At 39.8% G+C, this 72,089-nt stretch overlaps 1 protein-coding gene across 1 annotated transcript; it reads left to right on the top strand.

Annotated features, from left to right (window-relative positions):
* Positions 1-38,225: 38,225 nt before the first annotated feature.
* Positions 38,226-48,968, top strand: TXN (thioredoxin). The gene is made up of 5 exons (XM_063082242.1): positions 38,226-38,389; positions 42,422-42,526; positions 42,973-43,032; positions 48,320-48,385; positions 48,768-48,968. The coding sequence occupies exons 1-5, from the start codon at positions 38,366-38,368 to the stop codon at positions 48,828-48,830; spliced, it is 318 nt and encodes a 105-aa protein (XP_062938312.1). The 5' UTR covers positions 38,226-38,365; the 3' UTR covers positions 48,831-48,968.
* The last annotated feature ends 23,121 nt before the right edge of the window (positions 48,969-72,089 follow it).

Here is a 72,089-nt window from a genome sequence, read left to right on the forward strand (position 1 = left end):
AGAATCTTAAAAAATAGCAATAGAAAAGCATCAAGTCACCTATAGGGGAATCCTCATCAGACTAACAGCAGGCTTCTTAACAGAAACTCTCCTGTCCAGAGGAGAATGTGGTGATTTACTCAAAATACTAAAAGAAAAAAACTGCCAGCCAAGAATACTATACCCAGCAAGGCAATCCTTCAGAAATGAAGGAGAAATAGTGTATTACCCAGACAAACAAAAACTGTGGTAGTTCACCAACATATGAACAGCCTGCAAGAAATCCTCAAGGGAGTCCTGCACCTGGAATCTGAAAAATGATAATCGCTACCATGAGTACACAAGAAAAAACAAAACTCGCTGGTAGAACAAAATGCAAATGAGAGAGAGAAAGAAACTATATCTTACCCCCTTAAAAAACCAACGAACACAAAAGGCAAACAATAAAAGGGAAAGGAAGGAACAAAAGATACTTAAAACATCCAAACAAAAATCCATAAACTACCAGGAGTAAGACATTACCTTTCAATAACAATCCTAAATGTAAATGGATTACATTCCCCACTCAAAAGACACAGATTGACTGATTAAATTAAAAATGTAGACCTATCTATATGCTGTCTACAAGAGACTTTCCTCACCTATAAAGACACCCATGGACTACCAGTGAAGGGACATAAAAAGATGTACCATACAAATGGAACCAAAACCAAGCAGGAGTAGCTATTCTTATATCAGATAAAATAGACTTTAAACCAAAAACCATAAAAAGAGACAAAGAAGGCCATTACATAATGATAAAGGAATCATCCAACATGAAGACATAATAATCATAAATATATACACACCCAACACCAGAGCACCCAGATATACAAAGCAAACACTATTAGACCTAAAGAAAGGGATAGACCCCAACACAATAATAGTGAGGGACCTGAGCACCCCTCTCTCAACACTGGACAGATCGTCTAGGCAACAAATCAACAGAGAAACTCAGGATTTAACCTACACATTAGAGCAATTAGACCTAGCAGATATCTACAGAACAGTTCATCGAACAACTACAGAATATATATTCTTTTCATCAGCACATGGAACATTCTCCAACATAGACCACATGTTAGGCCACAAATCAAATCTCAACATATTTTTTAAAATCAAAATTATTTAGAGTATCTTTTCAGACTGCAATGGATTAAAACTAGAAATCAGTAACAAGTGAAACTCTGGAAACTATATAAATACATGTAAATTAAACAACATGCTCCTGAACAATCTATGGGTACAAGAAGAAATTAAACAAGAAGTCAAAAAAATATTGAAACTAGTAAAAATAAAGACACATCATACCAAAACCTGTGGGAAAATGCAAAAGCAGTACTTAGAGTGAAGCTTATTGCAATAAATGTTTACATAAAAAATAGAACGATTTCAAATAAACAACCTAATGCTACACCTCCTAGAACTAGAAAAACAAGAACAGTCTATTCCCAATATTAGTAGATGGAAAGAAATAATTAAGGTCAGAACACAACTAAATAGAGACCAAAAAAACAATACAAAAGATCATCAAAACAAAAAGTTGGTTTTTTTGAGAAGATAAAAAAAATAGACAAGCCATTAGCCAGGCTAACTAAACAAAAAGAAGAGAAAAGATCCAAATAACAAAAACCAGAGATGAAAAAGGAGACATTACAACTGATACCACAGAAATACAAAGAATAATTAGAGACTATTATAAACAACTATATGCCAACAAATTTGAAAACCTGGAGGAAATAGATAAGTTTTTGGACACATACAAACTACCAAGACTGAACAAAGAAGAAACAGAAAACCTGAACAGACCAATAACAAATAACAAGATTGAAACAGTAATCAGCAGTCTACTAACAAAGAAAACCCAAGGACCGGATGGTTTTACAGCTGAATTCTACCAAACCTTTAAGGAGGAATTAACACCAGTTCTCTTCAAACGCTTCCAAAATATTGAAACAGAAGCCATTCTCCCAAACTCATTTTATAATGTCAGCATTACCCTAATACCAAAGGCAGACAGAGACACAACAAAATAAGACTACATGCCAATATCTCTGATGAACAGTGATGAAAAATCTTCAACAAAATATTAGCAATCAGAATACAGCAACACATCAAAAAAATTATACATCATGATCATCAAGTGGGGTTCATTGCAGGGATGCAAGGATGGTTCAACATATGCAAGCCAATAATTGTGGTATACCACATCAGCAATTTTAAGAACAAAAACCATATGATTCACTCAATAGATGTGGAAAAAGCATTTGACAAAATCCAACATTGCTTCATGATAAAGACTGTCAGGAAATTTGGTATAGAAGGAAAGTAACTCAACACCATAGAAGCCATACATGACAAACACACTACCAATATTACCCTCAGTGTAGAAAAGCCAAAAGCTTTTCCCTTAAGAATGGGAACAAGACAAGGATATACACTCTCACCACTCCTATTTAACATAGTATTGGAAGCACTAGCCAGAGCAATCAGGTAAGAGAAAGAAATAAAGGGCATCCAGATCAGAAAAGACAAAGTCAAACTGTCCCAGTTTGCAGATGACATGATCCTATATAGACAGAAACCTAAAGACACTACAGAAAAAACTCTTAGAGGTGATCGATGATTTCAGTAAAGTTGCAGGATACAAAATTCAGTAATATTTTTACACTCCAATAATAAACTGGTAGAAAAAGAAATCAAGAAAGCAAGCCCATTTACAATAGTCACCAAAAAAATAAAATTCCTGGGAATAAATTTAACCAAGGAGGTGAAAGATCTCTACAATGAGAACTACAAATCACTGCTGAAAGAAATTAAAGAGGATACAAAAGGATGGAAAGAAAGTCTATGTTCTTGGACTGGAAGAATTAATGTTGTGAAAATGTCCATGCTGCCCAAAATGATCTACAGGTTCAATGCAATCCCCATCAGATACCACTGGCATTCTTCACAGAAATAGAAAAAATAATCCTAACATTCATATGGAACAACAAAAGATCCCAAATATCCCTAGCAATCCTGAGCAAAAAAAAAAAAAAAAAAAAGCTGGAGGCATAACACTCCCTGACTTTAAACTATACTACAAAGCCATAGTAACCAAAACAGCATGGTACTGGCATAAAAACACTCATAACAATAGAACAGTATAGAAAACCCAGAAATCAACCCACATACTTACAGCCAACTGATCTTGACAAAAGCAACAGGAACATACATTGGGGAAAAGACTGCCTCTTCAATAAATGGTGCTGATAAAACTGGAAAGCCATATGTAGAAAAATGAAACTAGACCTGTACCTCTCACCATACACCAAAATGGATTAAAGACTTAAATACACTAAAATGGATAAAAGACTTAAATACAAGAACTGAAACTTTAAAACTCCTAAAAGAACACATAGGGGAAACACTTCAGGATGTAGGACTGGGCAAAGACTTCATGAATAAGACCCCAAATGCACAGGCAACAAAAGAAAACATAAACGAATAAGATTATATCAAATTTAAAAGCATCTGCACAGCAAAAGAAACAATTAACAGCAAAAAGACAACCTAAAGAATGACAGAAAATATTTGCAAACTATGCATCTGACAAGGGATTAATATCCAGAATATACAAGTAACTCAAACAACTTAACAGTAAAAAAAACAAGTAAAATGGGCAAAGGAGCTAAACAGGCATTTCTCAAAGGAAGATACACAAATGGCCAATAGACACATGAAAAAATTCTCAGTGTCACTAAGCATCAGGGAAATGCACATCAAAACCACATGAGATATCATCTCACTCCAGTTAGACTGGCCATTATCAGAAATAGAATAACAAATGCTGACAAAAATGTGGAGAATGGGGAACTCTTCTACACTGTTGGTGGGACTGTAAATTAGTACAACCATTATGGAGAGCAGTATGGAAGTTCCTCAAACAACTACAGATAGAACTGTCATATGAGCCAGCAATTACACTGCTGGGTATATACCCAAAGGAAGGGGAATCATCATGTCAAAGGGATACCTGCACTCCCATGTTTACTGCAGTTCTAGCTACAATAGCCAAGAGTTGGAACAAACCTAAATGTCCATCATTGGATGACTGGATAAGGAAAATGTGGTATGTACACACAATAGAATACTACTCAGCCATAAAAATGAATGAAATACTGCCATTTACAGCAACATGGATGAACTTAGAGAAAACTTGTTAAGTGAAATAAGCCAGGCACAGAAAGAGAAAAACCACGTGTCCTCAAACATAAGTGGAAACAAAAAAATAAACAAATTAATGTAAAAAAAGGAAAGAAAGAAAGAAAGAACGATCACAATAATTCCTTCAACTTTCAAAAGGAGAGAACAGAACTGAGGCCACCAGAGGTGAGAAAGGGGGACAAAGGGGAATTAGCAAGAAACTGGGAAAGGACCAAAAAATAATATACTAATTTTCCTGATTTGAGCATCACATATTGCACACAGGTATGGATATATGTACAATCAATTATGTTTCAATAAGTAAAAAAATAAAATAAAGTAAAATCCTTGTACCCAGGAAATAAAGAAATAAAATAAAATAAGGATGTTTTATTTTTGCTGAGGAAAAAAGTTTAATTTTCACATATCTCAGTAACAAAATCTTACACAGCTTTATTTGCGTGTGGGTGTTTTCTTAGGTACTCTTAAGCACGTTTGTTGATTTCTAAGAAAATGTGGAACTGCAATCTTTCTTCCAACGATGTATGTAGTTCCTTTGCTAGTAACAAATGTATATCCTCCTGTATTTTCAGGCCTTTCTGCACCCACAGTAATTTTTCATTTCAATGCTAGTAGTGTATTCTTCTAAAATACATTTAAGTTGCAACTAAACTCAACCTGTAGAACACCAACAATGCTCATAAATTGATTTGAGCGACAGCCCAGGAACAGCTCTGACCAAGTTTGTGCACACATGGGCAATGACAACTATGTCACGCCTTCCACCTGGTCAGCCATGATCATGGAATGCCATTTGTATTAGGATTCTCTGGAGAGATGGAACCAGTATGAGATGATAGACAAGTGATAGATAGATAGATTGCTAGAGATTTAGTATGAAAAATTGGCTCACACATTTACAGAGACTGAGAGGTGATCTGCCACAAACTTGAGACCCAGGAAAGCTAGTGATGTAATTCAGTGTGTGTCCAAAGGCCAAGTGAGCTGATGAAATAGATCCCAGTTCTAGGACTGGAGAAGATGAGATGAGATGTCACAGCTCGAGCAAGCAGGCAGGAAGCAAATGGTGTAAATTCCTTCTTCCTCTCCCATTCTATTCAGGCCCTCAACAGATTGGATGATGCCTACCCAACTGGAGAGGGCAATGAACTTTACTGAGTCCACTGATTCAAATGGTAATCCCAACCAGAAACACCCTCACAGACACAACCGGAAATAATCTTTAATCTAGGTACCCCATGGCCATTCAAGTTGACACATAAAATTAAGCAACACACCAAGCATCCTGATCTTCGAGATGTTAAAATGTGAAGTCACACTTGTACTGGAATTGATAATAGATTGTCTTACAGAGGCAACAGAGCCTAGTGGATATGAGCAGGTGCTCTGGTGTCAGACTGCACATTTTCTAATCCCAATGCTACAATCATCTAGCTGCATTAACTCCATGCCTCAATAGTGTCATTTTTAAAAAGAAAAAATAACAAAAAGGGAAAAAAGAGAGGCGATGGTAACCATCTTAAAGTGTTGCTGTGAAAGTTTTTTGTTAACATATATAGAAGTTTAGAACCTTATATAATATGTAATAGGCATTAGATAAATGATGACTATAATGATCATGTACATTTCCATGCATAAAGTGGCTCGAATAGCACTTCTTGTATTATTCTGCCAGATCTGAATCAAATTTCTTTTTCTGTGAATGAATTTACTTTCATAAAAGAGGAGAAGCTTTGAAGCATTGACCTAATAGAAGAAACAATTCCAACAGACAAGTTTGTAAAAACCTATCTGAGGAGCAGAATTGCTCTACACTACACCTCTGTGACTGAGCCCCAGTATTGGGTACCCTTTCCTCCACTGAGAAAAGGGAAGACCATTTCAGACAAAGTTCCCGGGTAGGACTACTCACCTTCAGAAAAAGCAGTAGACAGAGGCAGTTGCCCTTTGCCATAAGTTAATTCTGAGTAGCACTTTGGTCCAGAGTACGAGGCCCTCCTGAGTCTAGCCCGGCTCAGAATTTTTGCCACCAGTGCAGCCATAACTCAGCGTGGACAGCTGGGGCAAAAAGTAGCCCTGAGATGTCGCCGCTTGAGCACTCTGCTTAGGCACCCTGCAGTGGTGTTCTCAAGGTTCCAAACAACTCTGGCAAACTGAAACAAACCGACGTGCAATTCCCATGTCTCTGGGCCCTTACTTCCCATCTCTGGGCCTAAGATTCAGTTTCCATGTAGGGCTCTGTGCAGAATAGCTTTCATACTTTTTTTATGCATGGTATGTGTCCAAGCACTGTACCAAGCAATGTGCCAAGGACTCGATTTACTTTGTCATCTAATTCTCACTATAACTCAAGCTGGTACTATTATTATCCCCACTTTACAGATGAGGAAAGTAAGATTTAGAACTTGTCCAAAGTCTCACAGCTGGTAAGTGGTAGAGCTGTTGTTTGAGTGACTGATATATTACTACCATCATAATATTTCCTTATGTAAACATCTACATGGGCTGATTCAAAGAAACCCTGAAATGTCTCTTTTCTCCAAAAGATTTCCCCAGTCTCCCCAGCCTCCCCTGCTTCTTGCCTCCTACAGAGGAGGAATTAGTCTTAACAGTTTAGTAGTTTTTTTTAAAAGAACAATGAGCCAACAGGTCAGTTTTGATTAGTTTGTTTGTTCAATAAATATTTATTTAACAGTCAATATGTATCAGGCATGGATCAAAGATCCCTTACCTAAAGCAGCTTACATATTAATTTTTTAAAAGGCAGACAATAATAAGTAAAGTAAATAATAAAGTAAAGTAAAGTAAATAATAAAGTAAAGTAAAGTAAATAATAAAGTAAAGATTATAATAAAAAGTGACAAGTGCTACAAAAAAATGAAAAAGTAAAATGGGATAAAGAGGATCTGAAATATGGGGGCGGGAAGTGTGGGTAAATAAGATGGCAATTGGCCTCAGTGAAAAGGTAAGATTTAAGCAAAGATTTTAAGAAGGCGAGAGAACTAGCCAAACTCTAGGGAAGAGAAATTGAGGAGAAGGGGCAGCTAGAACAAAGACCTCTCAAGTCAGAAGCATCCCTGGAAGAGGATGAAGCAGAGTGAGTGAGGGAGAGAGTAGTGGCAGAGGAGGTCACAGAAGCCACATGGAAAACCAGATCATATAGGGCTTTGCAGGACATTGTTGGAACTTTTCTTAAGTCATATTAGGAGCTGGTGAAGTTTTGAGCAGAGTGACATCACTCTGGGAGGGCAAAGGAAAAAGCAGGGGACCAGTTAGGAGGCTGTTACAGTAATCCGGGCCAGAATTAATTGGTGTTCAAACCAAGGTGGTAGCAGCAGAGGTGGTGAGAAATAGATTTTTAATTTATATGTATAAGCTGGAATTGGATTTCCTGATGTATTAAATATGGGGCCTGAGAGGGGAAGAAATGAATAATACCGAAGTTTTTTCCTGGATAACTTGAAGGGTGGAGTTGCCAACCACTTTGATAGAGATGGCTGTAGATGGAGCAGGTTTGTGGGGGAAGATCAGGAGTTCAGGTTTGGACATGTTGAGTTTGAGACATCTGCTGGGCATCCAAGAGCAGACAGTGAACAGGTGTTAGAATATACACGAGTTCAGGAGAGAAGTCTGGGCTAGAGAGACAAATTCAGAAGTAGTCAGAATGTAAATGTTTTAAGATCATGAGACTGAATAAGATCTCCAAGGCAGTGTGTATAGACTGAGAGAAGGACCAAGGATCACTGGGACACTTCCACGTTAAGAGGCTGGGACACAGAGGAGAACCTGTAAAGAAGACTGAGAATTTGTGACCAGTGAGGTACGAGGAAAGCAAAGAATATAGTGTCCTGGAAGCCAAGTGAAGGAAGGGTATCAGGGGAGAGGGAGTGATCAGCTGCACCAAACAGTGGATCGAGTATGACGCAGACTGAGAATTGGCCACTGTCTTGAGCAACATAGGGGTCACCGGCACCTTCACAAGAGCCTTTTCGAGGAATGGTGGGGAAAAACCTGATTAGTTATGCCTGGGACTTGGCTTTTACCACTCAAGAGGACAAATGAAGCAGTGCTGATCCCCAATTAGGAGGGATGTACTTCCTAAAGAACGTAGCTTCCCAGTTTTCCTATATTTTCTCCAGGTACCTGCTGGTTAGAAGATTGTCCTCTACTGTTGAAGCTGCTCACTAGCTTCCTGCTTCGTATCCATCCTCTTGGAAGTGGGGCAGGTTAGGAAGATGGATTACGCTAACAGGCCAACTGAAGGTGTTCTTTCTTTTCTTCTTTTCACTCCGTTTTCTTCTGGTCTGTAGAGTTTCTGTTGAGAAGGCTGCTGTTAGTCTGATAGGGGCTCCAATATGGGTGACTTGATGCTTTTCTCTTGTTTGTTTTAAGATTCTCGCTTTGTCTTTGAGCTTTGCCAATTTGGCTATAATGCGTCTTGGAGAGGGTCTTTTCGGGTTGAATCTGTTTGGGGCTCTTTGAGCCTCCTGGAGCTGAAGGTCCATGTCTCTCCCTACACCTGTCAAGTTTTCCATTATTATCTCATCAAATATGTTTTCCATGCCTTTTCCTTTTTCCTTCCCTTCTGGAACACCCATGATTCAAATGTGTGTGTGCTTAAGGTTGTCTGCTAGCTCTCTTAGATTTTCTTCATTTTTTAAAATTCTTTTTTCTCTTTTTTTGTCCACCTGGATCATTTTAAAAAGACTATCTTCAAGATCAAAAATTCTTTCTTCTGCATGTTCTAGCCTGCTGCTTAAGCTGTCAGTTGTGTTTTTTATTTTATTGAGGGAATCTTTCAGTACCATGAGTTCTGCTACCTTCTTTTTTAAGGTATTAATCTCTTTGTAAATTTCCTCCTTCATATCCTGGATATTTTTTTTTTCTTGTTTCATTATGTGTCTAAACTGAGTCTTCTCATACCTTAGTGAGTTTCCTTAAGATTGTTGCTTGGAATACCTTTTCAGTCATTTCAAGGGTTTCCTGCTCTATAGGGTCTGGTATTTGAGAATTGCTATATTCTTCTGGTGGTGTCATATTTTCTTGGATTTTCATATTTCTAGTATCTCTACATTGATGTCTGGTCATCTTGTAGAGCAGTTGCTTCTTTTACCACTCTGATGTGGGCTTTGAGGAAAGAGACTTTCTCTTCTTTTCCCAGTCTCTGCTGGTGACTCTCCTTGTGTCAATGCAGTCAAGTGTCTGGTGGGCCACCTAAAAGGTGGCTGTGGCAACTGCTGTGACATTTTTGTGGCAGCTGTGGCAGTGGTGGTGGCTGTGGTGGGCCATCCATGTGGAAAAAGCATTTTTGGCATGCTCCTTGCCTGCTTCTGAGCAGGGGGTTCTGCCCTAGGCTCCTGCCTAGGACCCTGGCAGTTTTCTTTCTTAAAATCACATTTAAGTCTTAAAAACTTTTGATTTAGGATAGATTTCCTTTCAATTCATTCCAATGCAAGTTAAAAAATGAATGCATATTCAGGTTCCTTGATCTTCCAATTAAAATTTAACCCAATAGCAAAAGGTCAAATTCAGGAAACTCAAGTCTTTTAAACAACTGTCATAAAAAGGCTATTTGACTTATTCTGAATAATAAACAAATAGATCTCAGTTTCTTGAAATGCAAGAGTTAATTAATCAGTGTTTGTTTCACTATGGAAAGGTAAAACAGAGGAAGACTCCAGCAGGGAACAGAGGTAATATCTCCCTTGATCTGTGTCTAACCTTGAGTGGCTTATCCTTAGAACATTAGACTGGGACAGTCCCATAGGATGGGAGCATGTCTTCTTACCCAGCTCTAAATCCCAGGCCACCAGCTCTAACCCAGCCTGATGCACAGACCAGATGAGATCCAAGGAAACATGACAACTAAATGTAAGGCGGTACCCCAAATTGGAGCCTGGAGCAGAAAAGGACATTAGTGGAAAAATGTGCTGAAATCTAAATAAAGTCTGGAGTGTAGTCTACAAAAAAGTACCAATATTGTTTTCTTAGTTTTGACAATCATAGCACGGTAATTTAAGATGTTAATATTAGGGGACTGGATGAGGGGTATATGGGAGCTCCGTACTATCTCTGCAATTTTTCTATAAATCCGAAATTGAAAGTTTATGTTAAAAATGTATCTCTATGGAATGATTTCTGCAAAGAAAACATTAATTTTTTTTTTTAAATGCATCTGTAGCCAGGGCTATTTGTGAACATGTAATAGGGAGATTTGACCTAGACCAGAAGTCAGGGAGGGCTTCCTGTTAAAATGTGTGTTGACCTAAGATGTCAAGAATGAAGAAAAGTTTTATGAAAATTGCAGGTCTTAAAGTCAAAAACACTTGGACTTAGATAGTACAAGAGTATTTTGGTTCCAGGAAAGTTTCTCTTCCTTTTTCTTTCTCACTTTAAATAAAAATCATAAGTATCATTAGTGATGCTTTGCCCTTTCCAGACTGGACTTTGCCCCAGTGGGGCAGATGGAAATCTTCATGGGGTGAGGAGACTGCACTGCTTTTGAGAGGTCTGACTGCTTATCTCAACTCTGGCATTTCCTTCCCACAAGCTTTTCCCTGCCACAGAGGAAAGCGTGGAAGGTCTATGGCCTATAATCTAAATCTTTGGGCCCAGATGTGCTAGGTCCATTAAGCAGGACAGAGAAGATCCCAGTAGGGACTGAACCTGTCACTCCGCATCCATTCCCCATACACGCCACTCTACCAAGCCCAGGTGATATCTGAGTGAGGCTCAGACAGGGTGGGCCAGAGAAAATTGCTATACCAGGGATGGAAGACTGGCGCTAGCTTGCTCTAGAGAATCAGGCTGTTGAAGGGCAAAGAAGGTGGCCAGAGACCTATGAACCAGACCATGACCCATGGCCTAGACCAGCGGTAGCACTAGTACAGGTGAGCAAACATGCCTGGCACCTTGGCTACTGTGGGGAGGGTGGGTGGAAAAATCATTACATAGCCAGTGACAATGGGAAGGCCAAGTTATGTGTATGAATGTTTAATGTCAATGTGTAGTATGTACAAGTTAGACAAACGAAAGTCAAGGCAGGACCTCCTGTACACCAAAGCCAACTCTCACAAGTCAAGTCACTGGCCTTCTGGAAATAGCAGTTTTGAAAATGTCTTTAGAAAGGAGGAACAGGATGGACAATGAATTCCATGCCCAGATGTGCAGATGTCACATGAAATCATTCCAGCAGCCTCAGGCATTTTACATTCTATAGCATCTCTCTGCATGTTAGGGCAGGTACATGTTTAGTTTTCTTCATTGTTATTTCAGTCCTGCCTTCCATTTTAACATATAACAGGACATACACGAGAATCCAAGAGAATTCCCTGGAAACCAAAGGTTTCTCCATCTCACTTTCAGCAACCCAGGTCTCAATGTGACTTCACTTGTCTGAAAGTAGAAGGGTCCATACTTTTACAATGGCCTTTCTATTGTAATAGGAAATGAGACAGCAATCAATATAACGTAATTGTTGCCTTGTTGTCTAATGCTAAGTTGTGCATTTTTACCAATGCAATTTTTATTTATCAAACACTAACAGTATTTCCAGCTGGGACATGACCCCATAATAGTTCAAATATGCAATTGAGTCAGCATTTTATTAAAATTTAACAAAAAGTATCAGAGTGCATCTACTGTAGTTATGGTATTATTTCATGAAACTTGCTTAGTTATACACATACACATGCATATACACACACATATATGTTTGTACAAGAACCGCAATGTAAAATATATTTCTCGTGGGTTCTGGTGAGTCAAGTTTGAAAGCCATTGCAATAGAGGCTTCCTGTTTGTTAGGGATGACCTAGTACAGGGGTTCTCAAGGTAAGGATCTGGAACCAGGAGCATCAGCATTACATGTTAGAAATTGCTTATTGGAAATGCATATTTCAGACCCCACTCCAGACACCCTGAATCAGAAACTATTGGTTGGGGTAGGGGGTGTGGGAAAGGGCACAAGGAAAATCCAGAAGTTTCTGATCCACACTCACATTTGATCACTACTGGTAAAAGTACCCCAAAGGATTAATTAATAACATCAACGAGGCATTCGAACAAAAGAGTAATGGGGCAAAAACAATTTGTAACCCTTTGATAAAGAATAAGCTCAAGAATCTCAAATAAACAGCTGGAAAACAGCTACAAAAACTCTTATCATAGTTTATCATCTTTAATGGAGTTGCATCTTACACAAGGCTAAAATCTAAAGACAGGGAATAAGGAAAAAGTAACACGAGTCAAGACTGTCCATAAAGGACAAAACTAGTCTGTGTCCCAGTAAGGTCCACATGGTTGTTTTTGCTCTTCAGCACTGGAACACCTCATAATTTCCTCGATGGAGGGGCCAGATAGAGTCGTTGGCTTGTGTCTAGGGCCGTAGTGCTCAAAAAATATTAACTTGCAATACTAGAATCAGTTTTGCACAGTGAGATGGTACCCAGCTGAGCAAGCAAGCCAAGTTCCCAGCGTGTATGTGGCTGGGAGTGGGGGGTGGTTATATTATTCTCTCCCTCCCTCTCTCTTGGTCTCTGTCTCTCTGTATCTATCTATCATCATATAGTTGAAGTCACCACGGGTTACCTTTATAAGGGATGCAACTGCACTTACCCACCATCTACTTGGTAACCTTTCCTTCCTCAAAAGGGACACATGTACGTGCATACACACACACACACCACACACACATGCACACTGGTCATCTCATTTAATCCTCACACAACCTTGACATCAGTAATTCTGTTCTCATTGTACATACACAGAAGTTCAGAGAGATGAAGTGCTTGCCCAAGGTCAGACAGCAAGCAACGGTTGAGCCCAAGTCTGAACCCAGATATGCTAGAGAAAATTAAAGGCATAATAAACTAATACGACAAAGCGTCTCTAAAAGGAAATAAAATCTACTGCTTCAGTCAATCCCTTTATTGGTGTTGTACTTGGGCCCATGTACACTATAATCCAGGAAATTGGGTTTTCGAGAAATTGCCTTTGCTATAACATAATTCCCTCTCTCAGGGTGTTCCTGAAAATCTGTGTGTGCCACTGACAATTTTTAAATGTGTCATGGGTGTTCACTACTGAAAAAGAAATCCTGAGCCTGTTTTTTTTTTTTTTTAAATCAAATTTTAAAGAACAAATATTTGGTATTTTCACATTAGATACCCTGTAAAAATGAAGCATTCCTTTTACTCTTCCTCGTCAGGGCTTTTAAGAAAAGACTGGATGGGAATGGGAGATAAGAGAAAGGTAGCCAAGGAAAGAGAGTCTAAGAAATATACTGTACAGTGTTTCTATACAGCCGCTGTTCCCCTGCAGCAATCCTCATTCCTTCTTAATAAAGAGGGTGGGGCTTCTCCAGAAAACTCCATCAACACTGAAAAGGCCAGTTGGGAGCTTAGCACCAGGTAAGAATGCAACTTTGTCCAGAATTCCTGAGCTCTCAACTTCCCAAACGTTAGTCATCTGCAAGTCACCTTTATTACCATTTACTTAAACTATTCACTTCTGTATATGAATAGATTTATTTTCCAATAAAACTTTTTATCATCACACCTTACATAGAAGATGAGTGCTGTTCTCAGAAGTAGAAGAAAACTTCAAAAACCAATCAAAATCAAAATCAAAATGACTTTTGTTTCCAGTTCTAACTTGGTACGTGACTTGTCAAAGACTCAAAGCCTAAGTGTTTTCTCTCTCTCTGTGTCTGTCTCTCTTTCTCTCTCTCCCCTCCAAGAGGTTCAGAAACTATTACAGAGGTGTTAGAGATAGAATAGCGCCAAATTAAGACCTTTTTCTTGAGTAATCGAGATAGAATAGCGCCAAATTAAGACTTTTTTCTTGAGTAATCAGTATTAAAAGTGGGTAAAAAAATAATCAAGAGAGGTGTATATGGAAACTCTGTACTTTCTGCTCAATTTTTTTGTAAGCCTAAAACTGCTCTAATGAATAGTCTTAACTTTTTTTAAGTACACATATAAAAATAAAATTGACTCAAATTCTTTAAAAAGGAATTAATATTCTTCCTAGGGAAGTCAGGTTATTTAATGTCGCATTGCCTACACTGCCTCAAATTACCAGAAATTATTACCTGAAGTTACCTCCACAATGACATGAGTCCAATGACATGGTCCACATTCTGTGAAACACTGCTTAGCCAAAGTTTGAGTATATGAAAAAGAACAAGAAAAAAGAAGTGTAGATTGGATCATTTCCTATTGGTGGCAGAATGAAGTTTTGAATTATTCATCTTTCTGCCAAAGCCCTTCACTCTCTGGCCCTCACATTCATTTTTCCTCTCCTCCCATTATCCACGCATCCCAGGCATTATTTTCAAACTTTATGGTCTTCTTTGCATCTGGAACTTTCTTTCCCCATCTGTGCCTGTCACATCTTATCCATTCTTCAAGATCGTCTATCAACATCATTATTCCTCCAAGTCAAACGACACAGTTCTGTGAAACCTCCCTTGGCCCTTCCAGACAGAAGAAGATGTTCCTTCCCCTGTGAGGAAGCTACAGAGCTGTGTGTGCCTGTCCATTAGAGCAGCAGCTATCTTTTTGCTGGGTGTAGTGGGGTTTTGTGTCTGCCTAGGGTTGCCAGATAAAATACATAGTGTCTAGTTAGTTATATTTGAATTTCAACTAAACAAAGGATAATTTCTTTAGTATAAGTATAGCCCATGCAACATTTACCTGGGTGTTCTGTATTTTTTATTTGCTAAATCTGGCAACCCTAAATCTATCTGTCTTTAACAAGATTCACCTTCCTAAAGTCAAAGGCTGTGGCTTTCCGTCTTTGGGTGTGTAGGACCTAGAACCAGGTACTTAACAGAGGCTTGGTAAATATTGGTTAGATGAATGATTGCATAAGTGACTGCACCCAAACTGAACTATGAAATCACATAGGATTACAACTAAGATCAAGAAGACATTTCTATTTCTACCCAGAAATGCAGGTTTGGAAGGGAGAAAGATCATGTGTGCAAGTTGAACACATTCATCATCTATAAACTGATTCTGCAGGAAGGAGCAATGTCTGTATTATTCCTTATCTTGTCTTTAACACATATAATAACAAGTCACATGCTACCTATTTTCTATATACTTTACAAGTCTACCATCTGCTCCCACACAGATCACATTACAAGGGTGAGAATTTATACTTAGTCCAAAGCCGAGCAGAATAAATAGCAGCAGCTGCCAGCAACAAATCTACTCCATGTTGGGACCTGTTCTGTCTCTATTAATCAAGTTGGCGATTAATCACTGTGTTTGGCTTTAAAGCTTTCCTGGGGAGGCAGCATGCAGTAATGGAAGAACACAGGCTCTCAAGTCGAAGACACCTAGGTTTGCATTTATGACTCAGCCACCTCCAAGCTGGAAACCTCTCTGAGGCTCAGCTTTCTCATCTGTGAACCAGGTTGTAAATGGCTCCCTCCGAGAGGTCACTGCAAGTATTAAATGGGATAATGTACGTGAAGTGTTTTATGTGGTACCTGCCTATTGCAGGTGTTCAAGAGTGATATTGATGAGAGTGATGAGGAAGATTATGTTTTTATCTCGACCTTTCCAGCCAGATTATAATCTCTTTAAACATATTAGCTATTTACTTATTTATTTTTACTTTTCTATTCCCCAACAGCCTCTAGCATAAAGTGCAATAAAGAGTAGTCATTCTATAGACATCCAAAGAGACCGAAGTTTTAAAAATTCTCAGTGTTTTAGTGCCTTTCATAAAGCTGACAATTTTTAACCATAGTAGGGTAAAGTATGACCAAAAATTAACCTTTGGAGGTGACTAGTGGACTGCACGCTGTCTTTCATAAATCATTGATAGACTACGTTTGGGCAGATAAGAAACACTAGAGAAATAAAGAAGGAGTCACTTCTTAAAACAGCAAAGAATGGTTTTGGTGTAAAAACTGCTCTTTCCACATTACCCACAAGATGTTCATTGGATATGTGCCCAAATTACAAGCGCCTGTCTTGTAAACACACCTCAACAGAATACAGGTTGTGCTTCTCATCATCTGCTCCAGAAAAGAGCTCAGAGTGATTGACGGTCTGCTCTCGGCCAGTGAACACTCACCACGTGGAAGGCATTCTCCAGTCTTAGTCCTTCCTCCCTCCTAGCTTAATTTAATCTCAGTTATCATTATAGTTACTTTCCATAATAAAATTCCTTAACTTAAATCTAGCAAAATCCTCATTGGTATTTGTCTTTATAACCATGTCACCCCTACCCCAAAGCCTTTTCTTTCTAACTCTATGGCTTTGGACAATTTACTTTATGATGTAATTTCTCCTTTCATCGAGCCAGAGTCTCCCCAATGCTAAGGCTACATCTACAAAAGACTGCACTGGTCAAAGTATTTTTTTTCTAACCATTTTAGCACTCACTCTAGGGCAGTTCAAGTGTGACTCAAGCTAATCCACTGAAGAAAGATCCAAAGATTGAGGTGTAGCTCTTATTAACCAGAAAGCCCACTGATTTCTTCCTTTACAAGGCTTGGGGCTTGAAAGGGGCCACTGAGTGTTCACCTAGGGAACACTCAGTAATTGTCGGTTGTGTCACTGCTGTTACTCTTAACACTGCAATAGGGAAAATGAATATGTTGCAATTACTCCATCCTTATCCATGTCCTTGATTTGGCCTGGAAATGCCATCCACTCAGCCACTCCCTCTTTTGTGAAGAGAAAGCCAAGATATAGGAAGGGAAAGGGAGAAGTACCGAAGAATAAAAGCCTGGACCGGTCTATATGCAAAGTGAGAGAACAGAATTAGATCTTCCCAACTTTTCTCTGCTGTTTTCTTATTCGATTGCCCTGAGTACACAGTTTGTATGAGGAACTTATCCGTGTTACATGATTTAAAGGACGCCAGTTGCCATAAATTGCACAAAGTTATTCATTTCCTTATGGTAAACACTGTTCTCTCCCAGGAGTCTTTAAAATGCAAATATTCCCAGGTGTACCACGTAGATCCCTAACACTTTTTTAAAAAGCTGACTTCCTTGAGAAAAAAACGAAATGAAAAGAACTAAAGAATGATTCTGAAAACAGTTCAAGGTTGGTGATCAGGTGGAGGAAAGGTGGTGAAGAGGGTACAGGAAAGGATGCCAAGATGGCAGACAAGATCCCAGAAAGTGGAGGCAGGGGACAGAGAAGATAGCCTCCACTCACTTTAAGCTTTCACCTCTGGGCTCTTCCCTGGATGTTGGTGGATTCCTTTGGGAGCCACATGTGCCACACACAGCTCAGAATAGCTCTGTGCTTGTGGCAATTGTGGCTTTTCACAGCATCTGATTGCCCTGTCATCAGGACGGCTGGAAGCAACAGCCCTAAGACACTTGGTGACTGAGACCCCTCTAAGGATATTACCAAGGACATTGCAAATGACACAACAGGACACATTTCTCTTGGTTTCAGCATGAGGAATGATTATGTTTCTTCAGAGCAGCTGATGTTTACTTTGTGGACACTATGAACCAAGAAACTGAGCAAGGTTTCTGTAGTAGATGCTGTAATAACCCTCAGATCCCCTATACCTAATGGAGGACCCCAACCAAGAGGGGCTGTGACTATTGGCTGCTAATGGCTCCCAGCTGCCCGCCTTTTCCTGAGAATTACCCTTGACCAAGGGGAGTGCTTTGCCCAGGAGGTTATGACCCTTCCAAAGGCAGTCCATAGTCAATGACTAATTTGGGGGTACAATAGGCCCATTGCCTCAAGGGAGCAAAAGTGTGAGGGGGCTTCCTCTGGATCAGTCAGAGGCTAGTTTTAACCTAAGACCCCGCTTGGCTCTTTGCCTTTCCCTCTCTTGCTTCACTCCCTCCCTCATAGGCTTTTTTTGGAACAGCATCCCCCAATAAATTGGATAAACCCCATACCTGTCTTAGGTTCTGCTTCTAGGAACTTGACTCTTGCACAATCTGCGTCATTGGATCTGGGACATTACCAACCAAAAAGTTATTATTTTATGTATCACCAAGAAAGAAAAGATGCTGTGAATTAATACGTGACCTGCCTTCAATAGTAAAACACATTCTAATTGGGGGAAAGTCAGCATGTGAAAAAAATGTGCATCTTTGAACTAATTAAATATGGTATATTAAATATATGTGATCTAGCTGCACAAAATACATTTCTCTGTGCCACACGTTTACATATAAGTAAATAAACTTTGTTTCACCTATCTTTTCATACTAAATAATTTACAAATCTGGAAAACCATATCTAAATTTAGTTTTAAGTATCTCTTATTTATGGGTAAGTTTCATTGGATTTTGAGCCAGTAGGGGAAATAATTGTACCTTATACATGTAGAGCTGCTTATTAAGGACTTTCAGAAAAATTACACCTGTCCACAGAATGTGAATCAGCCTTTGGGGATAGTTTCAGATTTACTGAAATAGAATTAGAGCCAGGAGGCAATAAAGGGAACAATCAAATTTTGGAGGCACATCATTGCTTTCAGGATGAAGATTACAGTCCTTAACAAGGCTGCAGGGCCACATGTGATCTTACCCCTATTTACCTCTTTATCTTCATCTTATAAGCCTCTAACCCCCACCTACACACACAGACACACACACACACATGCACATGCAGATATACCACCCAGACTTCTTTCTTTCCAGTTTAGAAAGGTGCTAAGTTCTTTCCCACCACAGAGCCTTTTTTATATATGAATTCCCCTTTCTGGGATGGTCCTCTCTGTACTCTCCACACCTATTTACCTTTAGCTCAAAGGACTCCTCTTCCAGGAAGCCTTCCCTGATTTCCCATGTTAAAAAGGGCCCCTCATTTTATATTTTAAAAGCATTATGTAGCTCTCCTGACTCTTATTACACAGTTGTAATTTTACATTTATTCCTGTTGTTATTTGGTGAAGATTTATTCCTTATTAAACTATGCACTCCATGACGGTAGCTCCAAGCTCTTGCTCACCACTTTACCAGTTCCCAAATATGTGCCAATATCTGACACATAGTAGGCACCTGATGAATACTGGTTTACTAAATAAGTAAACCAGGCTGCAATAACCTCTCTCAACCAGCTGCATGTATACTGAGAGGCAGTATAGTACGATGGTTCACTGAGTGTATGGACTCTGAAAGCATACATTCAGGATAAAGTCCTGGCTCTGTCATTACTAGCTGTGGGGTTTTGGGCAAGTTAATTCACATTATTGTGCCTCAGCTTCCTCACCTGTAAAATGGGGATGATAATTCTATATTTCATTAAATCTAAGATGCCCTTGATCAGAACACACATCATATACTATAAAAGAAAAACAAATCTGTCAAACTGGGACACAATGTTCCCTTAGGCTTTTTCCATACAAAATCGCCCTCTGTTCCATCAATAAGATTGGCAAACAGCACTTCCTAAAGAAGAGCTCCACTATGCATGCCTCACCTAACTCCCAGCCCTATCTAGGGAGTCTTTCTTCCAAACTATTGGCACCCACTCTGCAAGATGATCTTACCAGCAGGTGTCAATAGAAGGTTTCAGACAAGAACCAGGAAGACATTACAAACAACAAATGACCCAACTCATGCAGTATCAACAATGTTCATAATCTAACTGAAATGTTGAAAATATGAAGAGCTTTGACCAAGTATAATATTGTCAGGAAATATCCCCATTACTTGCACTGCCCTGGTGACAGCAATAATAAGCAGCCATGGCTTATTAGACACATCTCAATTTCAAAGAATTTAAAATGTGGAGATAGATTCATCAGAAAGTTTATGAAATAGAGTAGATCATAGGTTGTTGTGAGAATTAAGTACATTAGACTATATGAAGTGCTCAATTTGTTCATATGAAATCTTGGACATATAACAAATCATTATCTGCCAGCAGATAGAATAACCTCTGCCAGGCAGTCTTCAGCTGCTGTGTCCTCTCCTTGTGTACCTCTGGAAGGGCCAGGTTGACTGATGTCTCCCCCAGAGACTCAGCATGGCCTCAGATAAACTCATTCTTTCATTCTACATACTAATGGAAATAATTAGGAGTCTGAGGAAATTTAGGTTTTTTTAATTGTGTGGTGGTGAGATTACAACTCCCCACTAGAATATCAATGTCATGAAGGCAGGGATTTTTGTCTACTTGTTCATTGTCATATCTCCAGTGCCCAGTAGAATGCCCAGCACTTAGAGGGCCCTCAATACATGTAGCTGAATGAACAAGTGAAAAATTCCATAGACCTTTATTAGACTAAATAATGGTGGGTTGAGAGAATTTGCACCATGGAGGATATGACTCATAGCTTTGATTTTCTATTCTTTTTTCCATAGCAGCCTTTCAAATGTCCCAGTTTTATGGGGCAATTTTAATGGAAATAAATTTAATAAGCTGAAATTATAAAATTAATTATATTCAGTGTTAATTATAATTACTTATGGATCCAAGGCTGCTCATGAGTCACCTGGCAACAGCAAAAGAAAAACAGTAGCAGGTGTTTGGGTTTAGGTCATGCTTGCTAACTAAGCATATGAGGATTTTTTTTCCCCTGGAGATCCTAAGTGGTTTTCATTTGGCTCAAACATTGAAAGGTGAACATAAGGGCATCAAATACCTTTGTTTATCTATCTTGCTTATGGCCTGGAAGACATTTTATCATTAAGATGCTTTTGCATGAATCCAATCTTGTTCAATAGAAGTTGATTATATAGTTTAAGTCTCAGCCTTCTGATGATGACAGTTTTACAGTGGATAAGAGAATGTACTGAAGTCAGACTGTCATGGTTTGAATCACAGCTCTGTCATTTTCTAGCTGTGTGTCCTTGAGCGTGTTACCTAACTTATCTGTGCTGCAGTTTCAAAATCTTGTAATAAGGATTAAACGAATAAGCAATCCTTTGCACACAATAATTGCTAAATAAGTGTTAAATAAATAAAAACAAAATACTTTTAGTTCCCAGTAAGCTTTTGATAATAATTGATTATATGACAGTTTAGGCATGTGATAGAGGTTACTATAAGCAGGTTAACATCAGGCTTATATTCACACGTGCCTAGTGAAAAAGAATGTAACTCCTACACAAATATTTGGTTTTGTTAGAGAATTGTTTTGGTGGAAAGTATCAGCTAAGGTTTTTGGTGGCATGCAACAGAAACACACACTGGCTACCATAAGCAAAGCCGCTGGAGAGATGCTAGAATCAAGTTTCAAAAAAGACAGGAACCAGGAATTTCCAGGGATCCCAAGAGCAGATCCAGGGAGAGGCGCTTTAGAAATGACTCCAAGAAGATTTTTCCCTCTTTCATCACTCCCCTGGAGATCTGAATTCTTGTAAGAGTTTGATCAGCCTGAAGTCACATGCCACCTTTGCAGCTAATGGCAGGGAACAGATATGGTGTCTGAATAGCTGGTCCCAACAGGATTCCAGGACATCAAGGACAGAGAGAGAACTATACAAAAGAAAAGCAGGATGCTATTACCCAAAGAAGTGAGGAGGTTGCCAGGCAGGCCAAAGCAGCAGCTGTTCACCACATGAAGAAAGAAGACAGAGGGAAAGCAATGTCATCCAAAATACTGCTTATATTTGCACTTTAGGCCTTTCCAGAAATTTAATATGTTTCTCTCCTCAGAGGGTGCTCCCTGAGAGGTTGTCTCATCCTTGGGGCACTCATAGAAAAAGAGCAAGAATCTGGTAATTCTCATAAACTGTTTCTTTCCCAAGCCTAATGAGGCAGATTTCTAGCTGTGTTGCATTAATTTAAATACTAATCTCTGCCTCACAATTTCATAGTAGCAATAAATTTCTAGTTCAATCAAAATAATATTATGCTAAACATTCAGAATTCAACAAATGATAAGCATATAAAAATGCCTCACATATTCATGAATCCTTTTCTCAATTGTGTTGTTTTTGGCTAGAAGTACAGGAACACCCAACTTGAAGTTGTTCAAGGCAAACAGAAATGGATTGGTGCGCATAACTGGATGTTCAGAGGTAGGGCAGGCTTCGGGGAACTATATCCAGTGATCCCAGCTCCGCTTCTCAGCAATGAACATGATGCTTTCTGTCCTTGTTTTCTCTCTATGTTCTTCATCTCAGGCTGGAAGCAAAATGGCTGCAGAATTTACAGGCCTCACCAATACACAAAACAGTATCCAAAAGAAAACGACATTATTTCTTTATGCAGGTCTCAAGAATAAGGTAACTCTCTCTAGAATCCTATAGCAAACTTTCCTCTCATCTCATTGGTCCAGATTGGGTCAATCCTTAAATAACCCTTGTGGCCAAGGAGATGCCATCTCCTAATTGGCTTAGATTTGTGTTCTTGAACTAGTCAACAGCGAAGAGAATTATATTGATCATGCCTGGCCCCCAACTCACAGGCCACTATACAATAAGAAAGAAGAGGAATGTATGTTAAATAGAAAATAACACAGGCATTTGTCTCCCCTTGACTACCCTAATATCTGAACCTTGCTTCTGCCCACTTCCGTGTTAGAGAAATTTAAGATTTAATGGAAGACAGAGGCCACTTCCCACTAACAATGCTGAAGTCACCGTGAGCTTCTAGACAGCCCTTGGAGCTACAGCAGGAGCTTGTAACATGGGCTCCATCAATTACACATACCTGTCTCAGTCAGGTTCTTTTTAGAACCTGTAATGCAAAGAGCCAGAACCACCTGGAAAATCCATTTGGGTGGCAGGTGGTGGCTAGTTTCCAGGGACAGCAGTTGCAATAGCAATAGGACATCCAGTGCAGGGTTGCCAGATTTAACATAAAACACAGGAGGCCCAGTTATGTTTGAATTTCAGACAAACACAATTTTTTAATATAATATATCTAGCATAAGTATGACCCAAATATTGCATGGGACATATACTAAAAATGTATTCATCACTGATTTGAAATTCCGATGTATCTAGGCATCCTGTATTTTATCTGACATCCCTAATCCAATGGCATACAGTTTCCAGTGGCAAAGACACAAGAGTGGTCATCACACTGGGTTTGCGACTTGTTTTCCATGCTGCCATCTACCTCCCCTTCTTCTGCTTAGTTTCCAAGCCTAGTTCTGCATCATTACCAGAAATTCTGTGAGAGCAAGTCATACGATAGAAGCTTCGGTTGCTTGCAACTATGAACTCTCATCATACAAACCTCAACATCCACTACAAAAATTTGAACCTGTCCTCTAACACCGAGATTGGTATGAAATACAAAGGAGAAAAAGAACATTTTTAAAGCAGAAGCAGCATGGTACTTCCTCCTAAAGTCTGGGCCTTATGAGAATAGGGTTCTTTGCAAGTTTCTGCTTTGTCAGCGCTCTAAGGAAATTCATGCAATGATTCCTGCTTCCACTAAGATAAGTGTAAAATGAAAATAGTTCTAGAATGTTAGATGACTTCAAATCAAGGATTACCAAATTCTGACATAGACAAAACTTTCCCATTATAGGACTTTTTATTTTCTTTAGCCTATCCTGATTAATAAAACTAAACTCTTCTCATATACAATAATCTCACTATTATTAAGTTTAAGAATATGAATACATTGTAGCTTGAAAAGCATCATTAATATTTTTGGACCCTGATTTATATTGTACTGTATTCCTATTAACTGTCTTACTTCCACAGAATAATATACGACAATGCTTCAAAAAGTTCACGGAAAACAGAATTAAAAGATAATATGAATCTTTCCATGACCTTTGTGAAGTACCCTCGTACCTTCATGGTTTGAATTCCCTGTGGTTGGAGTGCTGATGCTAATTTACCACTGTGTAGAGTGATGAAACAATTCAAATACACTAATGGCTATAAGTGGAAAATCTGCCTTCTATCTCTCTATAAAGAAGGCAGCATTTTGGTTCTACATCACGAAATTCAGTACTAGGCACGCATGCCAAGGAATGGAGGTTCTCTTGGACTAGTGGATTATGAAGCAATAATAACGATTGTTTGCTGTGGTTGAACATGGTGCTTATAGAGCAGACACAGCCTTTCCAGACTTTTCCATCTTCATCCTCTCACAGCTGGAGCTGCTGGCATCACCCTGGAAGCCAAATCGGAAGCAAAGATTCTCATCTCCATTGAGAATTTCATATATGAACAGGCGACTAATATGTAGGGGAGGTGGCTTGTTGTTTTTTTCCACTCCACACCCATCCACCTTTCCTCACACAGCCTGATTTCTTCAAATGAGCATGTTGCTCTCACACTATGGAAAGGCTGAGAGGGACAATAAAACCATCCTACCAAGTTAGCAGAAGGTCCCCTGAAGGCTCCTTTTGCAGGATCCTACAGAATCCTTGACTATGCAGAATTGCCCCCAGCCTAGCCAAAGTGATGGAGCACGTGACCAGGGTCTGGCCAATACGTGGTCACAGTGACATAGTGACATAGTGACTGGTTCACTCAATCAGAGCCAATGGGATACAATAAAACTTGAGCTGGGACTTCTGGGAAAAAACGTTTTTGCTCTTTTTGACTGGACTTGAAATGAAAGTTAGATTTGAAACTACAGCAACCAAACTGCTACCCGAATGAAGAAGCTTGTATAAAAATAGAACAAATCAGAGGGTGTAAAACCAAAAAAGAAAAGAGAAACTAAATCCTGGTGACATTGCTTGGCCTTTTTCAACAGGCCATTACTGAAGCCAGACCTACCTCTGAAATTCCCTTTTCTAGGTCAGTTTGGTTTGCCACGGGGAGCAAAGAGAGCTCTAACTGATACCATTAGTTTTGCCCCACGTGTAAGTATGAGACAGCCTGGAATGAAGAATAGTTACAGTCAGACCTAGGGCCAAGACCTTCAACTTCTGGATCATATTAAGCAGGATATTATCTGGGATCTCCTGCTAATATGTTGTGACACTTCGGGCAAATCACCTCATGCAGGTGACCCTGTCTCCTTCCCTGTCGGTGGAATATTCCTACTTGCCCTAGAGACTTACATGGTCACAGTGAGAATAGCAGTGTGACAGGTACAGGTATGGAAAAGAACTTTGTACAATATTATTCTGTGCTAATGTAGCATTGTTGTATTTGCTTCCCAAGCAATCTGGGAAGCTTTACCAAAAAAAGCAGCTTTGAAACCACACTTTTTTGGTTTTTCTGATTTTTGTGAAGAGCATGATTTGTTCCAAAATCAGAGAGTTTAAAAGACAGATTGACTTTTAATTTAATCACCTTGCAGTTCATTTTTGCTTCATATTTAAGTCTTTGGTAGTCAAGCCATGTTTTCCACTAAGAGCTCATGGCTTGTTTTAACCACGTGAATGGTTAAAAGTTAAATACAGTTTATTATATCTGTCTGAGTTCTATGACTAATTTAAGAAATAATGTTCAGTAAGAGTTATTTAGCAAAACCCTCAGCTCAGGATTAAATGGAATGGACCTACTATTTGTTTATTTTTCCTGGAGGTGGGGACAGTGCTAGATTATATGTTTCAGTTATCAGATTTCTCGAGAAAAGCCAATGATTTTGTAGATGCATTTCCTGAGAAAATGACTAAGTTTGAATAACACTATAATAAACTTCCTATAAATTGCAAAAGTGATGTTGAAAAAGAGAAATATCTCAGTGTCTCCACAACTGCTTAAGAAATGTGTTAACATCGTAACTGGCACCATAAAACATGCTGTTTTATTATCAAAATTTCTAGTAGTTTCCGGAATCATCAAGAAATAAAACAAAGGGACCTGAAGTAAGTAGAGATGAAACCCCTGTTCCTCAGGTCTTTTTCTTCTAGAAGAAAATTTCGGCTCCTAAGGTCTGATTATAGCTGCACATCTAAGCCTTTTCTCCAATCTAGTGTTTTCAGGAATAATGATATTTTTATCTCTGTGGGTCTGACTCTTGTATCTTCTTTCCAGTTGATCCCAAACTCATAAAAAGAGACTGGGGTGTGATCAGTTACCTCCTCTAAAGCCCCCAAACTGGGAAAGTGCTGGAAGAGAGAAACCAAGGGAAGCTAGGTTTCAAACCTAGAAATATGGTGAGTGCAGGTGGACAGTGTCATGAGATGAGGTTGTGGAAGAGGCGGGGACCAGATCACGCATGGTCTTGTGGCCGTGGTCAGTATTTGAGTTTTATTGAGACCCATGAAAAAATCACTGAAGTATTTCGAGTAGAGGAACAACATGCTAAGATTTACGTATCATGTGAAGACCGGATTATAAGAGAGCAAGCATAGGAAAAGCGAGAAGAGTTACAAGGCCATGGCCATGGTCCAGGTAAGAGATGAGGTGGTCTGAACCAGGGCAGTAGCGGTGGAAGTAGAAATTAAGAAATGCAGATTAGGTGAAAATATTTTTGGAGTTGAATTAGCACAATATATTGATGTATTATGTCTGGCAAATACTATTGGGTTTTGTCCCACCAAAATCCATTCTTCTCTTCTTCTGCAGTACACAGAACTTATGCTTTTTACCTGGGCACTTGGCTACCTGGAACAAAGATTACATTTCCCAGCATCTCTTGTAGCCAGACACAGCTACATGACTAAATTCTAATCAATGATAGGGATGTGAAATGTGCAGCTTCCGGGACATATTCCTGAAGAGAAAGGGAATGCCCTCCTTTTCTCTTCCCCACCCTGTGTCTCCTAAACCATCAGAATAAGGACTGGGGGAGATTGCTTATAAAGATAGTCCCCGGTGATTTGTCTGATCCCTCTACCTACACCCCTTTGCAATGTGACTTTGACACTACTTCCATCAAGAGGTGGAGTCTATTCCCTATCTCTTGATATTGGTCTTGTGACTTTCTTTGACCAATAGATACAGCATGAGTGATGTTGTGGGACTTACAAATCTAGGTGGGCCTAAGAGGGCTTGTAGCTTCCACTCACTCTCCTCAGATATTGCCCTGAGACCACCATGTACAGAAGCCCAGTCTAACCTACTGGAGAATGAAAGCCCATTTGGAGAAGACTCAAGTGCCCAGTCAATGGCCAGCACAAACTACACCAAATACAAACTTGCGTTCTTTAAAAATCTAAATTACATTTCCTGATTTTATTAATTAAAAGTTATTATCAGACTTGGAAATTTATATGAAAGCTCTTAAATTTGAAGTTAAACCTCTTTTTTTCAAAAATCAAAACAAAAGACAAACAAACCAAGGCTAAATCAAGATTGAAAATTTCCAAAGTGATTTTTTTTCTTCTTTTCTCCTTACTTTAAATACTTTAGGGCATTTACGCTTCTTATCTATTATTTGACTACAATCAGTTTTGATTAGTATAGAAGTGAAGCTATGATGGAAAACAAAATCTATGGTTTAAACACAATGAATATAAATAGTATTAGATTTCATACAGTCTGTTTAGCCAGAATACTTTCATTCAAGCAAAAGTTCTTCCTTCTTTTTGCTATTTAAAGTTTTGTATGTTCTATTAAGTATTTTTCAACTTTTTGTCTGGAGATTGCCTTTCCAAACCATCATTTATGAATTCTCAGAAACACTTTTGTTAACTCAATACACATATAAAACCTTTACATGAATCAGTCTCTCCAAGTGCTTTACTGGAGTTGAGATATCCTTTATCAGCAAAACAAAGATGACCTCATATCCAGCCAAAGTTACTTGTGATATACTTTTTTAATTGTGTCATCTCTTCAATTCCCCTTTGGTGGTAAAGATTCTTACTCAAAGACTGACCCTGGACTGGTTGGTTAGCTCAGTCGGTTAGAGCACAGTGTTATGACACCAAGGTCAGAGTTTGGATCCCCATGCTGGCAAAAAAAAAAAAAAGAAGGACTGACCCTGTTTCCCTAGGAAGAGGGTTGTGAAAAACATATGCCTCACAAACGTGCCAATTTACAATGATAAACCAAAGCTAAAGGCAAATAGAACATAAAAATCAAATGGTAATGTGTTACAGCTTGGCTCGTGTCACCTTGACTGTACCCACAATGTTGCCAACATCAGAAACAATTTTGAATGTACTGGTTAGAGCATTTAATTTATTATTATATTATTTCTTTAGTCAAGTGATTTCTAAATGGTTCCAGGATTAGACAACCTGGACAACCATGTATATCAATTGAAATTTTATTTCTTTTATGTCTAAAACATCCACATAGAACTCTTTTATGGGATCAATCTCTTTTCCTTTAAGCTTACCTGTTCATAAGAATAACTGTGCATAGTTGGATTGTTAATAGAGTGCCACTGAATAATCTGGCACACCAACACCCATATAGGTAAGGAGCAGAAAATTAAAAATATACACTTCCTGGTTAGTGGATGTAGGTAAGCAAGTTGTCCTCCCCACAAGAGCAGGCTGCCTCTTGGCTTTAGACCAGTTGTTAATGGCATTGAGCAAAGATATTCTTCCTGTATTCATTCATGCCCTCGGGAGAGAGGTTTTCAAAATATGATTACAGGAACTGGATTCATATGCTTGTATAGGAACGATTTTCTTTTTCTTTTTTTAACAATTTGCAGAGCATAATTTATTTACATTAAATCATTTGGTGAGGCAGAATAGGTATCCTTATTCCTTTTTTAAAATATCTCTGCAGTTTTTAGTATACTCCCGAAGTTATGCAGTCATCACCACTACCTAATTCCAATATTTTCAAGACCTCAAAAAGAAACTCCTACCATACCCATTAGTAGTCATTACCCATTCTCACTTCGCCTAGTCCCTGGAAATTACTAAAATACTTACTGACTATATGGATTTGCGTAGTCTAGATGTTTCATATAAATGGAATTGTACACTATATGGCCTTTTCTGTCTGGTTCTTTCAGTTAGCTTCATGTTTTCAAGGTTCATCTATGTTGTGGCACGTATCAGAACTTCATTCCATTTTATGGCCAAATAATATTTCATTGTATGAGTATACTACCTTTGTTATGCATTCATCAGTCAATGGACATCTGGGTTATTTTTACATCTTGTCTCTTAAGAATAATGCCACTATGAACATGCATGTGCAAGTTTTTGTGTGCGCATATGATCAACATTGTTGGAAATATACCTAGGAATAGAACTGCTAGATCATATGGTAACTATTTTAACTTATTGAGGAACTATAAAACTGTTTTCCACAGCAGCTCACCATTTTCCATTCCCATTAGCAATGTATGTGGGTTCCAATTTGTCCATATCCTCATCAACACTTGTTGTTGTCTTTTTTGTTATAGCCACCTTAGTGGGTATATTAGTCTGTTTCTGTTGCTTATAACAAAATACCTGAGACTGGGTAATTTATAAAGAAATAAAATTTATTTCTTACAGTTTTGGAGGCTGGGAAGTCCAAAGTCCAGGAAACACATCTGGTGAGGGCCTTTTCCTGGTGGTGACTCTATAGTGACACAGGGTATGACATGGAAAAATGGCTGAGCAAGAGAGAGCTAAGCTTTTCAGTTGCTCTCCTTTTAAAGCCATCAGAACCATGCCCATTGCTCCATGAATAGATCAATCCGTTCACAAGGGCATAGTCCTCACAAGCTAATCATCTCCTAAAAGTCCTACCTTTCAATTACCGTAATAGAATTTCCTTCCCTCTTAACACTGTCACAGCAGGGATTAAGTTTCTAATGAAATTTCAGAGGACACATTCAACCCATATGAGTGGATATAAAGTAGTACCTCACTATACTTTTGATTTGCATTTTTCTAATGGTTAATAATGTTGACCATCTTTTCATGTGCTTATTGGCCATTTGGATATCTTCTTCAGAGAAATGTCTGTTCAAATCCTTTGCCCATCTTTTAAATGGGTTGTCCTTTTATTGTTGAGTTGTGAGAGTTTTTTATGTATTCTAGATACAAGTCCCTTATCCAATATATAATTTATAAATATTTTCTTCCACTCTGTAGGTTGTCTTTTCACTTTCTTGATGGTGTCCTTTGACGAACAAATTTAATTTTGAAGAAGTCCAATTTCTATTTTTTATATGATTGCTTTTTCTTCTGGTGTCATATCTAAAAAATCATTGCCTGATCCAAGGTCACAAAAATTTACATCTACGTTTCCTTCTAGGTGTTTTATACTTTTAGGTCTTCAATCCACTTTGAGTTAATTTTTGTAAATAGTGTGAAGTAGGGACCAACTTCATTCTTTTGCATGTCTATGTCCAGTTGGTCCAGTCTCACTTGCTGAAGAGATTATCTTTCCCCACCAAAAGGCCTTGCACCTTTGTTAAGGTCAATTGACCATAGATTATGGGTTTATTGCTAGACTCTCAATTCTATTCCATTGATCTATATGTCTGTCTTTATGCTAATAGCATACTGTTTTGATTACTGTAGGTTTGTAATAGGTTTTGAAATCAGGAAGTGTGAGTCCTTCAACCTCACTCTTCTTTTTCAAGATTGTTTTGGCTATTCTGTGTCCCTTGCATTTCCATATAAATTTTAGGATCAGTTTGTCAATTTCAGCAAAAAAAGCCTTGGATTTTGATAGGAATAATGTTGAACCTATATGTCAATTTGGGGAGAATTGCCATCTTGACAATATTGTCTTCAAATCCACAAACATGGGATGTCTTTCCCCTTATTTAACTCTTTAATTTCTTTCAACAAGGCTTTGCAGTTTTCACTGTAAAAATCTTATACTTCTATTATTAAATTTATAGCCAAGTGCCTTGGATTGAGTATCATCCCCAAACTTGACCCCCACTGTGACACTGTTAAGAGGGTGGGAAATCCTGTTATGGTAATTGAAAGGGGGGGGCCTCAAAGAGGAGATTAGATTCTGATGATCATGCGCTAGTGAATGGATTTATAATGGTGGTCATGGGCGTGGTTCTGACGGCTTTAAAAGGAGAGCATGTGAGAGTCTCTCTCTGCTCTGCCACTTCTGCCATGTGAGACCCATGCCTTGCTGTAAAGCCATCACCAAAGAAGATCCTCACCAGATGTGTTACCTGGGCTTTGGATTTCCCAGCCTCTGAAACTGTAAGCAATAAATTTTTTTCTCTTTGTAAATTATCCACTTTCATATATTTATGTTATAAGCAACAGGAACAGACTAATACAGAAGATCGGTACCAGAAAAGTGGGGTGCTGCTTATAACAAATAGTTGAGAATGTGGAAGCAGCTTTGGAACTGGGTGTTGAGAGGAGGCTGGATGAATTTAGAGGAACAGACTAGGAAAAGCCTAGATGCTGGCAAAAGTTTAGAAGACAAGAAAATAAGGGAAGGTTTGGAATGTTTTATAGACTGGTTAAATGGTGGTGACCAGATGCTTACAGAAATATGGACTATAAAAACCATTCTAAGGAGGTCTCAGATAGAAATAAGAAGGAGCTTATTGGAAACTGGGGCAAAGATCACTGCTGCTATGAACTGGCAAGGAACTTGGCTGCATTCTGTTCATGCCCCAAAATTGTATGGAATGTGGAACTTAAAGATGCTGAACTACGGTGTTTGGCAGAAGAAATGTCTAAGCAGGGAAGCATTCAGGAAGCTGCACAGCTCCTTGTAACAGCCTATGCTGAGTTATGGGACCAAAGGCATGATGTAAAGCCAGAATTTAAAAGTGAAGCAGAACACAAAGATTTAGAAAATTTGCAGCCTGGACATGTGCTAGAGAAGCAGAGAGCATTTTCAGGAGAAAAATGCAATGGTGAAGCCCAGTGACTATTTGTTAAGGAGATGAAAACAGAAGAAAGGAATTATGAAGAGAAGGGGGAAAAGATCTTGAAGGCATTTCAAAGATTTTGGAGGCTGCATCTTCCATTACAGGCCCAGAAGCATCGGGAGACAGAATGGTCTCGGGGAATAGGCCCAAGGCACCCTTGCTGCTCAGGACCACATCAGAAAGCTGCTCCCCATACCAGCACCCCATCTGCTTTGGCTGCTCCAGCTGTAGCTACATTGGCTCCAGGTGAGGCTAGACCTGCAGCTTTGGAAAATACAAGCCAGAAGCCTTGGTGGCATCCACGCGCTGTTCAGTGTGCAGGCTTGCAGAATGACAGAGCTGTGAAGGATTGGGAACGTTCAACCTGATTTCAAAGGATGTATGGAAAAGTGTGAAGGCCCAAGAAGAGGTCTGTCACAGGGGTGGAGTCAATGTATAGAGCCTATATAGAGGCTCTAGCCTCTGCTAGAGCAATGCCAAGGGGAAATGTGGGGTCGGAGTTGCAGCAGAAAAACCCAACCAAGGCCATGACTAGAGGAGCCGTGGGAGTGGGACCACCATGGAGCCCCCAGAATTGTGGAGCTACCAGCTTGTAGTGTCAGCCTGCAAGAGCTGAAGCATGGCCTCAGACCAGGAATGCCATAGAAGCAGAGCAATGTGAGGACTTGGGAACCCAACTCCTGCACCAGCTTGCAGAGGAGACTGAACATGGAGTCAGGGTACATCCTTGCTGAACTTGTTTATTAGTTCTAATAGTTTTGGGTTCCTTTGGATTTTTCATATATGAGGTCATTTCATTTGCAAATAGTTTTACTTTTTCCTTTCCAATCTGGATGCCTTTTATTTCTTTTCCTTGCCTAATTGCTCTGGCTAGAACCTGCAATTCAACATAGAACAGAAGTGGTGAGAGCAGACATCCTTGTATTGACCTGATCTTAGAGTATAAGGAGGATTCTTTCCCTACCTTTCTTAGCTTTGTGCAGCTCTTGAAGCATTAGTGTGAATGGCTCAGAGTTTCCCAAGGTGGTCTTTTGTAAAGAGTCCAGCAGGTCCTGTTTACTCATATCTTTCCCTCGGTGTTCTCCATGTCCCTGGATTTGGGGTAAGTTTGGTAGGTCACCCAATCAGATTGGATATGTTTAACATCTATATCCTATTTGAAGGCTACAATCACTATAAAAGGCTTATCTACTTTTGCACACACTGTAGTTACCCATGCTCACAACCTGTGTGGCCCGAATTTGAGCGCTGCCTAAATGTTTCAATTTATCTCATCTCTGTTGCCTAGTAAATGTATTTTACTGTCCTTAAGGATTGCTTTTGTACCTAGAAAGAATTATTCAGAGACTACCTTTCTTACTGTTTAAACCAACTTTATTGGTGATATAATATGTACTCATAATAAATAAAATGTAGCCACTTTTAGTGCATTTTTCCAAAAGTTGTGAAAAATAGACCTACGTAACCACCTATGCCTCTCTGCAATCCTCCCACCCCAGTACCAGGAAGCCACTGATTTACTGTCACTATAGACTTAACCTGGTCTGGAACTTCATATCAATGGATTTGTATAATTTTAGTGTCTGGCTTCTTCCACCCAGCAGAGTGTTTTTGATGTTCATCCACATTATTGTGTATACAAGCAGTTTGCTCCTTTTTGTTGCTGAGACAATTGACAAATAAAAATTGTATATGTGGTGTACAACATGATGTTTTGATACACATATACATTGTGGAATAAATAAATCAAGCTAATTAACATATGCATCACCTCACATACAGTACTATTTTTGTGTGTGTGGTGAGATGGAGTTAACTTTATTATTTTTCTTTTATAGTTTGTGATTTCTGCCTAAGAAACATTTGCCGATCCCAAGGTTGCAAAGATTACCTCCAATGTCTTCTAGGAGTTGAACAGTAAAATTTTGAGTAATTTTATTGCATGGTATGAGGTAAGAGACAAGTTTCATTTTTTTCTCCAAAAAAATAAATATTTTTTCTCCAAAATCCATGGGAAGTCCATGGGATTTTTGAAAGAGAAAGAGTCTGGAAGCAGCAGTGAAAAGCACCTGCCTGACCTCCTGGCTCTGACATACATGGAGCATTGTATGCCATGCAATGACAATGCACTGAGAAGAGCAAAAGTTTCTGTTAAAGCAAAAGAAAATCTGAAAAAAAACATAGTAATGCTCGTTGAACCCAGGTGGTTCCAAGGTGCACACTGAAAGGGTTTGAGGGAGCCGGGGGGGATGTTGTCAGGCCAGATTAGGGAATATAAAGAGGAATGGAAAAGATAGGGCATATAACATTATTAATTAAAACACCTTTTCCCCCGCCACAGATGTCATTGTTAAAATGCTGCATGCCTATTTATCTTTTATTTCCAAGGAATAAACAAACCAACAAAAACCATACTATTTTAATGTTATATATAGCTTATAATGTGTAAATGCTTAACCCGATAATAGCTTGTTGCAAAATATAATGTAAAATAAATCAATATCAAATGTTTATTTAAAACTACCAAGATCCCATTTCCTGTGAGGCATTGCACTAGGTACTGTGGAATACTAAGAAAGGAAGATAATAAAATAAAATAAATGAAGAGGAATGGTGTTCAGGGTAGATTATTCACAGGGGTTATTATATTATCTGAAATTTACATTAAAATACTTAGCCTTGAAAGTGTAATATATATTTACATGTAAATTAATTTTTAAAAATCTAAATAGTTAACATTTGAAGTACCATAATCTACAGAATTCAAAAATTAGCATAAGAGATGTTAGGTATTTTTCACTGGTGACATGAGGCGTAGCAGGATATGTGGACGGGCTTGAAAATTGTGTTGGCACTTCACGAACAAAATATAAGAATCAGTAAGCATTTGGTGTGACTGGGTGACTTCTTTCTTTCTTTATTTATTTTGGGGGGGGTTGACCTCTTTGAACTTTGATTTCCTTCTCTGTAAAATGTGAAAAATAATCTGTACCTCCTAAAGCATGCTGAGAGGAATGAATGATGAGACACACCCAGCTCTGGGCCTTGCCCTTAATGACTGTTCCACAGGTTTATTTGTTCCTTTTCCTTTTATCACTCTCATCACAATACTTTGAGCTCCCTGTTTTGTCACTTGCCATGTTATCTTTCATGTCCTCATCTCAATTTTATTGCTACACAGAGTTTACAAGCTTAACTAGTGCTGACATCCCTCTGAAGATGTCAGGGCAAAGTTTATCAACTCTTAGTGTACCTAATCACCCGGGATACTTTTTTAAATGCAGATCCCAAGGCTTTGACTCAAAAGAATGTGATTCCGTGTATCTGTCTGGGTGTGGTCCAGGAAACTGCAGTATATAAGCACAACCAGCTATGAATTAAGGGGTCAAGGATCATACTCAGAGAAATCTGGGATCTGAGAAAAACCTGCTTCAGAAGCCCTACAGTTGCATTTTCTTCAAATCCGGGTGGGGACCCAAACAAAGACAGCTGACCTAGTTCTCCAGTTCCACATGGAGCTTCAGACTGAGCTGACCCAGAAACCTGAAGCAAGCTCATCACCCGTGCTACTTGCTTCTGCTCTTTCTGACAACGTGAAAATCATTTTTACTGGTCCACCATCCATCTTCCCTTTTTTCTGGTCACCCCCTTGACTTTCCCTACACCTAGTCCAAATGGTTCAAGCAAAGCTGACCTCTCCTCCTGCCAAGTCAATAAAGGTCAGCCTCTGGGACACTTACAAGAACAAGAGAGGTCTTCCTAGTAGGAACCTAAGCCTGGAGAGCCTATCTGAGAATGAAAAATAGACATGGTGCCCCTATGACACCTTTAGGCCCCTGGAGTTTCTGGTAATATGAGCTACTAGTTCTCTTCTTGGTTTCAGTCAGTTGAGGTAGAATTTCTTCTTGCAATCGAGAGTTCTAACTAATACACAGAGCCACCCCCCTAAACGGAGGGCACCCTCACTCTTCCCTTTGCCCCTATACTTCTCTGTACAAACAGATCCTTCCTCTCTGGGCGGTCCCAAACACCTCCCTTGTCCCTCGCTTTCCTCAGAAAATGTCACCTCTTTGCTACAACTAAAATCCTAAGGACTCAGTTTCCCATGTCCCCGTAGGCAGAGAATCTTGTTCCTTAGGATGAGGTCTGGCCACTTTTCTTACACCCTTTGGGACCAAAAAAAAAAAAAAATCTTTTCCTTTGAAACTCATGTGTAAGAACTCACTTACTCATTACTAATTTCCTGTTTTCCTGTTACATAATTCGCTTAAGACTGACACCTGGTTTACAGTCTCTCCTTCTACCCTAGCTGTGCCATCATTCCAGATAGATCTCTCCATTCCATTTAATAGCCTTTAAGCATAGTTCACGTAGCATTCACTTCACACCAGGCACAGTTCTAAGCACTTTTCATATATTTTAGCTCACCCAACTCTTGTAAACGCATGAGGTATTATTATCCCTGTTTTACAGATGAGGAAACTGAGGTGCAGAAATGTTGCTTAGACTTACCTAGAGTTACCCAGCTACTAAGTGGTAAAATGAAGATGAGCATGATAGAGTCTAATTAACCGTAGAGTTGGGACTCTTAACACGCACTCTGGCCCCCTGGTTCCTTATTCTCTATAACTGTAACATCCTCCACATCTACTCTATGTTGGCCCTGCAGAGGTGGGAGGGAGTCAGCACTTCCTCCAACTGAAGAAGCTCTCTGGAGAGATGTCAGCTGAGTGTGGCCTGGATGGCTATTGGAGGTCTGCACCTCCCCTCCCCATGGCTCAATGGTTCACTGCCATCTCCTGTGCAAATTCACCAACTAAAAGGTAGGAAGCTGGGATGTAACTGGACTGAAGATTCAGCAGCAGAAAAGCAGGTTATAGATTCTGCTCTCAGGGTTCCATAATAAGGATGCTCTCTGTCCCAACAGTCCTTACTCTCTTTGGGAAGGTTGCTGTATAGGGCAGTCCATCCTCCCTCTATCTAGGGCTGTCCTTAAAATGTGTCCCTTGTCTATATCCATGGCCTGGTGCCCCTCAGCCCTCTAGACTTTACACAATAGGTTCAAAACCTCTGGCTTTCTCCCTTCCTCTCTATTTGAAAGAGCAGGGAGAAGGAAGCCAGAGGCTCTGGAGGGTGGCCAGACAACAGCTTCACTATTCCCGGCCAATCACACCAAAATGAAGCTTCATCCAGAGCTGCTCAACTCTGAAAAGGCAGACCCAGGACCCTCCCTCCCAGCCTTCTGGCTCTCACTCCTCTCTCCAGCTCAACAGCTGCACCTCCGCTTTCACTTTCAGCTGCTGACAGGCCCTCCTGGCTTCACCATGCCAGCTAACTGCAGTCCCCAGTCCTGCCAGACCCACCTGCAGCATACATCCCTGTGGCAATACAAACTCAACTTCTTTGTTCCAGGCATTCACCTCTAGTAGAAAAATCTCACACAAATTTGTGTACGGGTGTCACTGTAAATATATGGGGTGGCTGAGCTCAGCCAGGCCCCACATGACACCAAACAAGCCTAATTAGTACTCACATCTATTAGATTTACTGAGTACTTACTATGTGCCAAACGCTGTCCTAATCACTTCACGATCACTTTAACCCTCAAAACACCACCACCGTGAGAGAGAAACCATCAAGATTCCCATTTTACAGAAGGGAAAACTGAGACCCTGGGAAGTCAGGACCTACCCAGGGCCACAGCTGCATAACTCAGTTGCAGAGCTCACCCTGGCCGCACTTACACCTCACAAGCAGCTGTCTGCTGGTCAAGAGCCCGGCCAGACCCCGGGCCATCTCTACCGCACTGACTGCTGTGTGTAAGGCTGAAGCAGCAGATTCATCGATGAAAGTGAAAGGACGGGAGGTGGGAAGAAAGAAGAGAACGGTTGCAGCAAATTCCAGAAAGGAGGCGAGGGCGCACACACAGAGATATTTCCTGGTCATCGTTACTCAGCACTTTGTGGGGTTCAAGGGGCTGGGGACCCAAGGCGTGGCGAGGCTCTTCGAGGAATCCAGCCCTGCCTGGGCGGTCCCAGGGCTGTTACCAACCATCTCGAGCCTGGGCGCGTTCGATTAAGGCTTGGCTGACGCATTCCCAGGTGACTCGGGAGGGAATGACCCTGTGGCTCTGAGGGTGGCCGTCCGCCTCTCACCGCCCTGTGCACCGCACGCGCTCTTCAGGTCGCTCGATGGCCCCCACAGAACACCAGTTCCAGCCGGGGTACTGGTAGAGGAGCCTGGGTTTCAGGGCCGGGGGGGTAGGGGGCGGTCCCTGGAGCTCCAATGGGCGCCTGCGTCAGCCCCGCCTCCGCCAGCGGCTCCGCCCCAATTCCGGCTCAAGGGGCGGGGCCTGGTCTGGGCGCGCCTCGGCGGGGGCGGGAGATCCGAGCGGACGCGCGCGGCGTGCGTGTGGCGGGGACGCGCCCGCTCGGTTGCTATAAAGGGAAGGCGGGCTGCGCACTCTCCTCCGAGCTCAGTCCGGCGCTTCGGCCCCGCTTCTATCGGTTCTTGCAGTCGCTCGTCAGACACCCCCCCCCCCCACAACAGCCAAAATGGTGAAGCAGATCGAGAGCAAGGTAGGCGCTCCTGGGGAAGGCCAGGGCGCAACGGGCAGCTTCCGTGGCCGGGGGAGGCCGCCGCTCCGCATCCCTGGGGGAAGGGGACGTGGTGGCTCGGCCTGGGACAGAGCGGCCGGGGCCTGGGCGCGCCAGAGGCGGTCGAGCATGCCGTGGGGGAGCGGAGGAGAGGAACGTGGACCCCTTGGAGGGCGGGGGCGGGGTGTCCGGCCCCGCCCGAGCCGGGGATGCACGCGCGCGGGGGTCCCCACACTGCGCCGCCTGCACCCCCAGCCCGGGCAGCCCCGACTTTAGGAAGGTGAGGGGACGGAGGGGGTCCGCCCTTGGCCCGCATCTTAATCTGGATTCGAGCCGGGGTAAAGAGATAGAGGGCCCCTTCGAGAAGGCAGGGGTCGCTGGCCGCCACTCCCGTATGCGCCGTGATCCAACCGCGTGGGGTGGGGTGAGCCCCTTGGGAGCCTGTCTTGCCCGGAGACCCCTGTCTGCCTCCATCACTGCCCGGCCCCGAAGATGACTCGTGCTGTACCCGCGCAAACGAGGCGGACCCCGGCCGGAGACCCTCTGGAGCGTGCAGGTCGGGCCCGGTGGCCCGAGGAGCCCCAGGTGGCCGCAAGGAAGTGAGGTCCGAGCCGCGCCCACGGGACTCCTCCTCCGGCGGCGCAGGGCGTGTTTCCGGCGGCGCTGGCTTTGGAATGACTCAGTCCTCAAGGCTGGGCCCAGGGGCCTTTGCCGCCCTACCCGTCTGTGATTCACCCACAGTCGATGGCTTTTGCTGGAGCCGGGGTTGCCCCTGCGAACAGCCACGCCAGGTAGTGAGCTCGTCAGCCTTCGGGTGTCCAGATCGTGGTTCCGTCCTTTTAAAAATGCCGAAGGCAAAAAAAAAAAAAAAAGCGTTCCCGTTTTCGAAAGCTATTGCAAGCCTCGTACCCTCCAGACAGACTGGGAAACCCGGAGCCTAACATGCTGTCCGTACACTGTAGCCTCTCAAGAAATGTTTGTTAATTGCAACCAGACAGGGGAGTGGGGAAAATTGATGCTGCTCGAATGGTGGAAGACCCTTCGCAGGCGGTTACCGTTCCATGTCCCCCACCCCGGGAAGGCAGGGGAAGGCGGGTCCTTGCCCTTCTTGGTGCCCTGACCTGTTTGGTGCTGGATGGGTTTTGAAAATGGAGGTTTCTCTGCAGTGATCCCTGATCCTTTTGTTAATTTGATTATTATTGGTTCTCAGCCTTTTCCCCTCATATGTGGATTGTCATTGTCATCTTTTCGTGTCCTTATTTTTCTTATTGGGATCTTCATTTTTTTCCTTCTATGACGTTTTATATTAAAATTTGTTTCTCATGTGTTGAAAAGAGAAATCCTTAATAGTGAGTTTTGTTCTACATACTTTTTTCAACACCTACTGAGTGACAAATTATCAGTCTATGCCTGGGGAAGGGAGGGAGGACGAGGTTGTGTTTTCCAGGGTTTGGTAGCCTCATCAGTATAACCTAACAGGTGAAAACCTATTAGAGAAGCCAGAAGCCCTTTGAATGGTCTGTATTAGTTGGCTCAGAATCCATATACAACACACAAAGTTGATTAGGATTCCTGGAGCACACCTTTCAGTCCTTCCCGGTTTGGTTATCAGAATTATGGCACCCACCTGCCCTCACCCGTGAGAAAGGTATACAAGGGTGATGAAATTCATTACTCAAAAGAGCACTACCGCATTAATTAATCTTCAAAATTATGACCTAAAGTCATTAATCGAAAGTTATACTAATTTGCTATTTGTAAAAACTGAATACACCTTACTTTTTAATCCTGATGGGCTAAAATTGGTGCCATTGGCCATCTAGGACAGCTCTGTTTCCAAAGAACTGTATTGGTAGTTTAGGCCACTGGGGTCTACTTCAGACATGAGTGGGGATGAGGGACTATAAATGGAATGAAGAAGTCAACACAGGTTTTTTTTTTTCCTTTTTTTTTTTTAAAGAATGACTATCATTTATTGAATTCCTATACACAGGGCACTTTGCTAAATGCTTTACAAACCACTCATGCTTATTACCTTTGGGGGTGGGAATGTTCAGGAAAAGAGATGTTAGGCTCTGCTCTTATTTACCTACCCCAACTACATTGTTTTGTTTCCAGATTATTTATGTCAGTCATGGAGACATTTATTAATACTAATTGTTAGTTTGTGGGAGCTAGAAATTGTGATTTGCTTCTTGGTAAGGTGATCTTGAATAATTTTAAAGCTGATGTCTCTTTTAGGCAAACTTAAGTATAGGAGAAGAGAATTTGTATGCTGAGTGTGCACATACCTGGCTCTGTAATTCATGTTCAGTTAAGCCAAAAGTTATTGTTGCATGCCTCTTCAGAATTTTAGGTAGTTTTGCTTGAATTTGGTTCAGAACTGTTTGGGGAAGACCTTGAGAATGTTTTAAATACATTCTATCTTGAAAGGAATCTCATCAAGTTTTTATTGGGGGTCAGCCATGTTCAAAAAGAATATGTCCATCCAGCTGGACACTGTCTTTCCTCGACCTCTTATCTTGTCTTCCCTGTATCTTGCAGTAAAGGATGGCTGGTTTGACCCTCTGAAAATCACATTAGAGAAGGCTTTGAAGGAAATCAATCTAGATTAATTGGTGATGACACGGAAAAGTAATTTCTATGCTCTAACTTATTCTGTGCCGCCTCCCTCCCCCACCACACACACACACTCACACCCACCCACCCACCCACCCAAAAATAGTTGATGGATCTGCATAACTGAAAACATTACAGAAGTCATGTCTTACCATTCTCAAGAACACTGTTTGTATATTGTTTCCCAAAAGCATGAGGTAGAAGTTAGAAGTCTAGAGAAGTAAGTGTACTACATGGAAGTTTACATTAGTTTTGTTTATTTATTGACCTTACAGTGTCTTATTTACAATTCCTTCTTTACTGGACCAGATCTAATGATTTTTAACTTGTGGTGAAGAGGGATGTTAGATTTATTTTAATAAAACCAATTTATCCAGCATTTTTCACTGAAAGAAAACCTAGCCTTTACATGTAGATGTATCTTTGTTACCCCAGATTTGATTTTGGTTTTGTCAGCACTAACTGCCTAATTATGGTTAAAATGACTCCCTTGTAACTAGAATGTTAGGTTCTTAGGGCTACAGTATCCAGACCATTGTTAAATAATTCAGGGAGGTTGGTGAAAAAGATTTCTTGATCAGTTCTGCTGGGAATTTTATTTAACATGCATGCATTCCTTACGGAAAATAACATGTAAGGAAATTTTCCTTTGAGGAACTAAAACTATCGTTCATTTAATGAACAATGAGAGTGTAGTTGTAAGATAAAGGGCAAAAATCAAAGGTTGATAAACGCTGTAAAAAAAAAAAAAAAGCACAAGAAAATGTGCTTATGTGAACAGTGATTTGTCTGAGTGTTGGGGAGGTTAGTTTCCTTGACCTTTTTTTTTTTTTTTTTTTTGAGCTTTTTACATGTGCCACTATGGTCAATATTACTTTAGTAAAAAAGTGTTAGTTGCTGGGTTTTTTTAAAAGTAGCTTGTGATGTTTCAGTTGCAAAATCCTGTGCCTTTGTGACTCCTTCAATTGAAGTGACCCCATCATCAGTACATAAGCATTCAGTCAGTGTCTACCATACCTATATTTGATGTGGAAACATTTTTAATACAAATGTCTATTTTCATTTTTCTTTTATTCGCTTAGTTTGGATATAAATTAGCCAATTCACAATATTTTATAAAATATTCGTGAATGAATATTGACACACTCTATACAATATATCTTATTTCATCTCATCAAGTAACAGTACCAGCTGTGTGTAGGATTTTTTTCAAGCCCGGTTTATTTGGCTTACTTTGTTTTTTTGTTTTGTTTGTTTGTTTTTTGTTTCTTTGCTAAAAAGTAGGTCCTGAAAGCAGGACCTTCAAGTTGTGCTTATGCCTTTGTGTCATCAAGTCTCCAAGGCTTTTTTGGAAATAAAACTAACTAACATGAGCTTTTCTTTTGCCCTTCTTAGGATGCTTTTCAGGAAGCCTTGGACGCTGCAGGAGAAAAACTTGTAGTAGTTGACTTCTCAGCCACGTGGTGTGGGCCTTGCAAAATGATCAAGCCTTTCTTTCATGTGAGTATAAGAGATTTGTGGTTTTGGGTGGTGGTCACAAAGCTAGGGGAGCAGGACAGTTAAAGGGTTTTGTGTTTTGGTTTTTGCCGGATGTTTGGTCTAAAAGTAGCAACAGAATGATTTAAATAATTTAGGTTAATTATTGAGTCCACTGAAAATAACTATCAGAAGTTCATTTGGTCTGTCTTAAATGGTTTTGCTTCAAGTTGAAACATGGGTCCTATTTGAAATTCAGGCCTCAAAGTTGATGTTCCAAATTATTTTACACTAGGAAGAATTTGACTCAGAAAATGTATGTCCCTTGTGCTTACCTGGTCCATAGTCTAAATTTTTGGATCTTTAATTAATCTCTACGTTTATTGAGTTTCTCTTTTAAAAGCTTGAGTTTATCAACTGCCCCTACTCAGTTCTAAATCTTTCTGGATTTTTCATTTTAAATTTTCCAGTCCCTCTCTGAAAAGTATTCCAACGTGGTGTTCCTTGAAGTAGACGTGGATGACTGTCAGGTACGTAGCTGGAAATCTGAGGTACTACTGGGCTTTTCCTGAACTGCATAGTGCTTGTTTTTGTAAAAATGTCAAGTAATACTAGAAGTATAGCCCTGTCTAAAATTCTATTTCAGAAGCACAGATAATTATGCCAACTGTGAGCTTCCTGCATTTATCACATCCTAAAATAAGCATAAAAGTAGGTGGTTAAGGCTATGTACCTTATCACCCACCTTTCTGATTCTACCTAACACTCTGAGATGCTCAGTAAAAAGAAATTGAATTTGCTTATGATCATTAAAGTCATAGATTTGATGGTATTATCAAGTTATGAAACCACTTTTAAGAGTCTTTGTGAACGTCTAAGGGCACAGGAACAGGCATTCACAAATCTTTTCTAGTCTTGGTTGATTTTGGTCATTTAGAAAACCGAAATGTTTTCACGAATAAACACTGAGATGCCTGAGAGAAGTGAGAGAATTTTGGGAGAAACTCCAGGGTTGGTTTTATTTACCAAATACTTGTTTTGCACTTGATACATCAGGCACTGTTCTATGTGGTTTATAAATTAGTGATTCATTTAATCCTTGGTGCTATCATCATTCCCATTTTACAGATGAGAAAAACAAGACAGAGAGGTTGTCCATGGGACTGCAGTTAGTAAGTGGCAGGCCAAGATTTAAAATGAGGTGGTCTGGCTTCCTAGTCCTTGCTCCTAACCACCACACTTTAGAGGATGCTCTGCCTTGTGGTGGGTACAGATAGGGTCCCAGACCCTAAGAAATTTGCAGAGACTAATGGTAAAGGACAGACACAAAGACAGCATTATAGTAATAACCAAGAGTCACTAAGTACCTGTTATGTGCCAGGCACACTATTCTAAGCACTTTACAGGTATTATCTCATTTACCTTTGTTTCCTCTTCATCTGGCACACCTGCCTGGCACGTTGTAGAGGTGTGTAATGAATGAACGAATATTATGGTTAAGTAAAGTTCCTGTTCTAGATGTGTCCCAGAGTTTAGAAAAACCTGACAGTATAATTGCTCATGTTTGTTAAAAAAAAAAAAAAAATTATTGGCCTTTGTTTTAATCAAACTTACACTTACAGTCTTATCTTTTCTATATAGTCATTTAGCCAGGGGAAATTTCTGGACTTAATATATTGACTGTTACTGACCCTATCAGCTAGCAACTTAATTTTTATTTGAAAGTAATACTACATTCAAGATGCCATGTTTTAGCCCCTTTGCATGCTTTATGCCATTGAATCCTCACAGTAACTATGAGAGTAGTTTTTATTAACAAGCATCCCCATTGAACAGACAAGGGGAGTGCAGCACAGAAGGTGAAGTAGGTTGATCGAGGCATGACACCGTGCCGAGGACAGGTGCTCTTACTGTCTCAATCACAAACCTTTGGGAAGGAGATGTGCTGAGCAGCCGAGGACTTCTGTATGACAGACCTCCTCCTTCACGTCTGCTTGGAGCACACTCATTGTCATCCTGAAAGTGTCTTCCAAAACCTTGAAGTGACCCTCTGACAAACCTTCAACTTTGCCTCCATGTTCAAAAGATAGAGCAGCATAGGGGTTTTAATGGAAGGATCCCTAAACACTTGAGCAGGAAGAAATTATCTTGTAGGTGTAGTAGATTCAAATGGACATTAGGCCTGCACATATCATGTGGCACCCAAGGAAAATAATTTGATATTCATAGGAAAATATGAGCACTAGCCCTTTTGAAAGTGATAGACTGATGTTATTTCTTTGACAGCCAACAGGTACAATACTTACTTTGTAAATTAAAACAAGAAACAAAGTAATTTAGACCCAAGTAGCCTGCACCCTTTTAGAGTGCCATGTGTTTGCATTTTGATTAGAAGAGCCAGGAATGAGTTAATAATAGAAGTGACAAAAGCAGAGTTAAAGTAATTTTGGCTCTACAGAGTGCTAACCTAGAAACCAGTGAAATTACATTTAATAAGGTTAAATATAGTCCATTTATATTTACTAATAAAAATCTGAGATTGGGCAGAACTATAAGGATGGAGAGCAGATCAGTGGTTGCCAGGGGTTGGGGTAGTGAAAGGGTTTGACTACAGAGGTGCAGCTGGAAGAAACTTGGGGGCAGTGAAGGAACTATTCTGTGTCCTGATTGTGGTGATGTTACATGATGCTGCATGTGTCACAACTCACAGAACTTGTACACCTTCCAAAAAAAGTGAATTTTACTGTATGTAAATTTTTTTAAATTCCAGAGTATTTAAAATACAGGAAGTGAGGTGTATCACTAGGAGTAGGCTAGCTTTCTGATTTTGAATGAGAGGAGTAATAAACTTGGGATCAAGAATGTTTTTAAACATCAAAGGTATAACTACTTAGAAGATTTTTGAATAGTATTCATACCTTTCAAATTCCTATAGGAATAGGCAAACTGGTCCATAAAACAAGAAGTAGAAAACAAAAGAAATAAAAATAAAACATTAACTATAGACAGTAAAGATCAAAAGTAGTTATGGAACTATCAGATTTTACTGAGATCCATAAAAGGTTTTTGTAGATGGATATACTGTGTTTATAGATATGACTCAGTATTATTTAAATGTCAGTACTCCCAAATTTGTCTAACTTCAGTCTCAACCTGACATTTTTGGGAAATTGATCATGATATTCTGAAATAATAGTATAGCCAAGGCTATATAAGTCTATAAATTAAAAATTAAAACTATTGTCTTGAACCCAGCAACTCCACTTAAAGGTTTTTGCCCTAGGGGTATGTCTGAGAATTTATTCACAAGGATATACATAAATTGGAAATAGCCTAAAAGTCCGGTATAGGGGATTAAATTATGGTATGGAATCCTATGTCACCTTTAAAAAACCTTCACATCTAGTGAAATGAGAAAATTCTTAAAGCTTTAACTGAAAATGTACTAAATAAAGACTTGACGGCAGTTTTTACAAATAAAATGTATGAACACAAAGAACATTTTATCAAAGCATTAATACCATCTCTCTGTGAATGTTTCTTTTATCCGGTGCTTTTTATGATATATTTCTTGTAAATTAAGCAATTATGGAAATGCAGAAATGCTGATGTCTGGCTGGATAAGTTATATGACATCCAGAATCTGACAACATGACTAGACTATCACTTGCATGGATTGGGACCCTGTGTTTTCTGCTGATAAAGTTAGTAGTAGCTCTTTCACCTACAAGTTGTGATTAGATGTCCAAATCCTGTTGTCTTGCACACCATTACATATGGTGACAGCTCAGTTCCAACCCCCTGCATGAGTCTATGATTAGAGCAAGTGGGGGAGAAGGTGGCACATGGTTTGCAGACCACTGCCCTTCCACCCTAGATACAAATGAAAACTAAGTCAAACACCCTCTTCCATTGAAGCTTCTGCCAACTGCTTACATGAAAAATGGTATCAAACTGGTGGTTTAAATGTACCAAGTAGAGACGGTAGGGACTAGTAAACAGGTAACCACATATTGGGTTTAATAAGGCAGCTGCTCTCTCCATTGCCAAGAGGAGTAAGTCTGATGTTCCTAAATATTCGAGTTCAAGAGATACCTGCAAGTGGGCAACTAATTCAAAGATTTTTTTTAAGCACTTGAGTGGGCCAAATAACAGGTCTGGACCAGATTTAGCTCCATAGTCTACCACTTTTAACCCTTTTAGCTGCACCAGTCCCTCTAGCCTTCCAGCTGGTCATCTGCTCATCCATAGTTCATCCAGGTCCTTGACACAGGCAGGTCATAGTCTTCCTTTCAACTCCTAATCCCATTTTCAATTGTGGATGTTTACACTGCAAGGCAATGACTGGAATTGTAAATTGGTGGTGCAGTTAAAATTGTATGATCATTTTGATGAGCATATCCCATGTCCCTGGTAACCTCCCTCTAACTCTTTCAGTGAGTGTTCAGAGCCTGAAACATAATAGAAATTCAATAAATATTAGCCATTTTTATTCTAGCCATACTGTCCTTATGCCTGTTCCTGGAACCTGTGGTTTCATATTCAGCAGGTTGTCCGGCATTAAAAGAGAAAGTGAAGATTATCTGGAAAGAACTCTTCAATAATAGTGCCTACCACCCTTCTGAAAGTCACCATAGTGTCGGTAGTTGGCCTTTCTTTCTTCTGAAAGTTCTGTTTCCATAATCTGGTTCTCACATTTCTGTCTGCTTGGTTGCTGTCCTTTACATTTCTGCTGCTTGAATGCTGAGTGATTCTACGTCTCTTTCCCAGCTCTCCTGAGTACCATTTACAATCTCTGTTGGACCTTTTCACCTAAAATGCTTGTCTAAACCAAACCAGTGTCAGGGAATTTTCCTCCAAACCTTGTCTTACAGCATGAACAACATATTAAGAATGAATTATTATAAAAATTTTCACTTAGTGCTCCAAAATTGAGGAATGCTTGTTACTTCAGTTACCTTTGAGCTGCAGAAAAAGCTTTAGATGGTGATAGGAGCCACATCTAGGACAAGAGAAAGTGTGTATCAGCTAGCCAAATTTACAGTGTTAGGAGTTTGTCCATTTTTCTCTAAGCAGGGTGGCTCTTCAAAAGAGAGAACATAAGGGTCACCTGGGGCCCAACCTTAACTGTGCTGATTTAAGGGGACTGGGGGGGGAACCTTACAGTGTCCCTCAGGTGATTCTGGTAATGCAGCCAGGTTTGAGAACCTACAAATAAATTTTAGTTAAACATTGTGTAAACAAGCAAAAAAAGAAACCAGTGTAGAGCTGTACCTTTAGATTATCATGATTTTGTTCTTGAACACTTTTTTTGGTTCCTCTTGCTAACTTTGGACTTTAGCCCTTTATAGTCCTTAGGTATGCACCTCATTCTCAAAATAAAATTGGAAAAATTACGAGCAAGAAATGAAGAAATGAGAGGTGCTAATTCTGAGGAATAGTTAAGATTATAATCCTGAGTCCAATTACAGCAAAATCTGTTATTGCTTCTTTACGGTACTTGAAGTAGCCAAGAACTTGATGGAATTAATCAGCATATTGAATCACTGTAGTATCTGGTGCTAGTAGCATTCTGCCTGATCGTACTTCTCAAAGGAGGTAGATACTAATAAGAATTTTTAATTGAGAATACAACCAGTTTGGCTTTTGTGCTGCCATTCTATTCATTGTATTGATTTTCACATGCTAAAAAACGTCCTAATGCTGAGATGTGCGGTACGTAACAGGAAAAGGAATCTGGTTTGGGGTTAATTCTGTCCAAGCTCAGTGCTCTTACTCTTGTTTTATCCTCTCCCACGGCTACCTCCCCCTCCCCAGGATGTCGCTTCCGAGTGTGAAGTCAAGTGCATGCCAACCTTCCAGTTTTTTAAAAAGGGGCAAAAGGTATGTATATCTCACCTTTAGGAAAACTAACTGGACAACAGGAAAACATGGTGTAAATGAAGAAACTGAAGTGGCTTATCCCTTCACAGTGGGAAGCATGTCACCATTTTCTGCTTTTAAGATTATTTACATATGTTATTCTTCATTGACTTAGCTTCCTTAAGAGGTGTTTGTGTTTTGAGCCTTTTGACTTTTCTCAAGAATTTGTTTTTGTTTTTAACTTAAAAGAACTGTGTGATTCAGGGACATTTATGTTAAATAAGATTATACTTTCTCTTCCCACCCCCAAACCCCCATTTTCCCTTCATTCTATGATCATATCTTATGTACAAACTAGCGATACAATGCTACATTTAATGTCAATTCAATATTCTCTTAACAGGTGGGTGAATTTTCTGGAGCTAATAAGGAAAAGCTTGAAGCCACCATTAATGAATTAATCTAATCATGTTTTCTGAAAACATAGCCGACCATCGGCTGTTTAAAACTTGTAATTTTTTTATTCACATGAAGTATGGAGATTATATCCACGTGTTGTCTGATTATAAGTGACAATAAAATATTAATTCTACTCTTTTTAAAACTGGTGTCTGAGTAGCTTTCAAAATAAATGAAAAATGGCCATTTAATGTCCTAATTATTTTTATATATGCTCGATCGTTTTTAGTAACCTTTGTAGACCACTGTTTATTTTAAATTTTTTAAAATTATTGGCTACCTTAATATGTGTCTAGAAAATCTCTTGTTGGGGGCAATGCAGGTAGTAGAGTAATATTTTAAAATTCTTTGTCTTTTTTTTTTGACCCGTATGAACAGAGAAAATAGTGTTCTGTGTTCTAGCAAGTGAATTCGCTATGCTGTCTCAGTGATCAGCATGACCGAAGTGATGTCCACCCGTGAAGGAATTGTTTATTTCTAGTTTAAGGTTCCTGTACCAAAGGTTGCAGTGAGCTGCTAATTTTGCTAATGACAGTCATGGCTGACTCTCAAGGGAGTTTCCCCAAACAATATCGTAGGGATTTTGATAATCCTCAGAATATCTAAGAAAGTCCAGTTTTACAGGCCAGATAGAGGTTCCAGCCTGAGTTGTACAGGCTGTGGAAATTACTGGTTATTTCATTCAAAGAACATTGTTTCTTGTGTTCGAAACAGAGCAAGAGACTGGGGGGACAGCTTGAAGAATCAGTTTTCAAGTTTATGTAATAATGAAAATCATATAGAATTACGTATGCCAGCATCATCCTTCTATTAATTAATTAAATATTTGCAACAATCCTATTAGAGGTATGTACTATAATCCCCAGTTATCAGTGAGAAAACAGGCAAAGAGAGGGTCAGTAATTTTCCCCAGCATCACAACTAGTCAGTGGAGAGGCTGGGATTTGAACCAAAGAAGTCTGTTAGCAGAGTATGTGCTCTTAACTCCTACACTGCCTCTCAGCACAACAATCTGAATAAGCGGTAAAGTGATGGGCCCTTCCCTGGGTTTCCTTTTTATCTAAAATTAGAGTGCTGTACTTAGATGATCTCCCAAAATATTAATCGGATACCTGTTATCTGCCAGGTTCTGTGCTAGGCTTGGGATATAGCTGTGAATAAGACATCCTTATCCTTATACAACTTACATTCTAGAAGGGAAGACTAGTGAATAATAGACGAAAACAAAACAAAAAAGGGCACAGTAACTGGGAATAATAGGGGACCTGCTTTGGATCAAGTGGTTGGGGTAGGGTTCTGTGAGGTGACTGTAAGCCGAGACCTGATTGCTGAAAAGGACTCTGACCTGCTAAGAGCCAGGGAATCAGCTTTCCATGTCAGAGAACGAAAAACAAAAAGACCTCAAAAAGAAAGAGCTTGGCACATTACAGAACCATCAGAGAAGCATGAAATCAAGCCGGATAGAGTGGCAGGCCCAGTCATCCGAGGCCTAGGCCTTACTTGTTCTGGATGCGATGGGAAGACTAAGTCAGGGAGTGACGTGCTCTGATACTGAGTTCGTATTGGCAGCTGTATGGAAAATGGAAGAGACTAAAAGCTGGAAAACCAGTTAGGTTTTTGCAGTTACCTAGAGCAGAAATAATGATGGCTGTGATTAGGGGACAGTGGGGAGGTGATAGAAATGGAACAAAGACTCCAAGGACTGATGGGAGTGGGAACCAAGGATGAATCCCGGGTTTCTGGCTTCTGCACCTGGGCGGTTGGACTGCCATGTAATGAGTAAGATGTGGATTGGAGGAAGCAGGTACTGGTGGTCAGCCAGCCTCTCCAGATATAAGATAGATGCTTCTAGGGTACGCACTTGAATGAAGATGCTGTGCCAGCTGTTGGCCACTAGTTTAGAGCTCAAAGGACAGGTATAGTCTGGAATAGAAATTGGGAAGACATTGTCATATAAATGGCACTTAAAAATGAATTCGAGATCACCCAGGAGGAGAATCCAGAGTGTAGAGGGCTCAGGACGGCATGTAAAGCTCCCAATATTTAGAAACCAGGTAGAATAGGAACTAACAAAAGAGACTTAAGGGAGGTCGTAGAGTAAGGAGGAAAATGAGAAGAGGATTTTACCCTGGAAGCAGAACGGAGAGCACTTCAAAAATGGAAGGAATGTCAATTATCAAATGCTGTTGAGAGGCTAAGATGAGGACCAGAAACAGTGGAGGCTGACAATTGCAACAAAAAATGTCGGGCGTGATGGAACAGAAATCACACTACTCATGTCTATCCTAGAGGAAGTCACACTTGCTTACGAAGAAACCTGTCCAAGGATGATTATTGAATGGTTGTTTATAGCAGCAAAAAAATTGTATCTCCATTGATACCGAAGTTAAATTCAACATGATAAATCCTTTCTGGGTAAGGAGCTATTAAATACTGGAATAGAAACAAATCACAACACGGTTGAGTAAAAATCAGGTTGCAGAATATTAACAATCCAGAACAGTGTAATTCCACTTGTATAAAACACAAAACATGCTAGATATGTCTATAGGTAAATCTGCATGTAAATCAATAGGAAAAGATCTCTAAGGAAACGTTTCCAACTAATCACAGCAGTGACTTCTGGAGAGGAGGACAGATTGAGATTGATGGTTTTTAGTTGTATCTAAATGTTTGGATGTTTCATAACAAATATGTGTTTATGCATTACTTATAAATTAATGTTTTTTAAAAAGTGAACAGAAGATAAAGAAGAGGAAGCGGGGTTGTAGAACTCAGAAGTTTTGCCATAAAGTAGAGCTGAGAGAACGAGTTAAGAGGCATTTGTGTGTGAGACCAGCATGGTGGGTTTGCTCGCATGCAAATAGAAACGACACAGATGTAAACACTGATTTTGTAGGGGCGTATATCTGAAAGGCAATTCCTCTTGTAGTCAAGAAAGAATGGGAGGACATTATGCCAAGTGAAATAAGCCAAACACAGAAAAAAATACTGTATGATCTCACTTATGTGGAATCTAAAAAAGTCAAACTCATAGAAGCAGAGAGTAGAAGGGTGGTTAGCAGGGGTCGGCAGGGGGAGTGCGGTGGGAAATGGGTAGATTGTGGCCCAAGAGTGCAAACTTGCGGTAATGAGATGAGTGAGTTTTGGGTATCTAATGTACAGCATGGTGACTATATTAATAATGTATTGTTTACTTGAAATTTGCTAAGAGAGTAAATCTTAAATGTGTTCACCACACACACACACACATACACAAATGGTAACTGTGGTGTCAGATATGTTAATGAATTTGACGTAATGTTATACGATGTATTTATATATCAAATCTTCATATTGTACACTGTGAGTATACATAACTTTTCATTTGTCAGTTCTACTTCAATAGAGCTGGAAAATCTTTTTAAAAGAAAACAAGGATGGGATTTAGTGGGAGAGACTGGTCTTGGATGGGACCGGTGGGATGAAGTTGGGTGCAAATTTAAGATTGTCAGTTTGGGAACAGGAAGATGAAATCGTCATCTAATGATTTCTATTTTGTCAGATGCGGGGTGAGGGGAGAGCAAGAAGGCAGTGTTGAGAAGGTATGAAGCGGTTATCTTCAAAATGGAGGAGGAGAGCATGCTTTCTGGGCATAGCTGAGTGCCCATGTGAGGTTTGCTGGGACTTCAGAGCCCTGCTGTGTGCTTCTCCAGCCACCTGCAGCTGCTTCAGCACAGGCAGTCAAAGGGGAACAGTTGGAGTTGGAGTCGCGTGGGGTCTCAGGAGGTGAGTCCAGTGGAGAGGGACATGCAGAGGAGTTGACAGCACTTTCAAGGGGCTGATCATACTAATGCAGCGGAGAATCAAGGCAGGACAAGCAGAGAAGATCAGCTAAGAAGAGGCTGGGGGAGACAGAAAAAGTGAGGGAGTCTGGGGATCAGAGGTCTTGACAAGATCAAAGAAAGTGGCAGTGGGAATGGGTGAGCAAGCAAACTAAAAGGGTAGGAGACGGTGGACAGAATGGGATTTTAAAACATTCCAGAGGTAATGCAGTTTCCAGGGAAGACAAGGATTAGGGTGACCCTGAGAGGGTGGTGAGGTGGGGTAGAGGAAGACGGCTGGAACTCTGCAGGTCAAAGATTTGAGACCAGGGGGTTGGATGGGTTGCTGGGAAAGAAAATGGGAATGGGGTTGGAAAGAGAAGCCTGTGAGGTGAACCATTGCCAGTGAAAGAGGGGCTTGGGAGCAGATGGCAGCAATAAATAAATAACCTCATGAATGAGTTTCAAAGGAGTAGGAGATTTTGCAGGAAGGAGAAGTGGTTTGTAAGGGGCTCCGGGAGGTAAGCAAACACTCAGTCACCTCCTGACTTAGGAAGGAAGAACCCTGAGATTTCTGTTAAAGAAAGAGGTGACTTTCCAACAACACGTTGAAGATACAGAGAGGGTTCCTGAATCAAAACTGGATTCCAGAAGGTACCATGAAAGGGACTAGGAGAGAGAGACCAAGGGTGGAGAGAATTTGTTCAGATCAAGGGCATGGCTCTAAATCTCGGCAGCACTTGGAATCAACTAGGGAGCTTTAAAAAAAAGAGTGATGCTGGGGTTCCACTCCCAGAGATTTTGTTTGAACTGGTCTTGGGTGTTGCCTGGACACCTCAGATGATCTGATGTGCAGCTGAGATTGAGAACCAGCAGTTTAGGGCATGTACACTATGGCCAGGAGGACATGGGTGACTGGTTGAGGCTTGGATATCTGACAGTGATTGTGGTCAGCTGTGGTTTGAGGCATGACAGAATTCATTCGGATAGTCTCAGTGAAATAGCTAACAGGGTGTTTTTGTTTTGTTTTGTTTTTCACTTCGAAAGCATTTTAAGAGATGAACATAAACATCATGGTCTTTCTTCTCATTTGTATAGTTTTTTAGCTGTTTCCTGCCAATCTCCAAAAACTTCACAGCTGCTAAATGTAGTTTCTTTGCTATACAGATCAGGTGTTTAGGGTAGATGCCTAATAACTTGAATATATTGTTAGCTATTTAAAATATTAAAGGTGTTAACATTAACTAAAGACCTTACTTTAGAAAAATCTCAGTAACTGGGCAGTACAATTGGATGTCACATAAATTCTGTTGTGCCCAAAGTGGATGACTAATAAACCTAGAAATATTAATAGTGAACACTTTTTCACTTGTTGCCCACTTCATATAATAATGAAGGTAAGTGCAGGATTTATAGTTCCATAGGATATAGGATAACTGTAGTCATAAAAAGAAGGGCTGCATGGGTATACGAAAATTTCTAGTATAGCATACTGCCCTAGAGTTGTTCATGGTCTAGCAGAGGGAAGATGTCAAAACAACTAAACATCATTTGTTTTCCTAGCTGCATAGTATTCCATTTAGCTACACCATAATTTGTCCATTCTGCTGTGAATAGACTAGGGTTAGTCTCAGTTTTTACGTACAATCAGTGCCACCATGAACATTCTTGAGGGTGTCTCTGGAGCCCACATGGAAGAGGTTCTTTATGGTGTGTGCTTGGAATGGAATCTCTTGTTCTTTGAGCAGCGCTTCTCAAACACGAATATGTACATGACATCACCTGGTGATCTTGTTAAGATGTCAGTTCTGATTCAGCAGGTCTGAGACAAGGTCTGAGATTCTGCATTTTTATTTTTATTTTATATTTTGTTAAATGTATTCTCTTTGATTGAAAGATTTCTTGATGAATTTTAAGTACATAAAATACACTGATTTTAAATGTACAATGTTTTTAAAATATGTGTCAGTTTAACAACAGTAAAACTACCACCCATGTCAAGACATAAAAACATTTATTGTACATATGAATGCCATGTTATTTACCACGTAAGTCTCCTAAATGTTGCTTCCTATATTGTATGTTTTGTAAATATAAAGTATCTTGTTATATACCTAGATTCTAATAAAAATGTTGCTCTCTATTTCTACGACTTGTAGTTTCTGTTACATTTGTATTATCTTTCAATTCTACTTTTCCATGAACTTTATGAAGTACCCTAGTATCTTTAAGCCCCTTTATCCTTTGTTTTATACAAATTTATATCAGTCTCAGGTTAGAGACTGATTTTTGACCCAATTTGAATCTTTTTAGTAAGAATATTTAAGCAGTTTATGAGTATTGATAACTCATCTGTACCCCTGTCAATCTATATTATGCTAATTTTAATCCTTACTGTTTTTCTTTTTTTGTCGGTTTTTTTTTTTTTTTTCGTGACCGGCACTCAGCCAGTGAGTGCACCGGTCCGTCCTATATAGGATCCGAACCTGCGGCGGGAGCATCGCCGCGCTGCCAGCGCAGCACTCTACCAACTGCGCCACGGGCTCGGCCCCTTACTGTTTTTCTTTTGCTACATTTTCTTGTTTTTTACCTCTTCCTCTCCAATCCAAAATATTAGAAAGTATGTGTCTTGTTTTTGTCTGTTACACTTACCTCAATGTCAAATTTACTTACATGAACTACTATATGGTGGAGTAACTATTGTTTTTCCCATGCATCATGTATATAAAACAAGGTTATATCCACTCCCTCCCCAACCAGTGATTTGGATGTTTTCTTTTACACTGTTAATATTTACATTATAGACAAACTTGCTACTTTTTAAATCTAGATAAAATAAATAAAATAAGTTTTATTTATAAAGTAAAACTGTACTGTTTTCCAATTTTGTCAGTTTAACCTTTAGAATGCCTTTATTCTGCTTGTCCTGTACAAAGTGACAAAGCCTTTTTATTTTATTTATGTTTAGTTTAAGAATACATGTATCTTTATAATACTACGTGCTAAAACTAAAACAGTCCTAATTTGCCCAATATATTGAATATATGGCATACCCTTTCACTGTTTAGAACTACATATACTGAAATTTTAGACCCAGCTTACAAATCTATTTTTGTATTTATTTTTATTACCCTGTATATAACAATTTAAACTTAATGCTCCTTAACTAGTTCTAACGCTTACTATTAATTTTTTCATGCAGTTTCCCTATGCTTGAGTTACTTGAGTTCATGTTCTCAGTTGGTTGCAACAAATCATTCAGGAAATTTTTCAGGGAAGGTTCTGGGTTGACATGCTTTCTTAACTCCTGCATATTTGAGAATGTCTTCCAGTTGCCTTTTTACAGAAATGATAATTTGCCAGAGTATAAAGTCTTGGTTCAAAATTATTTTCCCTTAAAACTCTGTAGATATTGTTCTGTTGTCTTCTGACACTTAGAGTTGCAATAAAACCTGTCAGGGTCAGCCTGACCTTTGCCCCTTTATAGGTAACTTGCTTTCTCTGTCTGGATACTTGTAGAATTTTTTCTTTATCCTTGACACTTAAAAACGTCACCAGACTATGTCTAGGTGTTGCTATCTTTTCGTCAAATTTTAAAGATACCCTGTGCACTTTTTCTATTTGTAGATCTAGTTCAATCTTCAACTCCACAAAATTTTCTTTGATTAGATTTATAATTAGTGTTTCAGCTCCATTTGCTTTGTCCTCTGTTTCAAGTATTCCTATTAAGCATAGATTGTACCTCCTCCTAGACCAGCCTTCAAGGTCTCTCCTTTTCTCCTCTTTTCTTATCTTGATTTCTTCCCCCTCTTCTTCACATTCTGTGAGATTTTCTCTTGTTTTGCATTTACTTCAGTAATTCATTTTTGTGGACAATTCAACCTGTGCATTTCTATTAACTCTTTCAACTCCCTGATACTTTTCAAGTTCTCTGACTTTCCTTTCATTACTGAGTATATGTTGTTAAGCCCCTTATATGATTCTTAAACCTTTCTATATCTTCTGTTTCCACCACAGTATATGTTCCAAGAGGAGGCATGTTCTCGAGTACTTAGCTCTCTTCCTTTCTTCTTTCAATAGCTCTTCTTAGCAATGGGGACCAGAAATGAAGATCAGATTCTGTGTTTTTAACAGGCTCCCTGGTGATGCCAATGCTGATAGTCCATGGACCACATACGTTGAGTAGAGTATAAATTTGATCAATCTTATTAAGTAATGCTAGTTTTCCCAGGTACTTACAGGAATGAGTCCCTGTTACTCTACATACTCTCCAATATACAGCATTTTCAGACTTTTACATTTAAATTAAATCAAATTTCGTGGATGTGTAATCATATTTTCCGGTTTTATTTTGCATTTCTGTGACTACTAATGATATTGAGCATTTTTAATAAGTGTATTGGCTACTCCAATTTTCTCTTTTTTGAATCAACGGTTCAAGTTTTTGCCCCCATTTTTCTATTGAATTGTCCATCCTTTTCTTATGGATTTTTAGGCATTCTTTGTCCACTCTAAATACCAGTCCTTTATTGATTTATTGCTGTTGCAAATATATTCTCAGGGTGGGACTTGTCTTTTCATCCACTTTGTAAAGTTTTTGAGTAGCAGAAGTTCTTAATTTGATATTATTGAAAATTTGAGTTCTGGCAGATAGTTGCCTTTAACATTGGAGACATTTTTATGATAGTTTATGCTAATGCACAATTCCTAATCAAGCTTTTAAAATTTTTCTCTTCATATTTTAGCTAGTCCCCGATAAAACTTTAATCACATAAGTAGGTGATAAAAAATTAAAACAATTTAACAGCCAGCATTTGATTGTTAAACAAGCATCTGAAATTATATTTAAAAGAAACCACAATTATTCCTTTTCTTTCATTGCCCAATTAGTATTAAAAATTATTGTGTTAATGCCAATAAATTTCAAATCCAATTTCATGTCTTCAAATCGAATTTTTCAAAATGATAATGCAGCTAATTTTCGGACTGAACAAGTGCCGTTGGAGCAGTCATCCTGTAGCCATGCAAGGGCACATCAGTGACTATTGCACAAAGGAATCAAATATATGTGAAAACAGAGATTTGGGGTGACTGCTTGGAGCTGAGCCTCCAACCCCACCAGCCTACAGCACTGCCCCTTCCCCAGCCAGCCGTATCTTGGGTTGAGCTTCCTGGGCACCAGGGCCATGTTCTCCTTTTGCATCTCTATTGGCACCTCATCTGCAGTGGGCAACGGAGAATACAGGCAAACCTGGCTCAGCTCAGACTACCACTGAAGGAGCTGCAGGAGAGGCTGCTTGCAGCTGGAACCCACAGGCCCAGGAGCAGTCTGGATGACTAACAGATCAATGTTTGGGGCCACCCCTGTACTCTGTTTGCCTTCTTTGGGATACAGGTTGGGAAGCTATGCTCTAGGAAAAACAAAACCTTAGACTATTTTAAAACATGGTAAGAAAGACCACTGGAGGCAATGGGTGGATTAGAAGAGTCATTCTCAGTCCTGGCTCACAGTCACATCTACTGAGTTGCTTTAAAATTATATTGGCAGCTGGGGCCTCATTCCCAGAGAGTTTGATTTAATTGTCATGGGTGAGGGACAGGCATCAGTCATTTTTTAAAAGTTCTCCAAGTGATTTAAATGTGCAGCAAGTAAGGAGAATCGCTCGATTAGTGTGCGCTGGGGCAGAGATATCAGTGGGGAGTGTACGCAGTAAGTGATAAACTGGAGGACTTGTACTGCTGCTGTGGAGTTGAGGAGGTGCTGGTGTAGACCAGTAGTTTTTAGCATGTGGTCCTGGGAACTTTTAACAGACGCAGGTTCCTGGGCTTCATCTATATCTTTAGAATTTCTGGGGTTGGGACCCAGTGCAGCGATCTGCATTTTAAATAAGCTCCACCCGTGATTCTTAGAACACAAAAGTTAAGACATAACAGATATGTTTTGGAGGATTCTATCATTACTTACAGGTATTCATATAAAGATGAAAAAAATGACTTCAAGAATTCACCAGAGTGTTATATGTGCATATAGTCACCAAAAGGCATGGATTAGAACAACAAAAAGAACATATCCTGTCAACCTTTAGAGAATTAATACACTGTTGTTCTTCCAAGTCTTAGTTGTGAGCATGTTTGTTGTGCAGCAATATAATTCATACAGCTGTGCTGGTGTTTGGGTTGCTGTCCATGTGGAAGGTGGGCATCACTTCAGAGTGCTGGGAGCAGTTGGGTGGAAAAAGCAATAGGTAAGAGAAAAGAATCATTTATTAACTTGTCCACTCTTTCTTCTTAGCCTAGGCAGTTTATACTTGTATTACAAAGTGTCATTTCCCTGTAATGCCCAAGAATCCATTTTCTTGCTTTTCTTTGTGTTTCAATTCTCAGTTCCTGAGGTACTCACAAGTTAGCGTAGTGTTGCAACAGTTACACATGGCAGCTAAGGAACATTTTGCAAAATTATAAAATTCATATTACTCTTGAGTTTATATATAAATATATAGGCCTAGATATAACCTGTGAAATGATACTAATTATAATTTTTTTGGGGGGGGGCAGCTGGCTGGTACAGGGATCCGAACCTGTGACCTTGGTGTTATGATGGTATGCTTTAACTAACTGAACTAACAGCCCTAATTATAATTCTTTACACTGACAAGTAGATGGACATTGAATACTAGTATCGAGTAGTTTTATTTTTCATAAAACTATTTAATAAGATTAAATTAATTTTTCAGGGCCGACCCCGTGGCGCACTGTGGAGAGTGCAGCGCTGGGAGCGCAGCAGTGCTCCCGCCGCAGGTTCAGATCCTTTATAAGGACGGCCGGTGCACTCACTGGCTGAGCGCTGTACGGCCGGTCAAAATTAAATAGTTAATTAATTAATTTTTCACAACTTGAAAACTTTGGCTTTATTGAATAATTCCTTTATTTTTTTGTCTTTTTAAAGACAATTTTGAACATTTAAACAAAAATAGCTTTTGAAAACATGAGACTATTCTAACTTTTTTATTTTCTAACATTTGATTTATGTTTTTAGTTAAAAATATGTTTTGATTTTGAATATTTGAAAACAACTCCACATTATTTTTTAATCCTTAAGGTCATTGACATGAGTACAAATAAAAATCCTAATAGAAATAGATAATGTGAATGTGGAGCTCAGAAAAGAAAACACTGAAAGAGAAAAATAGAAATTTTTCAAAGAATGCTATTTAAATTTTTAAACTGGCAACAATGAAAATTAGTAGACTTTATTGAGCATAACCCATATAAAATTCAGAAATAGGGCATTATAAATTATTTATTGATGAAGATTTAATTACTCATGAAAATAATGAAAACAAACAAGATAATTATTCTTTTCAAGTCCACAACTTGAATCTCATCAGATTAAATCCTTGCAACTTCACATTATTTGCTAATGATCCTTTAGCTACTGATTAAAATATTGAGATAGAAGAGAATTATTCATATCAAATGCATAATTCAGAAGGAATAAATATAACTCTGATCTGCAGTTTGCAAAATAAAGAAAATTATGTCCATGAAACTGACAAATTGGTCAAAAAAGACAAAATCTCTGGAGTGTTACTATGTTCACGGGATAATGATACTGGAAGGTGACCCTAACTCTTTTGACAACATTAGATTATTTCTAGCAAAACACAATGTGCTTCAAATTAATGATAATAATTGTCCATTGGATAAATACAACAGAATGTATGGTATTTTATTTAACACTAATTTTTCTAAAACGAATGTATTAAGCATGGCCTTTTATTCTTGGTGTTTTGACATCTGGGACATTGCTAACCCTGGGGACACTGCCCCTCCCAGGGCTAGCCAATCCCTATAAATAGGAAGGGACTCACCTGTGATCTGTCTTGCAAATCAATCAATCCAGAACCCATACCCCACATCAGGCTCTCATACTTAGGGCCATTATCTACCTGTCCTAGTCACCCCAGAGCCAGGAACCAGGCACCTAGGGATTGCCTCTATGGCCAGAGCCCACTGAAATTCTTCTATCTAGGCAATCCTAAGCCTGCTTACCCTGCTTCACCTGTTCCTTCCTGCAGAAACCACAGTAAAGGCTCTGGCCCATGCTTTCCCCTCACTTGCCCTGCCTCCTGACCAACCCTGGTGCTTACCTGTGTGGCATGTCCTCTTCTCTAGGGAACTGTGAGTAACAATCTTTTCAGTGGCAGTCATCTCCTGATCTGTTGGCCTCACCATACCTGAATAATAAAACTTACATTTTAAAACACAGAGATGAAACTGTAGAAAATGGCTTTTTATATTCTAAATTCAAGGAAGAGTGTGTTGTTTTTACCATTACATGTCTTACAACCAGACTTTAGGATTATCTTTGGCCAGTGTGTAGGTACTGATGACTACCTAAACTAGAGTCTTCATTAAAAGAAAATGAAACATCACCTGTACTCAAAAAGGAAGCACATGTGCAATTACTAGAACTGGAGGGAAGAAGATGAGTAGGTGAGTTAACAGTAAATGATTGATAATATTGAACAAAGACAAGTCAGTACTGACTAGGAACAATTGATCTGAGGCTCTTAAAAAACAACAGTATCAGGCCAAGCATTCTGTGTCTTTTCTTAACTGACCATAGGATATCTGCAGAAAACAATAGAAAGTAATATACACAATTTTAAAATTTGGAAATAGAACAGCAAATAGATAAAAACAATGAGACAAATGATTATTATCTCGAATGAAGAATTCAAAATGAAATTTGTAGATAGAAAAAAATGATTACAATATTTTCAAAAAAAATTTATATTCAATTCAATTAGATTCTCAGGGACAAATGTCACTTCAACTAAGATATTATACATACTGTTGAACTACCAGAAGAAGAAAACAAGAACGTTTGTGAATATTTTATTCATTTTTTTTTTCTTTTGTAAAAAGTGCAGCTATTGACTTCAGTGAAGTGTTCACTTTCCATAGGCTTATTGGCTTCTTTTTTGGAGCACGATAGTCCCCCCTTGTCCTCAGGGGATACGTTCTGAGACCTCCACCAAATGCCTGAAACCATGGATAGTACTAAATCCTATATATGGTATATTATGTTTTTTCTTATACATACGTACCTGTGATAAAGTTTAATTTGTAAACTAGGCACATTAAGAGATTAATAATAATTTATAATAAAATATAGCAATTATAACACTATGACAGCATCACTACTCTTGCACTATGGAGCCATTATTAAGTAAAATAAGGGAGACTTGAACATAAGCCCTGCAACACCGTGACAGCTGATCTGATAACGGAGACAGCAACTAAGTGACTAATAGGCAGGTGGCATAGACATCATGGACACGCTGGACAAAGGGATGGTTCACATCTTAGCAGGACAGAGCAGGACAGCTCAAGTTTCATCATGCTGCTAAGAACAGTATGCAATGTAAAACTTACGAATTTTTATTTCTGGAATTTTCCATTTAATATTTTCAGACTGTGGTTGACTGCAGGTAACTGAAGCCACAGAAAGTGAAGTGCCAGATAAGGGGCACTTTTCTAACTGTTTAAGTCTTTTGACTATTTTTGTATTGGATATCTATCCTTTCCTTACTTATTTGTAGGAGTTATTTATATATTCTAAGTATGGGTTCATTGACTAATATTTTTATATCCATTCTGTGCCTGCATTTTTATTCGTAATAGTTTCTTTGATAAAAAATTAAGAATTTTTGAATTTTAATGCAGTCTATTTTTTCAACCATATGCTTCATTATAAGTGATTTTTCTGTCCCATTTAAGCAAACTTTGCCTTTCCTGAGTGAGTAAAAATATTATTTCTTCCAGAAGATGTATTGTCTTTTTACATGTGGACCTACAAGTCATCTAGAATTGGATTTTGCATATGACATGTAGTAGAGGTCAAGCTTCACTTTTTCCCATATGAATATGCATCAGGCTAAATGCTGCTTATTGAAAGATCATGTCTTTGAAGCTTCCCTGTTGTTCTGCAGTGCCACCTTTGTCATAAACATATTATGCTGTTTGACTTCAAGGGAGTTTTCTGTTTTGATATGTTTGTATGTGGCTTGAAATTGACTTCTCTTTGATTTAGATTCACCCTCTACTTGCGCCCCTATGTGAATTCAATACAGGAACTGTTTTTGGATTTAGTTATTGTCAATAGACATCAGGGAGGGTCTCCCTGTAGTATATCAATTAGCCTTCAAGATCAAGTACAAATTCCAATTTGTGGGTGGATCAAAACTTTCTTCCAAGTCTTACCCCATGCCTCCTTGCTTCTGCAGACTGCAGATATGAAGAAGTCAGGACTCTTAGTACCTGGTTCTCTGTCCTCCATGTTCACAGACTACCTAAAGGCCAAATTGTTTATCTTTTTGTCACAGATACTTTCATTAATACTCTCTTTCTCCTCTGACCATTCAAAAAACTGTCCGTTCTCCAGGGCTCGCCTAAATTGGGGGACACAGAAGCTAAATAGAGACACACAAAAGATTTATTCCTTAGTGATTCTCCAGTGAGAACCTGGGGAGGCCACCCAGGGCCGTCTCTATCCAGAGTGTCTGAGGACAGCCAAGCGGTTGGGGACAAATGAAAAGAGCTTCCAGGAGGATGAAATTCCTGCAAACATCTAACTTGACTTCGATTCTCAAAAGGCCTTTGCTCTGGGGCTTACCACATCCTCAAATCCACCAAAAGACAAAAAGAGCCAATTAGAATATCAAAAAGGATTAAATTAAGTGTCAAAACTCAAGGGGGAAATTATGCCAAATTGATCAACTTTTACCTGGCTAGTTCAAGTTGGGTACTTTCTATAAGCCCAGAAGTCATTAGCAAAATCTCTTGAGATCCAAAAGTCATTTTTCAAAAGACACAGATGTAGCTTAAATCTTCAGTAAAATCAAATGCAGAAAACAGTAAGACTTTGGGCCGACCCCCTGGCTCACTCGGGAGAGTGAGGCGCTGGGAGCGCAGCAGCGCTCTCCCGCCGCGGGTTCGGATCCTATATAGGATGGCCGGTTCGCTCACTGGCTGAGCGCGGTCACAAAAAAGGACAAAAAAAAAAAAAAAAAGAAAACAGTAAGACTTTTAATAAATTTCTCTGGAGTCTAGTGCACACATCTAGATCTGTGTACATATTAACATGTGCTTCCGATGCTCCCAGGGTAGGTGAACAGATTAGAGTCCTGCAACTTGGGTAACAGTCTGAGCAGAAACTTACAGCTTGAGTAACAAAACAGGGCAAAATTTACAGGGCAGAGAGCTGTGGGTAAAGTCCAAGCTGAAAGTCTGTGAAATTACATTCACTATTCTTCCCTGGATCTGTGCGACAGGAACAGAGCTCAGGGAGCAGTGCAGAGGGTCCAAGCCATACCCATGTTAAGACAGGGCAGAGGACTCAGAGCAGGGAATCCAGGAAGATGGAGACTGGAAGAAGACCCCTTCCCCTCCCAATACCACCTCCATATAAATGCATCTCTGTAAACAGACCAGCCAGGAATATGAACACAAAAAAAGTTTCTCCAAAAGTAGGTATACTGACAATCCACCATTTAAATCGTTCAGTGGTTCTTGCCCTTGGCTGTGCCCTGGCAACTTTTAAAACTACTCATGCCTGGGCCCCTCCTCCTCCTCTGATTTGGATTCCACTGGTGTGGGACGAAGCCCCAGCATAAGTAATTTTTAAAAGTTACTGAAGTGATTCTTAATATGCAGTCAGGATTGAGAGCCCCTGGATTCATGTAAGCATCTGATGACAGCAGTCATCTGACTACAGCTAAAACAGAGAACGGTTTCCAAGAATGTGGGCCTGACTGCTGGGGAAGACTTTCCAGTCAGTGATCAGGTTCAGAATGAGTTGATTAAAGAAAAACTCAAAGAGTATGCAGCAAGGCATCAAGTTGTTCCTAGGTGTTAACTTATTTTTAAAGCTTGTACAAAACTTTATCTGACAACCCGATTAAAGTTGTTTAACCTAGTAATTTTTAAAAGGGGGTTTTCCTGTACTAAAGGTGGGGAGAACATCTAATCTTGTAACTCTAATAAACTCAGGTTTCAATACCACAGGATGTGGGGTGTGGGGTAGTGGAATGAACACAAATTTGGGGAAGAGAAAGAAGTGGGTATAAATCTTGTGCTGAGGTTATTAGCTGCAGGACCTTAGGTGGGTCACTCAACCTCTCTAAGCCTTGAATACCTGTTTCTCAGGGTGCATGTAAGGAAGAAATGGGATGGCATGTTTAAAGCACCTTTGTTGGTTAGACTCTTTGGTGTTGGATCTGTCTGGGTTAGTTTGGGGTTATGGTAAAGATGTTCAGGGAAGATGGGAAAAAGGCAATAGTCACAAGTCCCACCTGGAATTCCCTGGGGCTACTGCAATACCTTTGGGATGGGATGCAGACCTGGCCACCTCAGCATCAGGCATTCTTCATTCTGGTACTCTGCCATCATCCTGGTTCAAATACTTCCAGGTCTCTTCTTTGACTATGGACTAAGTGGCTCATTTTTACTCCATTTCAAAGATCAAATTATCTGGGCCTGCCACCCTCTTGTAGGGGCAGCTCTGTTTACTACAGCCTTTGTCCCCAGACACTTCACAGGCTGCTGACTTACCAGAGATGGCTGCCCAGGGAGAGTGTTGAGGTCACATGGCATTGAGTATGCATAAGGAAGCCCTCTGAGCCTCCCAGAAGGGGCCTCTATAGTTGGCAAGTGTCTTGCATGGCCCGTCTAGGGTGCTGGGCATCTCAACCACCAAGAGCTCTTTAAAAAGCAGCTGAAACTTCAATAACACTAGACTTCCTCTGTTGTTTCGGTGGCTATGACTCAAAGTCCCCGCTAGAGGGCAGGAAACTTAAATTTAGGATGATGGATTTTTTTAAACAGATGAATAAACTGGATAAATTATAATTATTGGAATAATAAAGTCATAGGTAACATTTCTTGCACACCTTCCATGGGCCAGGTACTTCCCTAAACACTTTATATGCATTATTTCATTTAAATTATTTCCTATATTCTGTTCACCTAGTTCCTGTCATAAATTGTAATTATATCATTGTTAGTTAACTTGTTTTTCATTTCTGTCCCCACCACTGGACTGGAAGTTTCACAAGGTTAATGTCTTATTTGTTCTATACTTAGAACTGTATCTGAGACCTTGTAGTAGCTGAATAAGTACTTGTCAAATGAATGAAAGAATCCTGACTTCAAAGCCAAAAGTTGGGGGCTGTCATGGTACATTGTGTTTTGTCATTGATAAAATTGTTTTTAAATTTTGTAATATCTCTTTTTAGGTATTTGAGATGAATTATTATGTTTGGTTGTCCCATAGCATTCCTTCAATAGCTTTTATATGTTTTATTTTGGAGAAAAAAAAATTGTTCTTTTGTAGAAAGTAATAGACATTGTCAAAACTAAAATCAGTAAGAAACTCCTTTAGAAGAACTTGTACTTGTACTATTGAGTTATCTTGATTATAGGTATTGTAATTACCTGGATGAATTTGTGAATTTCTATTTTACAAATCCTGACCTCATGCCAGGCACAGTTCTACGGACTTTGCATCTTTACAAAGGTGCTATTATTAGCCCCATTTTACAAATGGGGAAACTGAGGCACATAGAAAGTAAGAAGCTTGCCCAAGATATCACAGGTAGCAAATGGAACAGACACATAATCTCTATGCCACCTCTAAATTTCACTTAATAATTGTACACAATTATTACACAAAGCAGTGATTGCATAGGTAATGATTCCAGTAGGGCACTGAAAACAATTTGGGGGAGAATTTTTGTGCATTTTTTACAATCTTTCAGTCCATTTAAATAATAAGGATGAGAAAAGAAGTACAAACAGGTCTAGAGATGTTGTTTCCTCTCAAAATCTTGTTTCTAGCCAGGGAGTTATTTTTTCATTAGATAATGAAAAATTTTAAACTATAATCCCCTTTCTGTAAAACCAAACACTTTAACCAGCTAAAATGCAATGGCCAACCTGCTGTAGGGCAGAGCTCTTGGTATATCAACAGAAAAGCTAAAGCATACAATGCAAAAATCTTTTAATATCATCAAAATGCAACACATTTTCATCTAAGGAAGTTTTGCAATGGTAATAACATACAACAACCATATGACCCAGCAATTTCACTCCTAGATATATACCAAAGAACTGAAAACAGGTATTCAAACAAAAACCTGTGTGAAATATTCATAGTAGAGCTATTCATAATAGCCAAAATGTAGAAACAATTCAAATGTCCACCAGTGGCTGAATGGATAAACAAAAAGTGATATATCCATACAATGGAGTATAGTTCAACCATAAAAAAAGAAAAGAAGTTCTCATACATGCTACAACATAGACAAACCTTGAAAATGTTATCCTAAGCGAAAGAAGACAGACACAAAAGGTCACATGCTGTATGATTTCATTTATATGAAATATCCATAATAGGCAAATTCATAAAGAAAGGGACTGGGGACAGAAGGCAAGGGAGAGTGACTTCTTAATGGGACAGTGTTTCTGTATGGGATGATGGAAATGTTTTGGAAATAAATAGAGGTGATGGTTGTGCAACATTGTGAATGTACTAAATGCCACTGAATTGTTCACTTTAAAGTGGTTAATATAGTGAATTTTATATTATGTGAGTTTTACGTCAATAGAAAACCCAACATACAACAAATTTAAAAATAAATTCCACCTATGTTTTAAGACTATAAACAATTCTATTTTTATGTACAGCAAGTCTAACCTACAAAGACTTCTGCATCGTTTCGGTTAAAATGCAACCAATCACCAAAGTGCTATCGTTTGTTTCAATAGCTCTTTGTGTTTGCTAAAAAGATAGCAAAGATCAAAGAACTCTCGCAAGAGATATAGATTTTTCAGCTAGTTACAAATAACATCTCTTTGAACATCATAATAATTGAGTGTGCTGAACTGTGTCCCAAAGGTCTATAAAGTAATTAATGCAAAAGATGTACTGGGTGAAAAGAGAGTCTGAATTAAAAGTTTAAACTGCATAAAATGTTTAATTCATTTATGAATTGGGATAGTGGATGATTCTGTGGATTGCTTTCTTCAATATCCATCTTTAATTCTCTCGTGTCTTACAAAGGCAGGGAATCTTTTAAAAACTACATTTCCCAGGCTTCCTTGCTGCTAGGATTCTGGACAAGCTTTGGGTTGGCCAGTCAGTTGAACTTCCACGAGATTTTTTTATGAGATGCCCACGTTTTTCTGCAGGCATCTATATTGTAGGTGTGGCTTGTAGCAGAGGTGGTACAGTTTGAGGGCCAGGAAGTTGTCCTGGAAGTTTCCTAATTTAGTGAGTGGTTTCCCTATTCAGTAGTTTCAGCAGCAGTGATAGTACATCCATAGTCAGGATTGTTCCAGTTACCTATTGCTGTGTAATGAACCATCCCAAAACTTAGTGACTTAAAACAACAATTTATTATTATTTCTCATAGTCTGTGCATTGACTGGGCTCAGGTAGGTAATGTTCCCTTGGGGTCTCTCATAAAGTTACATTCAGATGTCGGCTGGGCTGCAGTTATCTGAAGGCTCTACAAGGCTGGATGTCCCATGGGGCTCATCACATGACTGACAGTTGTTGCTGGCTATTGCCTGGAAGTTCACCTGAGGCTGTTGATTGAAACACCTATACCCAGCCTCTCCATGTTGCTTGGGCTGCTCACAGCATGATGTCTGGGCTCAGAGAAGGCACATCCCACAAGCCAGCATTCCAAACAGCAGGAAGCAGAAGCTGCAAGAAGCCGCAGTCGAGGGCTACACCAGGAACAGACACAGTGTCATTTCCACCACACTCTACAGACTAAAGAATGTGATATAGGCTTGGTGAGGGAATGGCAAGCTCAGCTGCAAAAGAGTGTGTGGGATGGAAGGTAATGTTTATGCCATCTTGGAAAAAAATACAAGGGTAGAGGCAAAGTGGTCTGGAGGGCTACTTTGCTCTTTCCACTTTCCTAATCAGTTTATCAGTATCTAATTCCCCGTGTGCAATCTCTTTCTGCTTAAATTAGGCAGAGTAGGATCTGTTAACTACAACTGGATCCTGACCAGCACTGGAGGTTAGGACTTCACTGTTCCCAGGCAAATGGCATCCCAATCTATTACTCTGCATGTAACTGGAACAGAGCATTGATGCTCTGGAGATGTGGAGCACTGGAGTTGGAAAGTCCAGGTCTTGGCTAAGCCACCTACCCTTGCTGAGTTTCAAGTTTCCCATCTCAAAAGCCCAGATGATGATGATAATAATATAGCACCACCTCGCATAATTGTTGTGATGAATAAATGAGCCAACACATTGCTACAGTGCCTAACAAGCACCTGCAAGTCTGTTTGGCTTGTTTGCTGAGCTCAGGCTGGCTCCCTCTCTTTGGGAATATCTCTATCTGCAGGCAAAGCAAAGTTAAGTAACTAGAGCAAAGGCACACTGCTGAGAGAGTAGGGAAGATGGATGCAAACCCACATAGTCTGGCCCCATCATCCATGTTCTTAAGCCTTACATGATACCTCTTTTTAAGCTGAAAAATGAAGGTGATGACAAGTTAGCTAGGAGAGATGTATGTGGGTGCTGCAAAGGGTGAGAATGCAATGAAGATAGGAATAGAGAAGAGGGTAGGTAAAGGAGTGTCCTAGAATGCAAAGAACAGCACAAGCTCCAAGGAGGAGAAAACATTGGGGGAATTCAAGGAAATGAGACAAGGCTAAAGGTGAGAGAACGTTTTCCCCTCACTCACGTCGTGGCACATCTAGAAGATGACACTGTTTGTAAGGGCCCCTGGAGTAAATGGATGAGCTGTTTGTGGCTGCAGGCACCTGGCCTAGGGTCTGAGGGTCTCAATCTTGGGCATATCTGTAGCCCATTTGTAGGAAATCTTGTCTAGAATGTAGACAGCAAGGGAAAAGTTGACACAGAGACTGGAGAGGTGAGACAGACCCAGGACAGGCAGAACCTCACAGGCAGGAGAAGGCTTTGCATGCTAGTTTGAGTGCACAGGGAAGCCACTGAAGGGTGTTAACCAGGGGGAAACCACAAGATTCAATTTGCTTTGTGCCTTCAGGACTGCTGTGAGGAAAAGGGATGGGAGAGGGCAGGCAGGAAAGAGAGGAGGCCAGGGAAGAGGCTGTTGCCGTGGTCTTGGAAAAAGAAAGGAGGACAACATAGACTAGGGGGTGGTGGAAGTGGAGAGAAGTGTATGTATTTAAGATTCCTTTTACAGCTGAAGTCTCCAGGGCCTGGAGATGGATGTGATGAGAACGGGCAGGAATGGTACTTCTCTCACAGTGTTCTCATGGGGAGTTAAATCTATGTACAGGTTCCCAAAGAGTTGAACACAGAATCACCATACAATCCAGCAGTTCCAGAAGAACTGAAAGCAGAGACTCAAACAAAAACATGTATGCCCATGTTCACTGCACCATTATTCACAATAACCAAAAGGTAGAAATAACTCCAGTATCTGTCAACAGATGGATGGATAAACAAACGTGATACCTCCAAACAATGGAATACTACTCAGCCTTAAAAAGGAATGAAGTTCTGACACATGCTGCAACATGAATGGTCTTTGAAAATATTATGCTAAGTGCAATAAGCCAGACACAAAAGGACAAATATTATATGATTCCACTTATATGAGGTACCTAAAATAGGCAAATCCATAGAGACAGAAAATATATTAGAGATTAGCAGAGGCTGAGGGGAGGTGGGGGGGGATGGGGAGTTATGAATTTCTGTTTGGGATGATGAAAATGTTCTGGAAACGTATAGTGGTGGTGTTGCACTGCACTGTGAATGTACTTAATCCCACTGAACTTTACACTTAAAATAGGTTAAATGGTCAATTTTATGTTACGCATATTTTTCCACAACAGAAAAATGTGCTATGCACATGGAGTGTTTAGCACATACTGGTCCATTGCAGTTTGGGTCAAAGAATGTTCCATGAATGAACTGTTTTTATGTCTGGCCTACCCTTTCCTTCTTCAGAGAGAAATCTGCCTCACTCTGCAAGCCTGAGAACTTTGAATTTATGAGTTTGTCTGTCCTGGAGCATTTCTTGACATCTTGAGTCCTTCCCACCATACCTGGCTCTCCTGTGGACACTGCCTGTCACCACATAGACCCCCAAATCAGAGACTACTTCATAGGGTGAGGCCCCCTCTTCACTGGAACCAGAGATAAGATGGCACAGCAAGGTTTCCCTTCCCCAACCGTCCTGCCCTTTTGGTTTCTCTAAGGCTACTTTACTAGGCTGTAGGGGGGGAATCATTTCAAGTAAAATTATTGTAGAGGAGAGGAAAAGCTAAAGATCAGGGTAAGTTAAGTCTTCCTGAAGTCTGCAGTAGAAAGAACCCCACAAGGATCCACGTCTTGCCACCCCCACTGTGTACTCTGGGCCTCTGGCTCTCAAACCATCTCCCCTAAGGGCTTCCTTCTTCAAGTCTCTGAATGTCACCCCCCCCTCACCCCCGCCCCCACCCCCACCACCCCCAGTGGCCACCGTTACATTGAGTGCCTCCAGTCTGAGTCATTCTCTCTGGAGTTGGGCCCAATGGTGGGTGATACCTGTTGCCACCCACATCTCACAGAATAGCTGGATCCCTAGGACAGTAGTGGATCTGGATCCTCTAGGTCTAATTTCCTTTACTATAAGCTCCAGTGAGAGCTGTAGGGACAGTGGTTCCTTTAAGTGGCTGACCTGTAAGATTAAGCACAGGCTTATTTCTCAACCACGGACATTACATTTCAGGTTCGATGCAGTTTAAATACAAAGAAAACATTTCCTCAAGTAACAGGGCATCTCATCCCTACTTCGGAGCCTCAAACCCTGATCAACTTTGTAGCTAATTTCCTGCTCCTCTGGAGGGTCTACCCAGTTAATAAAGGTCACCCATTAGTGGTAGAAGTTGTCATTTTCCAGGAAGAGCTCCAGACTCAATAGAATTTTTCATTTATTTCTGAAAACTCCTGGGGATGAGATATAGCTGCCCGTTTTTTTCTTGCACTATTATTATTGTTATTGCAAATCACAGGGAAAGAAAAGTTTATTTGGCAAGTGGTATTGTGACAATTAGGCAATTATTTGGAGGAAAAAAATAGCTACCTTCTTTCTTATACCCAATACCCTAACACTAAAATCAATTCCAAATGGATTAAAGATTTGGGTGTTAAAAGAGAAAGGAATTATATGCACTAAAAGAAGAGATTTAAGCTTCTAAAAGGCATGCCACCAGCAGTGGATAGCTTCTACCTAACTTCTGATTGAAATATCCACAAAGATGCATACACAGAAAAAGACAAATCTATTAATACTAAAAGATGAAGACTGACAGGTAAATGCCAAAATATAGTAGAAACTGAGTTTGATTTTATGGCAGGTGCAGCGGGACCAGCATGGAGAGGTCTCTCCTGCCTTCGGCTCATG

This window comes from Cynocephalus volans, chromosome 17 (assembly GCF_027409185.1).
Source record: "Cynocephalus volans isolate mCynVol1 chromosome 17, mCynVol1.pri, whole genome shotgun sequence".
NCBI classification, from domain to species: domain Eukaryota; kingdom Metazoa; phylum Chordata; class Mammalia; order Dermoptera; family Cynocephalidae; genus Cynocephalus; species Cynocephalus volans.

Excerpts from the sequence above, each read along its gene's own strand:
- TXN (XM_063082242.1), top strand. The coding sequence starts at position 38,366 with ATGGTGAAGCAGATCGAGAGCAAG. Across the intron at positions 42,527-42,972 it reads TGATCAAGCCTTTCTTTCAT|TCCCTCTCTGAAAAGTATTC; the intron begins GTGAGTATAAGA and ends TAAATTTTCCAG. Across the intron at positions 48,386-48,767 it reads TTTTTAAAAAGGGGCAAAAG|GTGGGTGAATTTTCTGGAGC; the intron begins GTATGTATATCT and ends TTCTCTTAACAG.